Source organism: Lupinus angustifolius, chromosome LG11 (genome assembly GCF_001865875.1).
Source record: "Lupinus angustifolius cultivar Tanjil chromosome LG11, LupAngTanjil_v1.0, whole genome shotgun sequence".
In the NCBI taxonomy this organism is placed as follows: domain Eukaryota; kingdom Viridiplantae; phylum Streptophyta; class Magnoliopsida; order Fabales; family Fabaceae; genus Lupinus; species Lupinus angustifolius.
The window spans coordinates 10,420,091-10,472,407 of NC_032019.1; the positions used below are offsets into that span (position 1 = coordinate 10,420,091).

Below are 52,317 nucleotides of genomic sequence, written 5' to 3' on the forward strand. Positions count from 1 at the left end.
CTGGTAGTCAGTATTGTGGGTAAAGAATTGGCACTGGTAGCCATATTGTGGGATTTCGAAAACTGACACTGGTAGTCAGTATTGTGGGAAGAGAATTGGCACAGGCAGCCAAAGTGGGATTTCGAGAACTGACACTGGTAGTCAGTATTGTGGGAAGAGAATTGGCACGGGTAGCCATATTGTGGGATTTCGAGAACTGACATTGACAGTCAGTATTGTGGGAAGAGAATTGGCACGAGTAGCCATATTGTGGGTAATTTCGAGAATTGGCACTGGTAGCCATATTGTGGTGGGTGTATTCGAGATCGGTTCTTACAGTGTAGTAAGAACTCGATAACAGAGATCTGGGCTGTTTTATCCTAGGGACGACGTGGTTGATAGTCTGCTTGCACATTTTGGGCAATGCCACGAAACGTCTTAAAGAGAGCGACCTGGTCGTGACTCAACCAGTAAGTATTATTTTGTGCCATTTAGAATTGATGCAAGCTACGGTAACAATAGTTATTACGTATACAAAATAAACCAATGTTTGAATACTATCGTGATAAATAATTAGTAAAAAAATAAAAGCTAATTTTATTAAGGTAAAGAGAAATTTACCAATTGGTTCAACATTTGGATGTGTATAGTAATTTGTATTTCTCACTAAGTCTGAACTTGAGAACATATAACAAATTAACAACACAGAACATAGGTTAGGTATAGTACCCATAACTCGAAGAAGGAATAATAAAATGTTAAGAATGCATGTTGTGTATTCTTGGAACTTGAAAAAAAGACAATAAAACAACAAGAATATAGGTCAGGTACTAAATGAACTGGTAAGTCGAATAATAAACGCCAAGATTCTTTTTTATATATATGGAATGATAAGGCTTCAATAGTTTGAGTTTTAGCCTTTTAGGCGGAGTAAACTATTGAACCACAAAAAAAAATTTATAAATAAAATTTGCGTCTTTCATTTTTTGTTTTGTACTTTTGAATTGATTCTTAATCCTTATAGTCTCTTTTTCTCCATAACAAATAACATAAAATCAAAACTTTTAAGTGTGTAAACTTTGTGGATCTATTTTATTGTTTTGATTTTGGAATGGAAATTGATTTTACATTGGAAAATTTATGCTTTTGAAGATGTGTTAAAAACCCATCAGATCAAATATTATTGACTTAATTCTTTCTAATAAGCTAATTCTTATGTAAAAAAAATTAACAGGTAAAGATCGTACATTTTTAATCTAATAAATAGGAATTCGAGTTTACTCTTGTACTTGTAGGGACCACATCTTTTATCTATGATATTGTATTATTCCATATATCATGAAGTATAATTGGTTAAAAAATATTTAATAATTAAATTTTTAATTTAAATATATTTTTTAATTAATTGTAACTAATAACACATGAAATGTTACAATGAGAAAGAAGGTGTGTGAATAGCTAATACCTATAATACTAATAACATAGATAGGATTGTTGAGACTTGACATAATGGTTAATGCTTTTGTACGTTATGATAATATACAGATTTGGTAACATACAAAACATTTATGGATCGAACAAGTTCCAAAGAGATAGGAATTAAATGATAACATTAAATTTGTTATCTTGAACTCGAGGGAATAATGGAGCAACAAAGCCACTGAACTGGATTGCCAAAACCAGATCTCACTGTTCCTTCAAGGCCAAGGCATATATATGACTTTTTCATGCGCATATTTAATGTTTTTCCTAAACTAATTTGGTTTTGCATTAAAAGTTATCATCTAAAATATGTTTAGTATACAATTTTTTATATTTAAAAACTCTACTTTCTTCTTCTTAGGGAAGTTAGATTAATAAAACTAAATCAAGTTAAAGGTTAATTTAATACGCTATTTTCTTAAGTTTTTTATATTATCAGTTGAGAATGCATCAATCACATGTATGACTTTAGAAAATAGATTTTTGATGTTAAAGACTACAAATAAAACACTTTCCATAGAAATATTATATATCATATTTTCATAAAATAAGTACAAAATTTCTTAGGAGAAATGTGTCTTTCAAAATATAAACATGAGAAAAACTACTAAGTACTAATACATACATCCTAATAACTAATTAACTACTAAGTAGTTTGCAAGGTGTTTCTGAATTTATAATAATATATAATAATAATATAAAATAAATTCTGAATTAGTTAACTATTGAAATTGAACTTATATTATTTCATGTTTCAAACATACATAGATTCAACCTGAAATACTTAAGTTATTTAATGTTTCCATTTTTTCCTTCAAATTGGATTTCCATTCAAATTTAGTAGATAAGTTTGATATCATTTTTAAAGTAAAGGTTACTTTCTATGACTTTTTCTAGAATGTAAAGAATAGTTTATAGTATAATTAAAAAATAAAAAAATGCAATATTTAATAATTAAAAAAATCAAAAAATGTAATTCAGAATTTCAAATATAGAAATGCTCTGGTTGAAATTATAATTTAACAAATAAAAATAGAAAAGTAGAAAGTAGTTCCTAAAGATTGCACTTGTCTCATTTGCCACAGAGGTTCGAATACTTGCGTGTAGGTGATTTTATTAACTATAATAACTATAATGCCACCGACCAGATTCATGAAATCACCCTGATCTATTGATGACATTCATAATTAGTGTATATAAGTCGAAATTATTTTACATATAGTAACTTGTGTCATTTTAGTATGAGAAAAATATATATCTATTAATAATATAAAAATTTGTTATTATGTCACATTATCTATTATATTTATGTTTATTAACTTTTTAATTAAATAATATAAATAAATGATAAATGAGACAAATAATCATAATATATATATTACTCTCTTAAACTATGTTTTATATCATAATGTACTCACACCGTTTTTGTTTTTTAAACGACTACACACCTAAACTTTAATATCATCGATTACACTTTTTAAGGGATCATTGTTATACTCAACTAGTTTTTAGTCAGTGGAATGGAATGGAATGGATTCTATTCCTATTTATACATTTTCTATTTTAATTTTCCAATACTTAATAGTCATAATTTTATAAGTGTTTTATAAATAAATATTTTTTATTGAGTTGTATTGTAACATAAAAATAATTTTATAAAACAATATATTGAATTGTATTGTCATTCAAGATGAACTCAAAACAATAGTATTAGGGATGAGCAAAATCTGACCCAATTCGTAGATCCGACCTAACCTGTAGATCTGTCTCAACCCCGATGACTTAGGGACGAGTTTGACATGTCTAAATAAATAAAAAATGACAGACCCGATTAAAAAGGATAGACCCGTCGTCAAAAAAGGACGGGTTCAGATCTATGTTCGGGTCAATCAACTTGTCCCTTATAGTATATATCAAGAATAGATAAATAAGTACCTATTAATATCACTTATGTTTAGCCCACATAACTCAAGTACCTACAAGTCCACACAACATATTCACATCGCTTATTGATAGAAAACTAGTTAATTTTTAGTTTTGTGAACTCCAACTTAAGTTTTATTTTTCAGTTAATAGCTAGTTATTGTATTCATTTTTGTGTAAAATTTTGAGTATTGACAAGTTGTCATTTTAGTTCTCATGTGTTTTTTTATCATTTACAAGAACACTTCAGCTTAGGTTGACACTTTACAATTTAAATTGTTCTGAAATTTTTCAATGTCTTCTATAACTTTCAGTCACGTGATTGTGATAGGTTTTAGTTTGAATGATGCAATTTACGGTTTGTAGTGTACATATCATGTATGTAGTATACATGTTTTAGTTGAGTTTATATACATATTGTGATAATTTTGATTGTACGTTCTTAAAGATTTGAGATAAATATATGTTTGTCATTTTGTCCTTTTTCAACCCGGACTCGTTCCTATCTTGACTCGTCTTATTTTGGACTTGTCCCTCATGCATCACATCCTAATTAGGGATGAGTTCGAGTTCAAAAATTGACCCGATCCATATTTAGGGATGGATGAGTGACATGCTTAACCCGTCCCAACCCGTCCTACGCTCATCCCTAAATAGTATACCTACTTCACTTTTTTAAAAGATGAATTTTAATATGTTAGTATTTTTTAATGAATGATATTTAAACTTTCAATTTTCTAATTGCTCTATTCCATAAACATTTTACTCGAACCACGAGTCACTAAACTACTAGGGATGACAACGGGTGCGGGCGAGCGCGTATAGTACTTTCTCGTTCTCAAATCCGCAATATTTGTGGGTACCCATGCGAGTAGCATTTTTTGGTACCCAACGAGTTTTTAATTTTAATTATATTTTTTAATAATTAATATGTAAAAATAATTATTATGTGAATAATATGATATTTATATTATAAATTTATGATCATAGTCAAATATGTGTAATTTATCATGAAATAATAATAAAGTATATGATACATAATCTTAAAATAATAACAAATATATAAAAATTTAATTAAAAACTAAATACATAAATTCGCGGGTACCCGTAATAAACCTATATGTATATTGTGCCCTGCTACTAATCCTTTTGTAGGAAGATTAAAACATCAAACTAGGATTGCAGGCAGAAATTGAGGCAGGAATTGCAGCAAGAAATGAGTTTTATGCAGAACAAGCACCAAACAGAATGGCTAAATTGCAAATCACTCATATTACACATTCATCACATTAAGCACGTGTTGATAATTCTTTTTCAACATGTGATCATTGTTAGTTATTCGGTTATGAGTTGGTTAACCAGATTCCTTCTTATTCAAGCAACCTAGAGTTACCTATATATATGGTTGTATTGAACCGAACTCTACAATGAGAAATATACAAGTTTTCAATCACTTCTCTATTCTATAAAATTCTATGTTTAAAGAATTCCTTTATGGTATCAGAGCACTCATTTTTTGAGTGCTCTGCTGTGAAACCATTCTGCAATAGTTGCCAAGAAAGCACCAAGAACCGAGAAAACATCAAGACATGGAAGCAAGCTCAGAGGCAACACACAACATATCACAATTCGTTGATCCTTCTTTAAATCCTACAAACCCTTATTACCTCCATCCAGGTGACAACCCAGGATTCATCTTGGTATCACCTCCTTTAGATGGCAGAAATTACTCTTCATGGAGCAGATCAATGAAGAGGGCTCTAATGTCCAAAAACAAGTTCAAATTCGTTAATAGAACAATAGGAGTACCACAACAAACTGAGACAACCTTTGACTCTTGGGAGAGATGTAATACCATGATTGTATCATGGATAACAAGGTCACTAACCCAACAAATTGCCCAAAACATCGTTTACATAGACAATGCACAATATTTGTGGGAAGATCTGAAGGAAATATTTTCTAAGGGTGACCATTTCAGAACCTCAGACCTCTTACAAGAAATCCATTCTATGAGGCAAGGTGATAAAACTGTTTCTGTTTTTCATACTGATATGAAGACCTTGTAGGATGATCTTGGTACCTTTGAGGGCAATTTCAAATCTGTCATGCAGCAATGGTTCAAACTGCCCTCTCTTGAAACTAATGAAAGAATACAGAGAATCTGAGTCTGTTATGTGTTTCCTTAAGGGACTCAATGATTCCTATAACACTGTGAAGACTCAGATTCTACTGATGGAACCCCTGCCATCAATCAACAAAGTCTTCTCCTTAGTTCTCCAACAAGAAAGGCAACAAGAAGACACACCAAATGGTGAAGGGAAGGGGATTGTAAACTCTGTAAATGCAAACCAAGCTTGGAGACCAACATTCAACAAGAATTCAGGCAAGAATATCATTGAAACATCCAATAAAGGCACACGAAGATTTAGTAGAGGAGGAAGTACAAGAAATTATACACGAACCTATCAAACAAACAAACAAAAAAATCTGTGCTTTCTGTGGGAAGGATGGGCATACAGCTGAGACATGCTACTTCAAGCATGGATTTCCACCAAACTTTAAGTTCAAGTCCAAGAATGCCACCGGTGGATCCATCAACACTATTACTTCCATTCCAACAGACAACAAGAACAACCAGATGCAAGAGACAAGGGTGGATGGTGATGGACCAGCAAGCCAAGTTAGACAATTAACCATTGATCATGAACACAACATCAACCACCTCAGCCAAGAACCAAGTGATGATCATCCAATCTCAGGTAACATCCTAAAACAACAATCTTGGATCCTTGCTAGTGGTGCAACCATTTATGTCACTAATGATCTATCCAACTTTGCATGCTATAAACATGTTAAATCTATATATGTTAAATTGCCTAACAATATGACAATTATTACTAAACATTTTGGTACTGTTAGATTGTCTAACTCTCTAAGCCTGTTTAACACCTTGTATACCCCTGGATTCAAATACAATATTGTCTCCATTCATAAGCTTGCCACTTCACTTCAATGCAAGCTTGTGTTTGACAATTGCTCTTATATAATCCAGGATATGACTACCTCGAGGATGATTGGTTATGCTGAAGTCACCAACAATCTCTACATCCTCACCAAGAATGGGAAGTCATTGACCTATGCCTTAGATCAAATCAATCAATTACACAACAATAAATCTAACAATTTTGATCTATGACACTTTAGACTAGGACACCCATCACAAGATGTCCTCAATAACATTCATAAACAGTTTTCATATGTTAAGTTTGACCAAAATATTGTTTGTGATTTTTTCTATCTTGCTAAGCAATCAAAGTTACCTTTTCCTTCTAGCAATACTTGTACCGCTCAATATTTTAATCTTGTCCATGTGGACATTTGGGGGCCTTTTGGCACCTCAACTTTGCATGGACACAAATACTTTCTTACAATTGTTGATGATTTTACTAGATATACTTGGGTTTTCCTCATGTATGCTAAAACTGAAACCAGGTCCCTTATTCAGAACTTCATACAAATGACTTTAGTTCAATATGACAGAAGGGTTAAGATAATTCGTAGTGATAATGGCTCTGAATTTAACATGCCTACTCTATACAACCAATTAGGCATTATACATCAAACTTCATGTGTTGAAACACCACAACAGAATTCCACAGTAGAAAGAAAGCATAGGCACATCCTAAACATTGTTAGGTCTATTCTTTTCCAGTCCAATTTTCCTAAATCCTTTTGGGGCTATGTTATTACTCATGTTGTTCATATCATGAACATGTTGCCTACTCCTGTCTTGGATAACGAATCCCCTCATGAACTTTTCTTTGGCACCACTCCTGATCTCAACTCATTAAGAGTCTTTGGTAGCTTATGTTTTGCCACAACTCTTGTTAACCACAGAAACAAGCTTGATCCTAGATCCAGGAAATGCATCTTCATTGGCTTTAAAAATGGCACCAAAGGTTTTCTTCTCTGTGACCTAAACACAAGAGAAATTTTCCTCTCTAGACAGGTTAGATTTCAGGAACATATTTTCCCTTACCAATGCCGAAATAAGGAGACCAACCTAGAACCTATAAACCACACCATTAACCCTGCACATTACCTTGATGACCACTCTATGCCTATCCCCTGCACCATTCAACAACAATTTCCTTGTCCCAATCCTTTAACCCCTGTAGACATCCTACCTGCTAGTAACCAAACACAAATTTCCAACTCAACACCACAACTTAGAAGATCACAGAGAACTCATTGCCCACCTACATACCTTAAAGACTTCCACTACAACATATTAGCCACCATCCTATTACCACTTCACACAAACTTAAACATCATCTTGAGTCTGTCCTTTCCTACCACACTCTATCTCATAACCACTTACATCATTGCCTATCCTTTACTACCAAATATGAACCCAAAACATACAAACAAGCCATCCAGTCTGAGGCATAAACTAAAATTTAACTCTAATGGTAAGAAAGCCATTGGTTCTAAATAGGTCTATAAACTAAAATTTAACTCTAATGGGTCTATAGAGAGGCATAAAGCTAGGCTTGTGGCCAAAGGCTTCAACCAAACCGAAGGTTTCGATTACAATGAGACCTTTGCACCAGTGGTGAAACTCACCACCATTAGGCTTCTATTAGCTATTGCTGCCACACAGAATTGGACATTGCAACAATTGGATGTCAATAATGCGTTTTTACACGGTGACCTCAATGAAGATGTATACATGACTCTTCCTCAAGGGGTTACATCCACCATACCTAACCTTGTTTGCAAATTAAACAAATCCCTTTATGGATTAAAATAAGCAAGTAGGCAGTGGTTTACTAAATTATCCACTGCCCTGCTATCCTTGGGTTACACTCAATCCCACCATGATCATTCCCTCTTCACCAAGAAACATTCCTCAAGTTACACTGCTCTGCTCATATATGTAGATAACCTCATTTTAGCAGGCAACAACGTCCATGAAATAAATCATGTCAAACAATATCTGGATGATAAATTCAAGATCAAGGACTTAGGTAACCTTAAGTACTTCCTTGGCCTAGAAGTTTCAAGATCCAAGCTAGGCATCAATCTATGCCAAAGAAAATATTCCTTAGACCTTCTTAATGATACTGGTTACTTAGCCTCTAAACTTGTGCCTACTCCAATGATCAAAACTACACCACTGCACCAAAATGGTAGCACCCCCTTTCATGACCCAATGCTCTACGGGAAACTCGTAGGGAGGCTTTTGTATTTAACAAACACACGCCCTGATATCAGTTTTGCAACACAACAATTGAGCCAATTTATGGCTAATCCTACTACCAATCATTACAATGCCATCATAAGAGTTCTGCGTTACTTAAAGGGTAGTCCTGGTCAGGGCCTTTTCTACCCTACCAGTTCCACAATTCAACTCAAGGGCTTCACTGATTCTAATTGGGCTACATGCCCAGATACTCGTAAATCAGTTTTAGGCTATTATATGTTCTTAGGGGACTCCTTAGTTTCTTGGAAATCCAAGAAACAAACTATTGTTTCACGTTCATCATCCGAAGCAGAGTATCGTGCCTTAGTTTTGGCTTATTGTGAGGTACAATGACTAACCTATCTATTACTTGATTTCCAAGTTCCTTTCATACAACCTGCTCTTCTATATTGTGATAGCAACTCAGCTCGTTATATTGCAGCAAATTCAGTATTCCATGAATGTACGAAACACATTGAAATTGATTGTCACGTTGCTCGTGAATGTTTACAAAACAAACTTTATCACTTACTCCTTATTCATACAACACAACAAGTGACTGACATTTTTACAAAGGCGTTAGAAACATCTATTTTCACCCACTTGTTGTCCAAGCTGGGAGTATTAAACTTATACTCTCCAGCTTAAGGAGGGTGATAAACCTATATGTATATTTTGCCCTGCTACTAATCCTTTTGCAGGAAGATTAAAACATCAAACTAAGATTGCAGGTAGAAATTGAGGCAGGAATTGCAGCAGGGAATGAGTTTTATGCAGAACAAGCACCAAGCAGAGTGGCTATATTGCAGATCACTCATATTACACATTCATCACATTAAGCAAGTGTTGATAATTCTTTTTCAACATGTGATCATTGTTAGTTATTCGGTTATGAGTTGGTTAACCAGATTCCTTCTTATTCAAGCAACCTAGAGCTACCTATATATATGGTTGTATTGAGCTGAATTATAATATTGAGAAATATACAAGTTTTCAATCTCTTTACTATTCTATTAAATTCTATGTTGAAAAAATTCCTTTAACCCGTGAGGTGGGTATCACAAATCCGCTCCTACCCATAAGCTATTATTGCGGGTACTCATTGCGTGTATTTTCACAGGTACTCACGAGTTAGACTTTTTTGTCATCTCTATAAACTACCTTATGAGTTATATAACTCCTATATCTCTACTAGTAGCTATGTCAATGCCATAGATTTGTTATTTTTTTATATCTTAAAAGGATAAAAAAGCAACAATGGAAGAATAAAATATCCCCTAAAATTAACAAACTCCAAAGCATCAACTATAAACTACCATTTCCTTTGAAGGATTGCTCCTAAAGTTTTTCAACTCCTCTAACTCCCTATTTAGCTAACCAACACAATATACCAGTCCTGCTTAATAATCATTGTGATAATATCTACACTGCCAACATAGCAATGAAACTTAGTTGGCTCTATTCTCATCCGAGAATCAGAATGGCAAATAAAAAACATTACTACATATTTTACTTACAGCAACGCCTTAGATTATCACAATTATAAAATTATGGTTTATGATAAGGACAACAATTTTAATGAATGTAGCAATGATTTCTAGCAGTTGCGTGAGTAAAAACTATTACCGTGAAACATAACCCCATGACTTCAAGCTAAAGAGAAAATATCCATCCGTGTTCAAAATTTTCAAATTTAATTATATTTTTTATTAATAGAATATGATTATGCAGGTGTGTTATTAGATCTTTATGGAACAACAAGTACATAATATCGTTCAAGTAATAAAATTCGGTAAAATATTGGGATATCGTCCTTAGGGAATAAATTAGATTTACACTAATTCCTATAAGAATGAATTGAGTATATATTTAAAGTGGTGTTTTTATAAAATTTTGTATTTGGTTGTGAAAAATCATAAATTGAACGAAAAACAAGTAAAGTAAACTGAGATCGAAATGTATCGTTATTTCTCATTGACATTCATGGATTCAATTCCAAATGACTTGTGAAGTTACTGATTCAGATGCATATATCATTAATTATTTGACCAATTAATTAGCATTAAGTTTCATGTAAAAACAATTTATGCATCATTCTCCATTCCTAGAGCAATGATGTATGAACGAAGATGATCTAGGTTCGGTGTCAAGTTTAACTTCTCAATTAAACGTGAACCCAAGAACAAGAAATTAGTAGCAAAGTAAATTCATGCATTAAGAACAGGATGAAGTTCCCAAAATTAAATAACAATTACAATTAAATCGAATTCAGAAGTACAAAGGTTAGAAGATTACATTTCGAATCCCAAAACAAGATCTAATCATTCATTCTCGCTATTACAACACTCGAATAATTAAATTATACAAGGAATAATGCGAAGTAGTATCATTTCCACAATTTCTATCCTAATCTCCCTGTGTTTCTCTCTATTTCCGTGCCAAATATCTTCTGAAAAGTGAATGGGATCCATTTCTGACTTCCGAAACCGCTAATATCAGTTCCAACTTCCAAACTTTCGCTGAAGCTAGAGATTCTCGCTTGGGCGAATAAATAAGAGGCTTTCAGACCTTAGTACCTCGCTTGGGCGAGACATCCCTCGCTTGGGCGAGGATCATTCGCTTAAGCGATGATCAGGCAGGATATCAGGACCTTTTTAGCTCCAATTGTAGCTTGGGCAAGGGACAACAGTGATTTCTAGTGATTTTTCTCCTATTTGTGGCTTGGGCGACCCTCTCCTCAATTGGGCGAGACTTGCGGTGCTCAGAAGTACCAATCTTCTCCTTTTTCTCCTTTTTTTTTTCTTAAATCTTATCCTGAAACAACATAAATACATAAATTTCATACACAAAACAAGATTATTAAGTTATCAGAAATCTTACACAGTTACAGCATAAATACGATGCTCCAAAAGCATATGAATTTCCTTAACAATTTAGCACTTAACATTTGTTTAAAGAAAATATAAAAATACATGAGAAAATATTAAGACATGTGACCTTCTTTACAAGTCAAAACATAAGCTCCATGCTGAACTGAAGCCGTGAGGAGAGGGACATGTTTGTTTGTAATTGAAGCACGGTCCGTCAACTACAGCCACTCCAATTTATTGAAATAATAATAGAAATTGAAGAGTGAAAAGAGAAAATGGTGAGTTATGAAGTTTATTCAGTAACAAATGATTAGTTGCACATTGAAAATGGGTAGAGTTATTTAATTTATTGAAAAATGTATACTTTAAAGTTGTAGCAGCATATATGAATATAAATTGTGGGATGATAGATCTAGCAGCATGCACGACAAAAGCTGCAATGAGCTAAGGCTTGTAGCAGCCCGCATTGAAATAGGATATGATGCTAAATTTAAATAGAAAATACAGTATATGAATAATACAAAATTACACGGTTGCTATCTATACTAATAGATAAAAGAAAAACATAAAATAATTTCTATGGAGTAATTTATGTTTTTTATTTTACTATTTATAATTTTAATTTTATGTTTCTAAATATTATATATCTCTTAATATAAATTATTGTTTTCTTTTTAATTATCACATCAATTCTTAAACCTCCCATTTTTAAATTGATGTGGTTTTTGCAATGGATAAGTGAATTATATATATATATATATATACTAATAGATAAAAGGAAAACATAAAATAAATTTTATGAAGTAATTTATGTTTTCTATTTTACCCTTTAGAATTATAATTTCATGTTTCTAAATATTATATATATATATCTTAATTTACTAATAGATAAAGGAAAACATAAAATAACTTCCATGGAGTAATTTATGTTTCATATTTTACCCTTTATAATTCTAATTTCATGTTTCTAAATATTATATTTCTCTTAACGTAAACTAATGTTTCTTTTTAACGGTCACATCAATTCTTAAACCTTCCATTTCCAAACTAATGTGCTTTTTTCAATAAATAACCGAATTATATTGATTATGACATAAAATATGAAACATGGATAAATTACTTAGCATGATAGTTTACTTTCATTTTTAACTTCCAACATATATCCTATGATAGTTTTCTTAAATAATATAACATGAAGATGATATATTCTATATCAGAAAAAATAAGAATGCAAGTGACCGACATAAAGTGTCAGTCAACACGCTAGTTTATATAAAATCAATATATCATTTTTATTTTATTGGTATTAATTATGTTTTAATATGCATGAAAAATATGAAAGGTAAAAGCTATAATACATATACATGATTCGGATATTTTTATCATCATAGTTGGAATTATATTATTATCTTATAAAATGTTTCACTATATATTATACGATGGGTTAAAAATATATTTAACGATAAGAATTTAATAATTATATAATTTTCTAATTAGTTACAATAAATGATACACTTTTTAATATTGAGCATGTGCTCGCCCAGTACCATCCATTCTCATGTAAAAGCAGTAACATCACGTGCTATACCACGCGTGTAATGCACATAGAGGTTATCGATAACAGCACATTACCTTTTCGGACAAGGAAAATTAAAATAAATTTTGGACCATTTTTAACTTTTCCTTATTTTTTTGTCGCTTAGATTTTTTTTGTTTCCGAGTCCTTTGCTCTCAAAACTTTGTTTCATTTGTTCAACGCCAAAGCTCATTTTATTGTCCTTCAGTGAAAAAAATTCATTTATATTACTTAAACAGCTACTCAACTCTGACAACACTCTTTCACAATAACAATCACCTAAATCTACATCAAACAAAAACACCTTCCATTCTTCAAAGGTCAATTTTATTGAATTCAAATATCAAAGTTTGAGTTTTTTTAACTTTTTTAGCTCCCTTGAGCTATTTCCCTGAACCCCATTAGATTTTTCTCATCTGGGTATTCTTCTTTGCATGTGTTTTAAGTCAAAGTTTGAAGCTTTATCCTAATCCAAAGTTCCCCAATTTGATGGAACTCTAAAAATGGGTTCTTCGGAATCTATGATCCCATCAAAGAAAGGGAGCTTATTTGGTTCTCAACCAAGTAGAAAAGAGAAGCACCCTTTTTCACAGAGGTTCAGATCCAGCTTCTCACGTTTGATGTTCAAGAAACTTGATTACATTCAATGGATTTGCACTGTGGTAGTGTTTTTGTGTTTGGTTGTTGTTTTCCAAATGTTCTTGCCTATTTCTGTTGTGGAAAAGTCAGGGAATTCATTCAGAGCTGTGAGGATGCGTTCTGGTAATGTGTCATACTATAAGGACTTTAAGAATTATGTGTTTGACATTGAGAATTATGCTTTGGACATTGGGGAGGATGCTATTTTTGTTCCGAAGATTTCGGAGAAAATTCGTAGGAAGGATGTTGGTAGGGACATGAATTTGTTGAACCAGACAGTACTGCATTTTGGGTATAGGAAGCCTCAGCTGGCACTGGTTAGTTCACCTAATTTTCTCTGGTGAAATTGATACACTTCTATTGTATTGGTGTTTATTTGCAAAGTTTCTTCATGTTCATTGTGAGCATAATTAATGCGTGTGCTTGAGTAAACAACTTAATTAAGTGCTTATTCTATATTCACTCATCTCATGAGAGCTTAAGCTTTATTGAGATACGCTAAAAGGACCTTGTAGTAAGTTCATAAACTCTTCCAAAGACATGTTGAAGTACTTATATAATGAGTCCAAATAAGCTTTTTATAGGCTCTTCCAAATGCCCCCTTCAATTAGATGCAAGTTTTTTAGGTTAAGCATATAGTCCAGCATAAACTATTTTTAATGGTAAAAATGGTTCAGATTTTGCACAAATTTAGGACTGTTTAAGTGAAAATGAAGTTTGTTATTAATTAAAATTTTAAATCCTCTGACATCTTCCTTGTTATCGATATATATTGTTTTATTCATTTATCTCTTTATATTGAATAGATATATTATTTTGATTTCTTTTGAAGGTATTTGGAGAACTGTTGGTTGATTCACAAGCATTGCTTATGGCAACAATTGCAGCTGCTTTGCTAGAGATTGGCTATGGAATCCAGGTACTCTAGCTAAATTTTTTCCCGCTCTTATGCTGAAAAATATTGTTCTTAAAAATAAAATAAAAGGGGATTTAGCTAACTGATCAATGTCTCTGTATGATATGCAATAGTGTCAGAATGCATATTTTATATTATGGTACTGTTTTTTGGACGAGATTGAAAATAGAGGCAAACAGGAATTTTGAATTTTAATGCCAAATCCAGTCTCCCTCTATTTTATGCATGCTTACTGTATATTAGTTTCAAAGACCACATTGGGTAAGCGAGGGTACTTTTACCAGATGTTCATATCCAGTATCATGCTAGACAAGGCTCAGTGCACAAGGCAGCCCAGTGCACAAGGCTCACATTTAGTGGGGTCTGGGGAGGGTAGATGTAAGCAGCCTTACCCCACAAGCAGCAAGACTTTTTGCAGGATTCGAACCTGTGATCTCATGGTCACTAAACATCCACCTTACCGTTTCACCAAGCTCACAAAGTATCATGCTAGACGAGTGTTTTTAAAATTGAAGCAGGGTTTTGCATTTAAGGAAGTATATATTTGAAGTCCTTAAGAATATGTTGACTTGTCATAGTGTCTCTAAAGAATACGTAAGAATTTATTCACCTCCTCACCATTTTCAACATAGATTATTATAGTTCAAGTTTTTCCTATGTTTTGCAGGTCTTTTCAATTGAAGATGGACCAGTGCGTAATGTGTGGATAAGTTTAAAAGTTCCGGTCACTGTCATTCAAACTTGCGGCAAGGCAGACGGTGCTGTAGACTGGCTAAAGTATATTGTTATTCTAATGTTTAAGCTGTCTTCAAGTTTTATATAGCTGACATGAGCTTTAAGTTGTGGTTGATGCTCCTTGCCTCCTTGTATCTGCCGTAGTTCAACAATCCACTGAATTAACTACATATTGGAAAATAACAGCCAAATAATGTCTTGTTTTATATGCCAGATTATAATACTGTTTCCTTGATTAATCCTTTATATCTATATATCTGTTTTCATTTTGTGTACAAGAATGTCGCTTGATTCTCTTAATCATCACTTCTAGTTTTCTAGCCTCAGAGAGATATGTATTAATTCCTTTTTTGAATATTAAAGCTAGGATAGTGTAATTATTCTTGCATTAGCATATCCCAGATTCACTTGGGCTTGTTTCGTAATGTGTTACTAACAGAGAAAACCCTACCGTTTTGGTTGGATGACTGAATTATGTTTGCATCTGATAAGAATGCCTGTGTTTTGCAGCTACGACGGTATAATTGTGAGCTCTCTTGAAGCCAAGGGTGCCTTTTCTTGGTAAGATACGTATATTAATTTCTAAAGGAGAAGATTCTAAATATGGTTGTTACCTGAATTATTTAATGACTTCACACTCCTTAATATTTCTTCAAAGGAACGACCTCTGGTAGTTGTCTGATATGTTTTCTTCCCACTTTAATGATATTAAATATTATTTATTGTTGATCATATATAAAAATTAATGCTGAAGTTTTTATTTCTACCGGTCACAACAAACCTTACCTATTCTAATGTTTTTTTTTTCCTTCTGTGCCTGGAAATTTTCCATTAACACAAAAACTGAATTTGGTCTTTTAGATTCAAACTTCAGAGTTCAGAGTACCCTGTACATGCATCTTTATCACTGCAATATAAACATGATTGCTACAACTTTTCGTTCTTGTGGTGGGTTGTATATTCTGACCTGTGTTAACTTATTTGCCAAACATTGTCTCAAAGTTGATGTTCATAACATACAAATGATGCAATCTACAGTATGGAGAATGGGATATTTCACTCATTGTGACTTTATCATGCAATCGCAATATCCTTAATCAAATAACATGAATGATTTTATTTGTTGCAGTTTTTTGCAGGAACCTTTCAAGTCTATACCTCTCATATGGATCATTCATGAAAATTCTCTTGCTTATCGTTCAAAGCAATATACGGCTAGTGGGAAGACTGGACTTTTGAATGATTGGAGAAGATCCTTCAACCGTTCAACAGTTGTTGTCTTTCCAAACTATGCCTTGCCGGTAATATTATGGGACATAGTATCTTTTATTTATTTGATGCATGGGCATCATACCTAGGGCCTCTACTCAAACCTCACTCACCTAACTGCCTGATAAGCTAAACTTTAGCCTAGACATTGGTACAAGTTTATTTCTTTTGTACTTACTGGGCAAAGACCCCACTTGGTGGGATAAAAGCTTGGTTGTTGTTGTAATGGGCAACGACATTTTCATGTAATCACACATTCCATTAGTTCATATAATCTGCTTTGTTGATATTCACGGTTATTTCACTATTAACCACTTCATCAAAAGATGTAAATAAGTTTCATATTGGACACTGTCATTATTTTATATCTATGGTGTAAACATTATAGTTATAAACTTATAATTATAATTATTACTGTAACTATTAATTAGCATCAAGATAATTTGCCTACTGTATCATTTTGGGACTAATTAGTAATTGATAACTATTGTTTTTTTTATGTAAATCCACAGATGATTTACTCCACTTTTGATGCTGGAAATTTTTATGTCATTCCTGGTTCCCCTGCTGAATCATTAGACGCAGATGCATTTATGGCCATACAAAAACATGATTTGCGCATCAGAATGGGCCATGGACGAGAAGATTTGGTTGTTGCAATTGTTGGAAGTCAGTTTTTGTACAAGGGCATGTGGTTGGGGCATGCCATTGTTTTGCAGGCTTTATCACCACTTCTAGCAGACTTCCCATCAGGCAAAGATAATTCCAGTGCACAACTACGAATCATTGTTCATAGTGGAGAATTAACAAATAACTACAGTGTCGCTCTTGAGGTATATATCGCTATATCTTTTCTTCTTTGTTTGTGGATAAATAGTTTGAAGTTTCTTATATTTGTATTCTATTTGGTTAGACCATGGCTCATAGCTTGAAATATCCAAGAGGTATTATCGAGCACATAGCTGGAGATTTGAATACAAATTCTGTTCTTGCAACAGCGGATGTTGTAATATATGGATCCCTCCTTGAAGAGCAGTCTTTTCCAGATATTTTGACGAAAGCCATGTGTTTTGAGAAACCAATTGTTGCTCCAGATATTCCCATGATCAGAAAATATGTATGGCATTTACATTAACTTCCAATTTCCAAACATCTAAGATGTTATTACTATTTTTAATATGCAAATTGAGTTGAAGATTTTTTCTTGCCATGTTTTTCTAAAATGTTTTGTCAACATCAACTAGGTTGATGACAGGGTGAATGGCTACCTTTTCCCGAAGGACAGTAGTAGACTTCTGAGACAAATTGTATCGGAAGTGATATCAAACGGGAAAATATCACCACAGGCTCGTCACATTGCCTCAATAGGGAGAAGCACTGCAAAGAACCTTATGGTTTCAGAAGCAATTGAGGAATATGCATCCTTAATTCAGAATATTCTTCGGTTTCCATCAGAGGTTGTTCCTCCTAAGGCTGTTTCAGAAATATCCCCCAATATAAAAGAACAATGGCAGTGGCATTTGTTTGAAGCAGATCCAAAATTAACATATGAAAATAAGACAACAAGAAGTCACACTTTTTTAGATAAATATGAGGACAAGTGGAATCTTTCTCAAAATAATAGATCCACTATTATTGTTTCATCTAATGATTCATTTGTATATAGCATATGGGAAGAAGAGAAATTAATTCAGATGGCTATCACAACAAAAAGGAGAGAGGATGAAGAGGTAAGATTAGGGGTTGTTCTAATTTATGGAATTAGGGCATCGAGTTTCTCTTGACTTCCATTTGCATGGCTGGTGAGCCTAGCTTAAGTCATTTTGACTTTTAATGCAGTTGAAGGATAGAACAGATCATTCACATGGAACATGGGAAGAAGCATATCGAAATGCTAAGAAGGTTGATAGGTTAAAGAATGATTTGCATGAAAGGGATGACGGAGAGCTTGAGCGAACGGGACAACCACTATGCATGTATGAACCTTACTATGGTGAAGGGTCCTGGCCTTTTCTGCATCGAAGATCTCTTTATCGTCGCAGATGCATTTATGGCCATACAAAAACATGATTTGCGCATCAGAATGGGCCATGGACGAGAAGATTTGGTTGTTGCAATTGTTGGAAGTCAGTTTTTGTACAAGGGCATGTGGTTGGGGCATGCCATTGTTTTGCAGGCTTTATCACCACTTCTAGCAGACTTCCCATCAGGCAAAGATAATTCCAGTGCACAACTACGAATCATTGTTCATAGTGGAGAATTAACAAATAACTACAGTGTCGCTCTTGAGGTATATATCGCTATATCTTTTCTTCTTTGTTTGTGGATAAATAGTTTGAAGTTTCTTATATTTGTATTCTATTTGGTTAGACCATGGCTCATAGCTTGAAATATCCAAGAGGTATTATCGAGCACATAGCTGGAGATTTGAATACAAATTCTGTTCTTGCAACAGCGGATGTTGTAATATATGGATCCCTCCTTGAAGAGCAGTCTTTTCCAGATATTTTGACGAAAGCCATGTGTTTTGAGAAACCAATTGTTGCTCCAGATATTCCCATGATCAGAAAATATGTATGGCATTTACATTAACTTCCAATTTCCAAACATCTAAGATGTTATTACTATTTTTAATATGCAAATTGAGTTGAAGATTTTTTCTTGCCATGTTTTTCTAAAATGTTTTGTCAACATCAACTAGGTTGATGACAGGGTGAATGGCTACCTTTTCCCGAAGGACAGTAGTAGACTTCTGAGACAAATTGTATCGGAAGTGATATCAAACGGGAAAATATCACCACAGGCTCGTCACATTGCCTCAATAGGGAGAAGCACTGCAAAGAACCTTATGGTTTCAGAAGCAATTGAGGAATATGCATCCTTAATTCAGAATATTCTTCGGTTTCCATCAGAGGTTGTTCCTCCTAAGGCTGTTTCAGAAATATCCCCCAATATAAAAGAACAATGGCAGTGGCATTTGTTTGAAGCAGATCCAAAATTAACATATGAAAATAAGACAACAAGAAGTCACACTTTTTTAGATAAATATGAGGACAAGTGGAATCTTTCTCAAAATAATAGATCCACTATTATTGTTTCATCTAATGATTCATTTGTATATAGCATATGGGAAGAAGAGAAATTAATTCAGATGGCTATCACAACAAAAAGGAGAGAGGATGAAGAGGTAAGATTAGGGGTTGTTCTAATTTATGGAATTAGGGCATCGAGTTTCTCTTGACTTCCATTTGCATGGCTGGTGAGCCTAGCTTAAGTCATTTTGACTTTTAATGCAGTTGAAGGATAGAACAGATCATTCACATGGAACATGGGAAGAAGCATATCGAAATGCTAAGAAGGTTGATAGGTTAAAGAATGATTTGCATGAAAGGGATGACGGAGAGCTTGAGCGAACGGGACAACCACTATGCATGTATGAACCTTACTATGGTGAAGGGTCCTGGCCTTTTCTGCATCGAAGATCTCTTTATCGTGGAGTTAGCCTGGTAAGCTGTGTTTGTATGTCAAAATCATGGTTTTCACTTGTCAGTGCACATGATAGGAAATGTTCTTATATAATAGTATAAATGTTTGTTACAAATTGTGTTGATGTTATTCAATGTGTTCTCATTTTTTGCTGTGGCCTATGGCTATCTATTTTTTAACATTTGGTGTTGTTTGTTCTTGTTGTGCTAATTCGTTCGGGTTCTCATGCTCTGGTTTTCTCTCTCTAGTTTGGTATGCTACATACAATGCCTCAAATCTTCTGTAGTAGTTGATTTCAATCTGACACAACGGGTGACTGGATGTTTTCAGTCCACTAAAGGTCGAAGACCGGGAAGAGATGATGTTGATGCACCGTCTCGTCTCCCACTGCTTACCAACACTTACTATCGAGATGTGCTTGGTGAATATGGAGCCTTCTTTGCAATTGCAAACATAATTGACCGTTTACACAAAAATGCCTGGGTTGGATTTCAGTCTTGGAGAGCAACAGCAAGGAAGGTATACGATTCTTTTTCGTACCTCATTTCTCTGAAGATATACCTCCTAATACACTTTTCATCTCTGAAAATAGATACTGGTCTTAATAAATTCGTTATTTTTATCCTTGTCAATCAGGTTAGGTTAGATTCTTAGAAAGTTGTGATGCTGATTTATATTATGTTTTCCCCTTCAACTTATATATATAGATACTGAAGTTATCGGTGACATGGGAAGTTATTTTAGGCTTAAGGATGAAGATTCTTTCTCTAATTAGAGATTTTGATTAGAAATTGTGACCATAAGGATTATGGATGGAAAATGATCTTGTGTGTACTAAACCTTCAGTTGTGCAGCTTCTTTTCTCACCTTTTTTAATTAGTGGTGTCAATTGTGCATAAAGGCTGAAATGCAGGAAAATGACTTAAGTGGAAACAATCAATTAAATTTCTTGTGTTCTTCTTGTTCTGGGTTATTTGACATTTAGCTTGGGGTTTTAACAGGCATCCTTATCCAGAACTGCTGAAAATGCATTATTAGGTGCTATCCAATCCAAAAAGTTTGGGGATGCACTTTATTTTTGGGTGCGCATGGATACGGATCCTCGAAACCCTTTGCGGAAGGACTTTTGGTCATTTTGTGATACCATAAATGCTGGAAATTGCAAGTAAGATCTATTAAAGCCATTCTGTTCTTTTTCTTGAGTATATTTGTATATGGAAGTTTGCTTTTACCCTTGTTTTGCTTCTTCTTATACAATTTTCAATATGTATCCTGATTTTCTTTATGAATGTGTTTGATTGAAGGTTTGCTTTCTCAGAAGCCATGAGGAGGATGTATGGGTTAAAAGATGATATGCATTCTTTGCCGCCTATGCCTATAGATGGCGACACCTGGTCTGTCATGCAGAGTTGGACTCTGCCTACAAGATCCTTTTTAGAATTTGTAATGTTCTCCAGGTATGCTAGCTTTCATTAATGGAGAACATTGATTGAATAAGAAACTCATTTTCTCGATTAAGAAAATTATTCTCTTGTAAGTTTGTTAAATAACTGAAGTAAGCTATCATACGTGCAGAATGTTTGTCGATGCATTGGATATGCAGATGTATGATGAGCACCATTCAACCGGACACTGCCCTTTGAGTTTGTCAAAAGTAATTTATTCCTCAAAAAATTCGTATTTTTTGGTCTTCTTATCCATTTTCTCCTCGCTGCTTATTTTTCGCGACTTATCTGAATGCATGAATAAATATGCAAATTGCAGGATAAGCATTGCTATTCAAGGCTTCTCGAGCTACTAGTAAATGTGTGGGCATACCACAGTGCAAGGAGGATGGTGTATGTGAACCCTGAAACGGGTGTAATGCAGGAACAACACAAGTTCAAGAGCCGTAGGGGTAAAATGTGGATCAAATGGTTCTCATACAGCATACTTAAGAGCATGGATGAGGATTTGGCGGAGTTGTCAGATTCCAGAGATCCTAACAGGCATTGGTTGTGGCCATTAACAGGTGAAGTATTTTGGCAAGGTTTATATGAGAGAGAGAGAAATTTAAGGCAGAAGCAGAGGGAAAAGAGGAAGCAAAATAGTTTAGAGAAACAAGATAGAATGAGGAGGCGTCACCGTCAACAAGTAATAGGGAAATACGTTAAGCCCCCGCCCGAAGGGGAAGAAAGCTCTAATTCAACTTTGCTTGCAGCAAAAGCATCAAGATCTACTATAAACACCACTCTTAAGTAGATCCTGATAATTCTTTTCTTTTGTAATTCTTATCGATTTTTTGTGATTTTCATTCAGAAAGAATGCACACTTAATTGGGGGTCTTGTGTGTAAAAATTGCATCCTTTTAGTCATTGGTGCTAATATGTAAAGTAGTCTAATTTGTTTAGTTCTATTTTTTGCTTCTGTATTTCCATTCTTTCAGGATAATAGATTGGTTTAGAGGAAAGAGTTGTGGGAAGTTGTAATCTTGATAGTACTTGTCAATTTGAGTGAAATTAACTTGTAGCAATGTATTCCACGTGCAACTATTCAAAAAGCAGTTTTATCCATGGCTTATATAAAGTTCTAATTTATCTTGTGGTAAATTCCTATACTATCCATTCTTTGTAATTTATAATCTTTCTAATATCTAATTTATAAAGTTCTAATTTGCACTAGTCATACAATAATGGATATCCCAGTTAAGTATTACTTGACTTTTCCCTACAAAGTTGAAGAAAGTACCACTGAGTTTCTACACTTCTCCTAGTCGGTTTAACATATATTGTATCATTTTCCCTGAAATAGAACTTGCTAGTAGTATGGGGAAGAAACTTTCAATTCTTTCCTTACTGATTTGGCATCTGGTTTCTAATGCACAATCTGGAATTGTTACATACTGGGGCCAAGATAAAAATGAGGGCACATTAACAGAAGCATGCAACTCTCAGACTCAACTGCATCCATTCTAATTGCCAGAGTGTGAGCATAGGCATCAGAATTAGTCACAAAAACATTAAAGTCATGCTATCAATTAGAGGCTATGTTGGGAGCTGTAATGATGACAATAAAGTCTATATGAGATTAATCCAGATGGATGTTCTCTATACCCAAATTTATCATGTCAGTGTAATAGCTAGGCTAAATAAGTTTTTTCTTAAAAACTCAAATCTTAAAGTATAATTAAATATATTTTTAACAAGTCTAAACATGTACTTATTGAATAAATCAAACCTATCATGACTATAAACAGTGACAACCAACAAACACATTGTTGTGATGCTACCAGCTCTATATGCCTGTACAAGGAAAAAGATTAAGAACAATGTTAACATAATCTATAATACTCATACTCATATTATTATAGTTTAATATTTATTTAATTGAGTCTCATTGTTACTGATCCAGATTACATCCCAAAGGGAAATTACAAAGGACAAAATGGAACAAGCTTGCTACTTAAATTTGGGTCTTAATAGCTGAACTATACCCTTGATCATAAAACTTAGACCAAAGCATAACACCACCATACTTAGGATAATTCTTAATAAATGGTAATACTTGTGCCTTAAGCACCTCAGGTGGAATATACCCACTCCCAGATGCATTTTTTGCTGCTGGCAACCCTAAGAAAATTTTACCACCTTTACTCACAATCCACTTTTTCCAATAGCTTTTAAGATTCTCAGCATTTCTATTATATTGACACGGAGGGTTGTTATAGAATTGGACCCAAACATAGTCAAATAAACCAGTTTCAATAGCACTGTTGAGCCATTTATCTGGTATGGGACACTGTGGTGCTGCACTTAGATATATCTTGTTCCCTTTGACATTATAACCTGATATTGCTTTTGCAAGTTCATCCCAGTGTTGTGTTGAGCCTGTAACTATAGCAAAGTCAATGCCATTCAAAATTGCATTGCCTAGAGGGCGTTTATTTGATGTGCCACCTAGAAAGTTGTTCCATAAATATTTTGCAAATGCCCTGCAATTATATCAAGCAACATTTGATTCTTAACAAAAATTGAAGGCAAAGAGAAACATCATTTATATACTCATGGGTCTTCATATGTACCATAAAATGTGAAACTTTATACTTGTTTCAACTTAGTATAGCAAAAATAAATTGTTTCAACTTAAAACTTGTGTTAGGCCTAAATACTTAAAATATGAGGGAAAAAATGTATTCACCGACAATGTATGTGTTTTATACATTGTCCATGTATCATCCATCATTTATGTTTAATTATTATTGACTTTTTGAAAAAGAAATACAAATAAACGACGAATGATGTATAAATGAGGTAAAAATACTTTCCTGGCATCAGCAGAAGAAGAAAGGTCATGGTTCCCTACACTTCCTCCGATGGAAAGCATCACTTTGATACCAAGTTTCTGACAAATGTTAATCTGATTACTCAGAAAACTGCATCCATTATTGGATGCATTACAATGAGAACCTAGATTAAGCGTTGGACTATTTCCATTCCCAAATGATGATAGAAAAGCTATGTTCACAATGGCATAGTTGCCAGTGTTACATGCAGCAACAAGACTACCCTCTTCTCCATTCTGACCCCAGTAAATAGAAATAACACCTGCATGAGAAGCATTGAACATAGACAAAAAGAGCATAAGTGCTAGTGGGGTTAGTATTTTAGGTGCCATAGTATAGATAGAACTAGTTAGTTGCTTGCCTTCAATTAAGTATGGGCTCATCTATTTATATTGTTAGGCTGTGGAAAAAACATTGACTTAATTGGATTTTTGTTCCTCACTTATTATGATTGTTTGATTTAAATTTTTCCATTTTTTGCATATGATTTTTAATTCTTCAACTTTTCAACATGTGAATCTTTATTCCCTCTATCCATCCCATTAGTTAAACAAGGAAAAGGAAACTTGCTTATACAAAGAAGAAGGATTATATATCTCAAAAAAATTTAGTCTTAGTATCCAAGTCAATTATATATTACTAATAATAAAGGATTTAACGTGAATACACAAAAGTGTAAGTGTTTTTTATATTGTCAAAAAATCATCTATCATTCATATATTAACTATTATTTACTATCAAACAAACAAAAGTAATACGAATCAATGGTGGAGATTGCTAACAGTGTAAAAAATATTACACTGACAATACATAGATTTTAAACTCAATAATAAAAGAGAAATTATTTTAAGATTTTATGGTTTTTTTAATTAGCTGGCACATTTTGATTAGATTGAGATACTAAATGTTAAGACAAGTGATCTTTATTCACTTATATGATACTCATTCCTTTAGAAACTCTTAATTTTTTAATTTTTTATGTTATTTTATATTTCTTCATGTTTTTTAAACTCAATACTAAATGTTAGGACAAGTTATCTTCATTCGTTTAGAAACTCTTAATCTTTTAATTTTTAATGTTATTTTATATTTCTTCATGTTTTTTAAACTCAATACATATTTATACTTTATTCTTCAATTATACATCCTTATTTATCATTCTTCTTTTACACTTTCTCTATTTCTTTTAATCAAATTTTCAATGTGCATTAAAAGACTTTATTTTAATTAAATTTTATTCAACTTTTACATTATTTATTGATGCAATGTCAAGCTTGTTGCTTAATTCAAATCCTGACAACAACATCTTTACTTGTAGGGGTAAAATTCTATACATCTACTTTCCATATATCTTACTAAGTGGAAGCCTTGTACATTTCAGCCACCTGATACAGGAGTTGCCACTTAGGTGCAATTTGATAGATATAAGTAAGTTTTGTGACCTGAGAATGATTACTAATGATAAATAAGTAGAGAGTTACAAAAGAACCAAAATTGCATGATTCAGAAAAAAAAATGCAATTAAGACAAAAATCTGTATGGGATTGCTTCCTGGTCTTTACGTTGGGGGAAGACGTAAAAAAAGGTTTCAGAAAGTGATAGAGTGTGAACAAGCTAGGATCCTGTGTTCTTTAATGGTGCCAAATTCAATGGACCGACCATAATTTGTTTTGACTGAAATGGGTATAGCATGGGTTCATCTATTTACAGTCTTCACGTCTTTTGGAAGAAAATTGTAACAACTCGGGTTAGTCTATTAATGGTTTTAAGGGAAACATAATCTGCATCTACTTGGTGGGGACGTTTAAATGATGCAAAATTATTTGCTGATTTTGCTCAACGTTGCGTGTTAAATGGGTTGAAAGACTTTACCCATAAATGGGTTGAAGAATTTACGGTGAGATGGTAATCAGACAATAAGGAAAGTTGAGAAGATTTGTTTGGAGAAAAGTAGAGGTTGGAATATTATAACCAAATAGCTCTTCAAAATATTACGAACATTATCATTTATATACGGTAGTGTGTACTGGTGAATATTGCATGATACTACATATTCAATTTTTATATATTTTATTTTTTAGAGTTAGAATGTATTTGTTATGTTCGATGTACTTTATATTATATTTTTTGTATTTATGATAATGTTCAATTTAAGGTGAAATATGTGGTTAATTAATATGTTGATGGTGGTTGCTTGCAATTATATGATTTTTGTAAAAATTAAATAATGTTAAGGGCAAAACATGAAGTGAAAATTACACCATGATAAAAATTATACTATGTTTAAGAATAATGATTCTCCATGAATTATGGTGAATTCAAAGACATCACTTTTCATGATTTTGTGTGAAATTCTTATAAATAAATGATAATGGTCCCGAAATATAAAATAAACGTAATCGATCTAGGCTTCAGTTCTATAGTACTTATTAATGATTTGAGATGAATGAACTTTATCTATACTTCTATATTATGTATGAAGACATCTAGTATCTACATAATAATTTTTATGACAATTATCGTTTAATTTGGTTAATTACAATAATGACCCTAACATATTTAAAAATTGTATATGTGACCCAAAATCTCATTGGCTATATATAATCTTACAAATGTGTTGAATTTTATGGTCTTAAAATTTTTATCATTATAAATTATAGACATATTATTATCTCGTCCACTAATTATATTAATATATAGAACCAGAACTACTTTCATTATATTAATAATGACTAAACTCATCTATCATTACTAATATTAATGCAATCAAATAGCATGAAGTAAACATGAAATGTCAAACATGAAAATTACATGGCTATACATGCATGTTGATTTTCAAATGGTTCTTTTTTCTTTATAAGATCCCCATAAATAAATTTTAGAGGGAAACTAAACCATAAACATAATTATGCAGATAAATATATCTACAAATATGTTTATACTGAAAAAACACTCAAATACAAACTCTTAATGGACCAATATGAGCAATGTGCTTCTCAAAGACCATAGATGATAAATCTTTATTAAAATAAAATAGAATTTGTGTTAATGTACTTTGTAAATATTTGACTACTTTGAACTCTTTCTTTAAGTGGGACATAACAAAAGTAATGGAAGAAGCCAAGTGACAATTTTGTAGCCATATCCCACAATTGAATCCTTCATATAACCTATAAACACCATTAACCTAATGGAAGAAGCTATAAGTGTTTGCTTAGAACTTTCCGAAACAATTCATCAACTTTAAACTGTATTGCTATCTTAAAAAAAAGGTAAATAAATAATAATAACATCTAATGACCTCTAACTAAATCCCTTTTATTTATGTCAGAATGCAATTTCTTGTTCTATATGAGTATTGTATAACTTATTTGACTATTTTCCAATAATTTATCATTATTTAATTAAATATTTAAATTCTAATCAAGTACACAACATTTAAAGTGTACAAATTATATTTACATTAGACTTCCTTATTCAACACATAAAGAATCTAATGTGAGCCCCTAAATATTTAAATAAAATTGAGTTGCTCTTAAATGTTTAAAGCTACTTTAAATAACATTTAGAAAATGAAAGTATTTTTTAATAAATCACTTATCAATTTTTCCCTTAAATATTTAAAGAAATTACATTAGAGCCTTTAATGAGATAAATTATTTTTTATTCAGAATTTTTTGTAATTAATAAATTATTTTTCTGCTGGATTTTTTATAATGTATATATTATTATTACATTTGATTGCTAAATGAATGTGTAAAATATTTTCATATATATTTTAACGATATATATATCAATAATGAGAGAATATTATAAATTTATGTAAGTTAATTACATTTTTGGAAAAATATTGCAAAAAATAAAATAAAAAACAAACAAATAAAATATTAGATATCTAATTATAACTAAAATATAAAAATAAATGATTATTTTATATCTATATATTTAACTACTCAAATTAATAAATAACTAAATAAATAGCGTATGCAATTTTTAATCATTTTTTAAAATTCAGCTAGTTACAAAGTCCATTTTACTGAATATTTCTAGTTTAATAAGCTACCTGTAGAGTTATAAGTTTTCATCTACTTTCATGTCTATAAGCTACAAGCACACAATTACAAGATAATTTTTTCAAATTAAACCATTGTACCCCTAAATGCTTCATTTTATCTTTAGCGACTTCCATTTTTTAAATCAATGAATTGATCCTTTCTAAAGTACAATGACTCATGCATCTAAAAATAAATATAATGTCTCAATTCTTGAAGTTTGTAACATGTAGGACAAAAGTATAATAAATATTTGTTGATGTCATAAAAGCAGATGAAGTAATAGAATAAAAAACAAATCTTACTCCAATTGTTCCAACAATTAAACTTATAATCAACTTTAACACATAAATGTAAATAATAGTGGGTCCAACACAAGTTGTTTAGCATAAAATTAATAGTTTGTCTCTGAATAAAAATATTAACTTTATAAGAATACACATCAATGTAATAATCTAATATTGATAATGAATAGTGAAAAATAATATGTCTTTTTTAAATTGAATTAGTTTTCAAATGGAAAAAATGAAATAACAGTTAATTATCAAATATTTATTACGATTGTTATCTTTGAAATTTTGACTAAATAATAATCCATCTATCAATTTAATTTATACATGAAAGATTAATTTGGTAACATGATGCTTCAACTAAATTTCTTTAGAATATCAGACATCATACGAACTGAAGCACCAAATTTGAATCTGTATGAAACAAAGAGTTCCAAATTCCAATGAGAGTAGAGGAAAAGAGTAGAAACCGCGATTCTAATGCCAACAATGAAAAATCTGTAAGATTGTGTTATATCCGACCACTAACAATAAAATTTTAACTGAATTACAAGAAACTTAACTGAAACCTAAAACATGAAATTGTTTAAAAATTAAAGGACAAAATCAAGTTGATTATGAGAAAATAAAATATACACGGACTACAAAAATATTTTTAAATTGTTAGCACATTACGTTAATTATTACTTACTCTTAAATAAAAATAATACATATACTAATACTACACAAACCTTTATCCTATCAATACATAATGTTATACTCATATGTATTTTACATGATACAATACGGAGAATATTAGTAGACAAAAAATTCATTATGCTCTTCTTCTAATTTCTAACTTAGCTCTCTCCATGATGTCGAAAATACACAAGGTTAACAAGATATTGTCCCAACAATACAACTTTATAAACTAACTCTATGTTATTAGCTTACCAAATTCTAAATTGCAACAATAGTTCAAACTATCATCATGTCTCACTGCAAGATGCCTTAAATTCTAGGCAAGTTATCTTGTAAAAGACTTTAGCCAGATATGAAAATGTCGAGTAAAAAAGGTGTTGAGAATGCTTGAAATATGTTATTGTATTAGTCACACATTGTCTAGTATCAGAATAGAGTAGAATATCAATATTATATATTGGACTCAGGTCCCTTGTTGTAATGTGCACCAAATATAAGCACCAAATAGAAACATCTCATGGGCAGGTGAGCTCATGAGTGTGCTAGAGTTTGTAATCCTTATTCTCTAATAATATCTTGGTAGCCGCTCAGCACTCCCGGAGACGTAGGCACAATTGGCCGAACTCTGTTAACAAATTCTCTTGTTTCTTCTCTTCTATTTATTCTATGCACATTATTTGATTGCTTGTGGCCAACACTGCGCAACGATAGCTTCCGCTGCACCAACAATTGGTACAGAGCCAATTGGTAAATGACTTTTAACCCAAACGTCAGAAAGAGGGTGAAGGCGTGATGGCTAGACAAGGTGTGTCAAAGGTAGTGACAAAGATAGAGTAGATGAGTTGAAGGAGAAAAATAGTAAAACACTATTCCTTATTCTCTAATAATATATAGTAGTAGCCGCTCAATGCTCCCGGGGACGTAGGCACAATTGCCCGAACCTCGTTACCAAATCTCTTGTGTTATTCTCTTGTCTATATACTCTTTACTATTTGATTATTCGCTTGTTCCCAACAATTGGTATTAGAGCTATCTTCTTGTGACAGTTAGAGTGCTATCTTCTTGGCAAAGAACCAGATGTATCATGCTAGGACCATACATGTTGATGTGAGATTTCACAAGATCAGAGAGTTGGTAGCTTGTGGGCAGATACTATTGTAGAAGGTTCACACTTCAGAAAATGCAGCTGATATGTTAACCAAATCGGTTACTGTGGACAAGTTCAGGCATTGCCTGAGCTTGCTGAACATTCACTGATGCTGGACTATAGAGCGCCCCCCAACCCAATGGCGGAAGATGGAGATTGATGATATTCGCCAAGGTGGAGATTGTTGTGCAATGACTCATATATCTAGATAACAACAATACAAGTTATGAGTTTGGGCTGACGTAAAGTGGTTGGGGGTAGAGGGTTATATATATTGATGTTATGTAAACCTAATGTAACAAGGAGAAGGAAACATGGCGGAATTATGGTGTGGGCGATGTATGTGTTCATCGAGAGCCCCATAAGTTCATGTATTGGGTTAGGATCAAAGTGGAAATAGGGACTCATAGTGTTGAGTTTGACCTAGAGACAAGTGCTGACAATATCTCTCTAGATGTTGAGAGAATGTTCTCATTTGAGATGAGAAGTGGAATATCATAATGGTGTGTCTTAGACGTCATAATGAAGGATGTTAATTGTTAGCAAATCAACAAAAGCACAGAGATGTTGACTAACTTTGATGTAGGGTATAACATGGACATTGGCTTTGATGCAAGTTATAACACGAGCATTAGTAGAGATGCGGGGTGTGACATGGGCATTGGCTTGGATGCAAGGATGTGACATAGACATTAGTTAGCATTGGCGCAATGTGTATGTTGTGGGTATACTCCTTATGGTGGAGTATGATAGTTCTTTTGAACAAGGATTGTCGAAGTAGACAATGGTGGTAGTGGTTGAGGTTTTCTAAGGAAGCTCCAAGGTTCAGTTTGACTGAGTATTGAAGAGATGATTGTTGTTGGTGAACTTTTGTGTAAAAGTTCTAATATATCGAAAGACTTCCTAGCAATAGGTGGCTAGGCGGCATGTTCCATTTAATGGCGGTACAGGAAGCTGCACTACAAGTTTAGAGAGCTAGGAGTCTTGGTAACATCGTCAAGGATACTCAGAAGGTCTATGCTGGAGGGGAGCAGTTAAAGAGAATTAGACGTTGAACAAGGCGGAGTCATATATTCGCCAAGGTGGAGATTCTTATGTAGATTTCCTAAGGAGCGAGATATTCGTCTATTTCAATTAAGGTGGAGATTGTTGGGAATGCTTGAAATATGTTATTGTATTAGTCACACATTGTCTAGTATCAGAATAGAGTAAAATATCAATGTTATATATTGGACTCAGGTTCCTTGTTGTAATGTGCACCAGATATAAACACCAAATAGAAACACCCCATGGGCAGGTGGACTCATGGGTGTGCTAGGGTTTGTAATCATTATTCTCTAATAATATCTTGGTAGCCGCTCAGCGCTCCGGGGATGTAGGCACAATTGGTCGAACCCCGTTAACAAATTATCTTGTTTCTTCTCTTCTATTTATTCTATGCACATTATTTGATTGCTTGTGGCCAACGCTGCGCAACGATCGCTTCCGCTGCACCAACAAAAACAAAGTAACAAATTTACCCATCTTTTTTAATCAGAGTTGCAGAACCTATGCTGATACCACATCTTCATCTTCCGCTCATCAATGCCACCACCTTTATCCCTTTGGGAACAGGTTGGATGGTAATTTGGTTAACTCTATTTCTACTCTCAAATATTTTAATTGGTAATGACAACCTCTAGGGAGCTGCCTTTGAATTAGGATCATTTTAGTTTGAAAATTTAGGGTTTTTTAAAAGTGTAATTCAGTTTTGAGATGTTTTAGGGTTTTGGGGTTGATTTTGGTTCGGTGTGTATATGTAGGTTAGGGTTTTTGTGGATGTTTGGGTTTTGGGGGACGTGCATGAGGTTTAGGGTGGAGAAAGGTTAAGAATTTATGTGTTTAAGGTAAGGTTTTGGGCTGTTTGGTTTGGGGGACATGTATGAGGTTTACGGTTGAGAAAGGTTAAGACTTTATGTGTTTAAGATAAGGATTTGTGGATATTAGGTTGGTGAACGTTTATGAGGTTTAGAGTGGAGAAAGGTTAAGACTTTATGTGTTTAAGGTAAGGTTTTGTGGTTGTTTGGGGTTGGGAGACGTGCATGGGATGTTGTGGGCAGATTGGGTAGGTTGTTGTTGAAGAAGATGGAATAGATGGGGAAAGGGCAAGCACCACAAGAAAAGGATGTTTGATAAGTTAGGATAGCCCGCCACAAGCAAGGATGATTGATAAAAACAAGGGATGGTGGCCACAGTCAGCCTAGGGTTTTAGGAGAATTCTCTCAACTAAAATAAACATGAAGTTTTAATTCAAAATAAACTTAACTTTTAGTAATGATGAATCAAATATAATTAGGCAATCTGCCTTGACTGAAATAAACTAAAGATAATATTAAATCCTAATTAAGATAGAATGCTAATTATCTTTGAAAAATAAAATAAAATCCTTACTAGATCAAATGGTTGAGCCGAATTTGTTGTTGATCTTTGACTAGGGATATGTTGAATCTTGGCCTTGGCTGATTTGGAGGTTGAAGATTAGACCTATCTTCTACCTTATCTCTAAACTTGCACACGCCTACCTTGAAAGCCTTTGAATTCTTTTTGATCGAATTCCTTTAAGTATAGGACTTGTTGCTCGCTCAAATTTGTGATGATCAAATCACTTAATCTTCATATTATCTCTAAGCAAAATAGAAATAGATTTTCATAATCCAAGCTGGTTTATTTCCCTTAAGTGTAATCATGCCTTATCTGAAGTATTTGATCAACTTCATTTGAAAATAAATGCCTAGCCGTGCACACTCCCTTGAACCATGCTATCTTGTCTTGAGTCATGCCATGCATTGTAAGAATTTGATCTTGCATTGATTCCAATTGTCCTAGCTGTGCCAATGAGCTTTGGTCTAGCCATGTTGCACTTGCTTAGCCGTGACTCCCTTGTCTAATCAAACTACTTGGCCACTAATGGACCATGATACAAAGGAATGAATAAATTCTGAACCCTCTCATGATTTATTGAAATGAAATACTTGAATATAAGATAACTCCTAAACATAAAATTAAATCCTAAGACTATATGAGAATAAGTTCTCATTTATTTACGACAATGCAAATAAAAATAAACCTACGTTTGAAATGTAACCTAAGGACATAAATGTCCTTCCTTCATGTAATCTTCAGGGTCAATTGAATCTTTTGTGATCTTAAGGGTTGATGATTTGGCTTTGGCTCTAGTCATAGGACTTTCTTGAACTCCCTTGCATTGGGGTCAACGGCTACCCTAGCAGGTTTACATCAATTGGAACACACATGAAATACGTCAATTCTAGAGCTTAGTGAAGCTTAGAAAGATAAATAAGTAATGATAACAAAATTATTGAAAGTTTTTTCACAAAAATTTAAAACTACAAAGAGAACGCACTATATAATCAATAGACATTGGTTAATGATATAAGACATTTTAAATCTCTAGAAATACCAAAATATTAAGGATTCCATTAGACAACACCGGAGAATGTTCTTAGAGGTTTCATTCATAGTCTAAAGAAAAGAGCCCGTACATAAATACAATACTTTGTACAAAACTGTACAAAACAACTTGCCTAAACTCTAACGTCCAGGCAGAGCAGTAAGTATCTCTCGTTTATTTAATAGAGAATGAAATTAAAACCTTAAAAATAAAATAAGTAAATTAAAGTAACATCCCCAAAGATTTAAAGAAATTATAAAATCACCTCTCACGTACAAGAAATATACATGTAATATTTTAAACAAAAAATATAATAAATATAATTAAGTTAAATAAAACATAATACATAGCGGAGATAAATCTAAATAACATATTCGTTAAGAGCGATTTACACAATATCTTTTTGGCTTTGTTGTTACATTTTGTAACAAAAAATAATGAAATACGTTATTTGGACTAGTCTCTGTAATATACCATATTTACCTTATTTCTCATGCATGGATAGTTAGTGAAATAATAATATAAAAGTTAGGGGTTTATGTAGGTATAAAAAATTGAGGGATGATTTATCTTGAAAAAAAAAAAAAACAAAGTATATTATTACAAGAGCACAGTTGTTACACACATGACAGAAACTAATACCAGGCACCATGGTTCACAATTACAACATACAGAATCACATTTGATCATGAGTGGCTCAATACTGCATTGTTTGAACCAGTCTTAGAAGTTGCTGGTCTGCACCTCTTTGTCCTCACTCTTTTCTTGCTCCTCGCTAACTTCTTCTCCAACTCCTTCACTCTCCCACTCAATTTTGATATCACATTTAATTGTTCATTCCCTGCATCAACCAACTTCTGCATCATCTTCCTCAATTTCTCATTCTCTTCTAATACTCTCCTATCGCCATCGGAACCACCGTCACACTCTCCAGATAGCCCAGCTCCATCCCTGGCCAAAGTTTCTGTGCATTTAGCAACCAAGTCATGACCCTCAATTTGTGTCTCCTTCTGTGCAACATTTTCTGCACATTCAATAAGCATATCTTCTGGCTGGATATTCTTTGCATCATTTACTTCCAAGTATTCATTTCCATTATCTTGTTCATGACAGTTATGTTGTGTTATCAATAATGGAACCTTAATATCAATTGTAATCTCCTTTCCTGGCTGAGTCTCAACTTCTAAATCCAGTGTTGCATTCCTTCTCATTTCACCTTCTTTCTGGAATTCAACCATTACCCGGCTATCCGATTCGCCATAAGGTTGCACCTCTTCCTGCTCTACTTGGATTTCTTTTGCAGTGTCATCTGTGGAGGAATTATCTGCATTACCTTCATCTGGTAGAACCTCTTCAGAAATTTTAGTTTCATCATGCTTCTCGGATTCAAATTTCGCTATGCCATCGTCGTCAAGCAATCCCACTGGAAGCTCCACAACACATTCCCGATCTTCTGCTCGAGGTTCCTCTTTCGAGATTTTAGTGCTATCATCCTTCTGTAAATTGGGTGTTGTTGTATCCTCGTCAAGCAATCCCACGGGAAGCTCCATAACACATTCCTGATATTCTGCTCGAGGTTCCTCTTTCGAAATTGTAGCACTATCGTCCTTCTGTAAATCAGGTGTTTTTGTATCCTCGTCAAGCAATCCCACAGGAAGCTCCATAATACATTCCCGATCTTCTGCTCGAGGTTCCTCTTTTGAAATTGTAGCACTATCGTCCTTATGTAAATCAGGTGTTGTTGTATCCTCATCAAGCAAACCGCCTGGCAGCTCCATAATACATTTCTCATCTTCAGTTCCAAATTCGCCTGTCGAAACTTGAGTTTCATTATGCTTCTCAAATTCAGGTGCTGCTGTATCCCCATCAGGCAATCCCACAGGCAGCGCAATCATTTCATCATACACCATGGCTGGGAGGCTTCCCTCCATGTTTTCTACCTTCTCTTTTTCAGTAGTATCTTCATCAACAACTCTCATATGCAATTCTTTCCAACTAGTCTTGTCTGATTTATGAACCTCGTCAATGGAAATGCCGCTCGCATTTGATTTGGCTTCATGCTCCACTACCATTTTGTCTGCCTCAGAAATATCACTTGCCAAATTACATGCATCAACTATAACAACTTGGCTATCATCTTCATTTTGGAGTAAAATCGGCTCTGTCCCCTCATCTGATGTGAGATCCATTGGTGAATGAGATTCACTTCCAACATCATGAGCAGCAAAACTGTTAATGCAGTCCTTCATGCAAGACTGATGATCCTGACATTCTTCAAGACTAATATCTTCAGAAGAATACCCTCTTGGAACTGCAACCTCTTCTTGTTGTTGATCTTGCACATATTCTTCATTCTGCTCATCCATAGAAGTCTTTTCAACTGGTTTACTATCAATCAACTCCTGCATCTGCTGATGAGGTTTCGTAGCCTTCATAGAATCGAGCCTTTCTTGCAAGGATATAAGCTCTCTTGCCAGAGATTTTCTGACCTCTCTGAGACTTGAATGCAAACCCTGGTATATTTTTTGAATAAAATGTCAGCATAAGATTGAGTAAAAACCGGCATTATAAACATCATAAATAAGAACAATGGCAAACTACGAGAACCACTCATTTCTGTGAAAATTAAAACAATCAACTGCGCTCTAATGCATGGTCCTAACGTGCTTCTATATAGTAGTTCATGCAATGTTCTTATCCATACTCATCACGGATTAAGGAATAAAGGATAGATAATAAGTACAAAATGAAAGTGGTACAAATTTCATGTAATACACATATCAAACTACATTCATGATTTTATACCTGTACAGTATCACACTTCAGCAGGAGTCTCATTATGGTCTCTCCAATTGCAATTCTTTGCTTGTCATCACTTTGAACATTAGAAGAATCCTCAAAAGCTTCAACACGGGCTTTAACATCGGTCACCTCCGTTCTCACATCAGCTAGCTGCTTCAATTTCTTCAACGGTTCCCATTTCCTAACTTGGTAACCCCGATAAGCAGCTTGTATCAAAACAGCAGCATCAACATTTGTCAGAGCCTTTACCCGCTTTCGACCTTCACCAGTTGGATTGCTTGAATCCCTTACTGAATTTAGCTCAGTAGCTTCTTCCATCTTATTTCCTGCCCCTTTCTCTGCCTTGATTTCTTGTTTATCACTTTCTGCACAGATTTCAGCACCCCTGTATTCACTAGTCCTATTTTCAGCTACCTGAATGGTTTTCTCCTGTGGCTTATCCTTCTCACTAATGCTCAGCGCATTTTGAAGATTCGGCTGAGCCTTGTCATTCATGCCACTGAATGTCTTGGATGTTTCACTAGCTGCTGCTTGAGAATGTTCATTTGAGGCAGGGAAACTTGGGGACTGTGAACTCGCATTAGTCTTATTTTCAGACACCTGGATGGTCTTCTCCTTTGGCTTAACATTGTCACCAATGTTTGGAGCATTTTGAAAATTTGAATTTGGCCGAGCCTTGTCATTCATGCCACCTGAAGGAGTGTTGGATGTTTCACCAGCTGCTGACGGAGAATGTCCTTTAGAGGCAGGAGGACTAGGAGACCTTGAACTCCCATTTCCATTTCCATTTTTCTTCTTTGGTAACGGATCAACTCTCAGACAAACAGGAGGCAACTTAGATGTCTTCCGCGGCGATCTGGATTGTCTTTCACCACTGGAGTGATATTCGTTTTTCAATATATCTTCCCTTTGAATTACAGGTATATTCTTTACTTTCTTGCCACTTCCCTCTGTGTCAACTTTTCCTTGACGCAATTCCATCTGCTCCACAGGGATGATTATTTCATTATTGACTTTTTCTGTGACATCTAAGCCAGATGCATTTGTAGATTTATCTTGATGTGATTCGGTTGCCTTTGTAACAACTTCATCAGCATGAGAATTTGCTTGATCAGATTTTAATGTACTAGGTACCACTTCAATGCTCGTTGGTGCAGAAGCACTCTTCTGATTGTTTGTCATACTACCTTCCTCCTCCTGCTTTTTGTAGTTAGGCATCCAGAAGATAGGAAATGGAAATTCTGGTCTCTTGTGTTCACTTTCTTGCTTCTGGCTTATTCTCCCATTTTCAGTTTCGCTTCTGTTACTCTCCATCTCAAAGTCCAGGTTTCTTTTTCCACCTCCTTCGTGAACAAGATCCGGGACACCATACATACCAAACGGCAACAGTCCATTCCAGACTTTTGGCTCCTGTGCATCAGCTCTAAAACAACCATTACCAGGAGGCTTTCTATCACTTGATATCATGTCTTGCTCACCCAATTCGGGTCGAACATGAGGACTTTTCAGCTCTCTGCTATTTGCATATTCAGGAGGCATCACAACAAAAGGATATGGGTAATTTTTCAACTGAGTTGGGACCAAAGCATCATTTACTTTCTTCCCAGCTTCAGGTTCTTGTTCCTCAATCCTCACACTTTGATCACCCCTTCGGTGACACAGATGATTAGGACAACCACAACAATGGTGACCTCTTGGCATATATTTATCATACTCATATCTAGGCATCTCCATAGCATAATGTGGCTCTAGAGAATAAGGAACGAAGAATGGTTCACCATACACAGGGTAACATCCAGAATGGTATATTGGTGATGGTGATGGAGCTGGAGCATGAGGAGGATAAGGTCTGTAGCTATAGTAACCAGGGAAATTGTTGTGGCTGCAGCATGAATGCATTGGGATAGATTGTCCATAAGTGGCAGCATATGGCCAACTTTGTTCATAAGGAAAAGGTGATTTAGATGGATCAACCTTCATATGATAGCAATCAGGGAATGGCATTTGATTTCTCTGATATGGATATGAGTCCATGTTTCTGTATGCAGGCATCATGTTTGGTAAGGTTACCAGGCGGAGATAGTTATGGGTATGTAGCTGTCTTTGGTAACTCAGAAGGGAAACTCTGTATTGCACAAACGGATCATTAAGAACATGATTACTATCAATTTATCAATAAACAAAGGGTCAGATGAATCACACATGTAAAACTGTGTTCTTAGAAATAAAGTAAAATTATAAAAGAGACCAAGAAGATGCAATGTTTTTCATTGTACATTAAAGATCATAAAATTAAGAAGAAGCAATGATTTTGATTGTGCATTAAAGATAAAAAAATAGAATATAGATATTCATATTATTGCTTAAAAAGTCATAATATAACTTTTAATCCAACAACTAAAATCATAAACACCATAAGCACATATAACCAGACTTCCAACCCTATATAAGTCCCTAATTTCCTCCTTAAAATTTCATACCATTTTCTCTGTTAATAAGTATCACAATCACATCAAATAGAAGAGAAATACAAGTCAAGTTTGTTCACATTAGAGAAGATACACCTCACATCAACAAAGAAAAGTGCCATATTTTGCAATATTTTCATATATTCTGCCGTATAAGCTCCATAACACACTAAATTGTACTTACACTGCTCTAATTGCAGCTATTGCTGAAATTTACTAGAACAACCAATGCGTAAATAAATACTCTTAAAAAATCAATTGCAAAATCATACTCATAAAAATTCAAATGTAATAGCATCATAAATTCATTCATAAATATCATGTCCATTGACTTACTCCCATATAATGCTAGTAGCCTAGTATTTTTTTCATTCAGCACTTGGAAATGAGAGAAAAGAATAACTTACATTATTAGATAGATTATATTACAAGGAAACAAAACAAAAAGTTATGGGTGCAAAATCGTTCCAAAAACCGGGAAGCAGAGGATCAAGACGATGTGTGTTGTAGTTGCAGGTGTTGTTTTATCTGTGTCTGGTTCTGACAAATGAAAAGGTTAAGAGAATGTGTGTTTTTATATGGGAGAGTTGTTGTGACTTATTTGTTCGAGATCTTTCGCGCCTCATCTAACCACTCTCTAGATTTTTCGTGCTAATTATTTTGGCCCCACATCCTAGCCACGTGTCATACGCCAGCTGTGTATCATACGCGAACCTTCTTCTATTTTTTGGATGGGGATCACCTGTTCCAAAATGGTGTCCTCAATCCTGTCTCACACCATTCATGTTTAAACACATGGATTTAATATTTTATTTTTATAAAATAAAATTAAAATAAAGTATTATTTTTATTTGTTGGCAAAGAGTGATTGGATTGGGACACAGGGAGAGAGGATCCAGTTCCCTATTTTTTTGGATCAAATCTGGTAGTTATTTTGTTCTAATTTCTTTTCAAAAATATGAATTTGTTCCCTATAAAATATAAAAACCCAAAATGATTAAAAAACATAGGTAACCTTGAAATATGGGTGTTCAGATTCGGAACAATCCGAAAAGAAATCGAATATCTTTATTTTTTTGGATCAGACTGGTTTTTAGAAAATTAGTCAGTTTAATTTTTTGTTCCAACTTCAGAAATCAGCCCAATCTAGAATGTACATTTTTATATTTTGTAATTGTTAAAAATGTAATACTTATTGGTTAAAACTTTTTTACGTTGGTGTATTATTGGTATTGGTTTGGTAGTATTTTATTTTCTTTGTTGTTTATGTTTTTAGTTCAGATATATTATTAATATTCAATTAAATGTTTATATGTATCAAACTTGATACTATGAGTTTTGGAAAGGGAATGGATTTGTAAGAGTAAATTTATTTTACGTTCTAGTCATAAATTCTAAGGAGATCCAATTATTTTAAGTAGTGGGTAGATATAAATCATTAGATCTTTCTCGAATTTTTACAATTGTTAGAATTGATGGTTAGGATGTGAAATAAATCTTCTAAATTTACTCTTGGAATAAGTGAATTATCTCCCTTTTGGAATATGCTTGATTTTTTATTCGTATTTGACACTTAGACATATTTTTTATGTGAACTTGTCACTTTGAACCAAAACGACATATAATTTTCTGATCGATTTCATAATGTAAATCAACTAAACAAATTCAAACCACATGTTACCTAGGTCTTCAAATCAAGTAATTTTTTTTTGTCTAAAGACTTATCCAAACCAATCGCGAACATGCCTAACTTTAAGGCCCTGAATGAAATTTGTTCAGTTCATGTATTTATGTCTTATGTCATATTGTAACATTGTGTGGAAAAAAGATGTGACCATCTGCAACAACAATGCAGCAGAAACGTTTCATAAAAAGTGAAGCATCTTGGTGCAAAAAAATATATTAACAAGTAGAGAATTGGATTGTAGGAAGTCATTTGGATGATGTTGGTAAATAATGTTGAGAAGTGGAGATGAGGAAGAAAATGAGAAATGCTAATTATAATGGAAAGGGAAAGCGATTTTCTTGTAAAAGGACTGATGTAATCTTTTCTCACTGAAATTGTATTTATTGTGGGTCAAATTTGAAGCAAAATGTTCTAATACAATTGGGCCTTTGGAGTAAGCTTTTCAATACATGATAGTTAACAAGTGTAGAAACATAGGCCCAACTTACACTACAGGCCGCAGAAGCAGTCTTCTCTAATCTATTCTTAAAAGTTAAAAGAAAATGATATATTGTTCTACTAAATCTTCATACTAACCATCATACCAATGAGAAAGTGACATATGTTACAAGACGTAGCATTACAAAAAGTTAAAACCTATATTATATAAAATAAATAGCAATTTCCTATGAACTTTGTAACATGGCAAGTGGCATTGATGCTGCTTTCAACATGACAAAATATGGACATCATAGTCCCATGACATGGCTGACGACGGATTATCTATTACGGTTTGATTTACTGAAGGATATTGTGCATGCTGAGGTTTCATGGGAAAGCAAAACATTCCCATTAGGACTTATAAATTCAATTACAATTTGCAATGAACGAAACAAAAATCTCCATTGGCCACAAGGGAGGGTGCAGATTTATGGGGAGGTGTAATTGTTGATAAAGGTGAAAAGGTAAATGTGGAAATTGGACGAAATCAACAAAATCCAATGTCGTGGGGTGTGGGCAACCACAAAAATTATAGAAATCTAGAGGAAACTAGAAAATGACACAAAATAGTGATATGAAGAAGTTTAGACATTTATGATTCATAGTTCTAGTTTTTATTTTATAAAATGGGAGAGATTCACCTACTTCAAAAATAAGTTTTTTAAATTTACTTCATATTTTAACTATCTATTTTAGTAAAATTCAATAGTTTAAATTAGTGAGTATATTTAAACCATTAAATTTTTATTGAATTGATGGCTAGGATGAAGAAGTTTAAAAAATTTACTCTTAAAGTAAGTGAATCCCCGATCTTTATAAAATTAGGATGATGAGTATGGTTGGTGAAAATCTAAAACTAGGATTGGATGCATCTACTCATTTAAAAGTCTTAATGACATCATTCAGAAATAGAAACAACTATGTCTTTTTATCAACCCATTGTATATAGTTAAAGACACAAGTTTTATTATAGTATGTGTTTGTTCTTTCCAATAAGTATATTGTTTCTTAAGAATTGAATCTTTAATCTTGTAATCCATCTAAGAAACTAAGACACAGAGGCAACCCTGATTAAGTTTCCACTTTTGCATAACACGATAAATCCCTATTCAACATTGTTTTATAAATAGAATGAATAGTCTTGTGGTTTGTTTGAGAGTTAAATTTCAGAAGAGAATGAGGAAAATGGAAGGCTTGTGCTATGAAATAAACTTGTCAGATGACTCACAAGCCTTCCATTTCTCTTTATTCCTCTCCAAAATCCAACTCTCAAACTAACCCTAAAGGTTTGTTTGCAAGTTAGTTATTTAGGGCAAAAGAAGGAAAGGGAAGACTTACGAGCCATGAAATATACTTGTGAGATTACTCTCAAACCTTCAATTTCTCTCCAAAACAAACTCGTAAACAGATCATTAACAAATAAAAAACAAGTATAGCAGCAACTAGAGATATGTAAAAGTAATAGCCTTACATGAGACTGATCAATATAATTATAAAGATAATAAGACCGTATACTAAAAGAATATAGATAAACATGCCTAAATAATTGAATTATACTTAGAAAGGACAAATAATGTTCATAAGAGTCAGCTTAATTGACAAATTTGTCAGATAATCAATGTAAGTATTTGGTAACTCCACACATATCCTCTACACTATTGAGAGTAATATACTTTAGGGATATAAGTAGTTCTTGATTAAACCACAAAACTAATGGAATTGAACCAATATAAATCGAAAATTTTAATTTAATTATGTGGTTCAGTTCAACTAATTATTAAGAAATCATTTATAATCACTTTCATTTACGATTGATTGTATAAGGTCTTGATATAAATCACTGCGACTCCTCTCGTATAAAAAAAATAAAGAAACAAATTTTTTTATAATATTTGAGTAAAGATAAATTTTTAGAGAAAGGATAATATAATGCTAAATTCAAAAACGCATTACAAAATTTAATATATGTCATTAAAAAACTAAATCTACAAGCTGAACCAAACCATTCATAATTTGTTTTGATTCCAACCATAAAAATCAAGATAAAACAAACCGAATATGCCTTTTGTTTAGTTTAGTTCTCAAAGTAGCTAAAAAACCAAACAAAACTAAACCACTACACCCCCTAAATATATGAGAATTTATTTTCTGTTCGAAAAAAGTGTGTTACTTTATGTCTTACTTATTATGATTGATCGAAAAAATATATTTAAGTTAAAAATTTAATAGTTACTTTTTTTAATCAATTATAATAGCTGATGCATGAAATGAGACACGTTTAGGACACTACTTCCTAAATATATACTATTTATACATTTTTAGAAAATGTTTTTCCTTCTTTTTAATCCGCACTCTATATATAATTGAGAGAACAAAAATATGCCACCATAATGAATCTCTCAAAAAAAAAAATCCGTGAGAATAATTCCTCATCATTATTTACACTCAAGCATTCTCACAAAATCCTTAAACCTCAACCATGACATCTGTAATTTTTAGCCTCACTTTCTTTTAAAATAAAAATATAAACCTAACTAATTATTCATCAAATTTCATAAATTCTCAATCTAACCTATATTATTTGTCTTATTTTTTGGAGAGAATTAGAAACAGATAAAACACCAAAGAGGAAACCTCCTAAACTCCTGTAAATAAAAAAACAAGTTATTAAAAAATTATTTGCTCAATTAAATGTATGATGATAAATAAGAAATTTGATAGAACAAAATAACAATAAAAATGTAAAATATTTTCATTTTAAACTTTTATTATTAACATTTAATTTTATTTACAGAAATTATTCATATTAATTTGAGAATAAAAATATTAAAGTATTTAATAATTTAATATTTCATAAAAATAGTATTAATTAATAAAAATAAAAACTTTTTCGTTTATTTTAGTAGTAACATACTAATAAAATAAAAGGGTTATATTATCTGAGGTTTGAAGACAATGAGCTAAATTAGAGTAATCATGTATTGAAAAGCTAAGTTTATTGTTCTCATGAATTCTTTATTTTCTAATATAGGATTACTATTTTAATTTTTTTACCCTCGCATTTTCCTAAAATTACATATTGCATTTTTCCAATGAGTTCCTGGATTTACTAATTTTATTTCGGTAATTTAGGCCTTGGGTGCCATATAAATATGAATATAATATATGTATTATCTGTATAAAAATTTATACATAATTTATTTATTATTCATCATTTATTTATATTAACTTTAAAAAATCAATAATAATTAAAAATAAATAAAACTCTTTTCAAATATTAGCGTTGAAGAAGAGGAGGGGTAACTGTTAAAAGTTAATATCCGCGCAGAGCACGATGTAAATAATTGAAGTGAAATGTAAATCTTGATTGAAAATAGGAGCAATGAAAAGATGTGATACAAAATTGAGTTACGTACCTTTGATGAGATCGATGCATTTGATTTCATATCTGACGCAACGGCGCTGGGAATCTGCGATGCCTATACCCTGCCCCTCACGTTAATAGCTTCTCATCTAGGCCCTCTAATCTATATACCTTTATTTTTGTATGCAAAATATTCAAGTCGATTGTATAGGCAGTATTAGCGTAAATAGTTATACAAATATTGTATAATGTAGTACTTTTTGAAATTATAATGATTAAATATAAATGATAAATGATTCAAGAATAATATATAAAATTTATATATTGTTTGCGTATATATATTTTTAATTTAAGTTTGACTTAATTCCTTTGCAAATAAAAATTGAGAAAATACTTAAAAAAAATTATATTATTAGTGGATCATTCATTACTGTTTTACAATTAACTTTGTTGAAATTGGGTATGCGTATAGGATTATAATATGATTGTTTGATACTTTTTATTGCCGTTTTAATTTTTGTTAAGATGTGGTTCAGATTTACCGTTTTATCTTTTAGGTTTAGCTATAATTTGATGCTCCTCTTACTATATTTTATTTTAATTCTTTCAAATTCTTAACTTGATATGTATGATTAATTTTCAATGACATGAAATGGAGCTCATGAACCTATTGTCCCACAGAGGTTTTTGTCCCAACAAAAATGCAATATTGAACAGCTGATAAATTATATACATCAACCACATTTGTTATTGAGCAATCAACAAAGTACTGTTTTGGAAGTTATTAACCATGCAACGCAACTAATAAAAAAAGATGGCACTTATTTTGTTTTTGTCCTAGCACATGGGGTAATTGGTACCAATGAGCAGGTTATAACTAATAATAGAAAAAAGCCACAAGGTCAGATCAATCTGGGGCTAAAACCAGGGGAGCATATCAACCATGTAGGCAAACTATTGTGTATATATATAAGAGACTCGTTTTTTAACCTCATTCATTCATTTTTTAAATCTAACAAATAAAATGCCATTTTTTTTTGTTAGGCCACATGACTAAGAAGAGATTATATTTGTTTAGAATGCTTGAAATATATGCAAAGGTTACCAAACATGTTAATAGTTTTAATTATATCACAAACATTGAAGGAAGGATGCGGCATAACATTTTAGTCTTAGATTTCAAATATACCTTTAGGCCACTCTAGCTCTGACATAAAACAATTAACTATAGTGTTCTTTTAACAAAGAAAATAGTAGCTATGGCACGTATACGACAATTGAGTCCGGTGGCGTCACCATCCAGTCCAAAGCCCACCTAACAAGTGCAAAATTCACATTTTGTAGTTTAACTATCATTCATTTATATAACTTTTATTCAAAAGTCAATAATAATTAAAAATAAATAATGGATAATATATGAATAGCGTAAAAAATTCTTACTTTTATGCATATATTTTTTCTCAATTATTATATAATTTAGGATTAATAATCTCAATCAAAACTTAATTATTGACAATGTCTTAATAATTTAAAATTAAATAAATTTAATTCAAAATCAATAATAAAAATATATTCGAAATAATTAATCTTATACCATATAATAATTTCTCCACCATCGAATCACTTTTTAGATTTTGCCTGCTATGCCAGCCTAGTGGTTATCACCAAAATCAAAGGAGCTGACTCAAACAAGCACTAATGAGGAGACCAAAATTAGAAAAGCAAAATGCATCTTCTACCTAACAAAGAAGAAATCTAAATCTTTTATTCCTAGTAATTTTGTCATCAATAAAAAATAACTATTGTATTGGAGAGCTTCTATTGTGTGCCAACTTCATGTACCAAAAAAAATTCTTTATGTAGCGTGCTTTTATGTTTTTATTTCAAAATCAATTGGTAATAAGATGAGTAACCAAATATTAACGAATGTCTTTTAGTCTATAATTACTGAAAAAAATTTGACTTTAACTCTAATATCATTTTAAAGTTTTATATTAAAACTAATTTACAATAAGAATAATAGTTCAATAAATATTTGAACTATTCATGATACAATGAAATAGATGATATAACATTTCATTCCCAACTGGAACAATTTACCTCCATTCATGTTCATCCACATGCGGATTTAGTACAACTCTAATGGATGTTGGCATTGAGGAAGAAGGCCATATAATGAAGGCGTGATAGTGGCTAACATAGTGTTTTTTAAGTCATTGTGTGGTTTATGTCTATCGACTGCGACATTAGGTTCATGTTTGAATTGGTGTGTCATATATAGGGGAATGATGACTTATGTATAGGTATGTGGGTTGATGTGTGTCTTTGCTTAGGCTTTTATAGGATAGTGTATAATCGCTCAAGAAATATAAAGCATGTATATCCCAACATTGATCACATTTAAAACATTTGATAGTTACTAGATTTAAAACATTCAAAAGATCATGGCTTTGTAACATCATCATAGAATAGAAAGCAACAATACAAATAGAATAAAGTAAGGTAAAGGTCTCTATCAAAAGAGATAACTTCAACATAATAATAAGGTTTTGGTTAGTAATCAAGATAATACAAGTTTAAATTCTAACTGATTTTCACTTTACATAGATGAAATTGCGTACATTTCCCCTTCCTAAATTAAGGGTTCCATGGGCTATACAATCTTTTAAAGCTCCTCACCAAAAAAGTTAAAGGCAAAGGAGTGAAAGCATGATCTTGGATTCACTTATGGCTTTTGGGTTTCAATTGGAATTATTATCATTAATTCACAATCAAATATTTTCTAAAATTATAGCCATCCGATTAATATATATGAGTAACTATAATCTAAATCTGCTCGTTTTATAAAAGTAGAAGCCTAAGAAATAATTTGCAGTGAGAGGCAAGAAGCTAAATAACATTTTGGGTTAAGTCCAATAAAGAAAGAGTTATGACTTGTCTCATCTATAATTTTAATCAATCTTATACTAAGGACACTGTGGGAGCGGAAGACCCATATAAAAAATATAATAGAGAAAATGACACCAAAAATTTAATGTGATTCAACAATTTGTCTACGTCCATAGCTGAAGAGCCACAAAAATTATTCCACTATGATAAAAGAGAACTACAAGTGTTTCACTCACTTCCCAAAATCTAAGTACACCAACTTCACTCTTACTCAAGTATTTCTCACACAATTAGAGCAAAGGAACAAGAATAGAGAATATGCACTAAGCTAAGTATTTGATGTGTCTTACAATGACATGAAACACTCTTATTTATAGCCAAAGCTCTTGAAGATTATGTGGCAAAAGGAAAAAATACATTAATGTTAGTTTCACCATAGCCACTTCCTTTAACTTGACTAGAAATTCTCTCTTTCTTCAAGATGATCTTTAGTCACTTTTTGTATGACTCATGAGAGTCTTTTCATCATCTTATTCTTTTAACCAATCATCAATAGACACGAACGTTAGCTAATTGGGGCACAATATTATCGTCAGTTAATTATTTAAGACTATCTAAGTTTGCTTAAAAACTAAGACTACACTAAGCGTTTAAGTTTTTCATTATAATCGATTGGGCTGCGATCGTCGCATCAATATAACTAACTTTTCCTAAGGTTTCATGCATGAAATACAAAATAAGATAAAATCAATGAATGGAAAATTTAAACAGAAATATATGAATCAAAATAATGTCATGACAAATAATCAAGATAAGTCTAATGTCATGACAAATAATCAAGATAAATCATCAGTCCTGATTGTGGGATTTAGCTACTAATAAAGACAAATAAAAAACTAAAAATCCAAAGCGGCTCTTATTGACGGGCATGAGCTCATTTAATATTTTTTTGGTACTGGAAAAACTCTTTTTATATACACTTTTATCATAAATTTTTTTGTGTGCTTTTGAAAATAATTGTTAAGATTCTTATCCAGTTTCCTTAATTTGTGCACAATGGATGATCAATAAAAAAGTGACATCACGAAAATAACTAACTTTTCCATAGGTGTTTACTTGTTTTAAAATTTCTTTACTCTTTTTATATTATGGCTATATTTTCTCAAGTTTTACTTATATTATTATTACTAGCGTGTGGACAAACCCTTCATGTTTGTAAATCCGCATTCTTATTTTATGATATTAAATATTTAATTTGTATTTTTTATTTTAGAGAATTGAAGTGTTTTTTATTGGATATACTTCATGTTATAATTTTTGTATTTATTATAATATCCAACTTAAAGTGAAATGTATTAATTATAATTATCTAGGATTATATAATTTTACTTTAGAAATAAAAAATATTAAGGGAAAAATAGAAAAATAAAATCACTGTGATAGTTATTTCAAGTTTTGGCTTTATATATAGTATAGAAGTATAAATATGTAACTTATAATTAATGTGTTTGAGGTGATTATATAGAATTATATGATTTTTTTTTAAAATTAAAAAATTGAAGGACAAAATAGGAATATATAAATTATACTTCATGTTATGATTTTTGTATTTATTATAATATCCAACTTAAAGTGAGATGTATTAATTATAATTAACTAGGATTATATAATTTTACTTTAGAAATAAAAAATATTAAGTGCAAAATAGGAAAATAAAATTATTGTGGTAGTTATTTCAAGTTTTGACTTTATATATAGTATAGAAGTATAGATATACAACTTATAATTAATGTGTTTGAGGTGATTATATAAGATTATATGGTTTTTTTAAATTAAAAAATTGAAGGACAAAATAGGAATATACAAATTATATCATGATGGTATTCACACGATGTTTTGGTTTTGTATATAGTATAGATATAGATAGATATAAATATAGATATAGAAGTATTGATTACTATTATTACTACTTTTATCGAAATTCCTCCTCAAGGCCCCGGATGGATATCAGTTAGTTATTATGGCATTTTTTAAAAATTATGATGTAAATTTTCATATTCTTTTGTATGAAATGTTATTAATAAATGTTTCTTTTAATTGTTTGAAAGTAGCAATTAATTATTTGTTCCATTGCAACAATACCCCAAATAATTAATGAAACCCTATAATAATAATAACATCCTACCTAATAGTTGAAGTGGTGACCAACATAATTGTTCGGGAACCATAACAAAGATATGGGAAATATGTATTTATGTGTCTCACATATATTTTTGTTTTCGATTTGTTCCTGTAATATATTAATGTTTTAAATTTGGTTTATGTAATATATTACTGTTTCATATTTAATTATATATAATCTACTTTAATTTTTGAATTTGGTCTCTGTCACATCAATACTTAATAAAGATGGACTAAAACTTACATAGAAATTTCACCTAATTCTCCAAGGTTTTTAAAGACATATTCTCAAGTTTCCTCGTTGGCATGATACTATAGTTTTTATAGCCTACCTAAAATTGGTGATACAATTCCAATGAAAAATATCAAGTATAATTCAAGGGTGATAAAATCATATTTTGGACCAAGAATATTAAGATCTATTTTTGTGTATAGTTTATTGGTTTTACGCTAAAAACCTTATCATTTATTTAAATATATTATGATATTTTTCTTGGGGATTTGGAGAAAGAAAGAGAGTAGTTTTTTTCCTATATGGTGTTGTCATTGTTATTGCCAACTTGATGCTTGAGATTGTTGTATATGTCGTTGCTTTGATTTCTAACTAAAAATACTAATGAATGAGTGAAATTTGTTTAAAGAAAATACTAACTAGAGCACATTAAGACATATTTCGCCATGCTTATATTATTGATTTTTTATTTTGTACTTCTAGTATATCTATTGTATAGTTAGCTAACTCAATGCATTGCAAAAAATATCAAATACGCAAAAGTCTCTTTATACTTCATGCAATTTTAGTGTAGACAAATCAATAAAAACAAATATCAATTATTTGCTCATGTTTAAGTTATTTTTGTAGACTTTAAAATATGACTAAAATACTATTTTTATAATATCTTTATATACTTTAGTTAAACTTATATTCTTAATTTTTTAGTTTATACTTCTACCAATTGTATGGTTGACTATATAATATGGTTAATAACTTTAAATTGGATACATTAACAATGGATACATTAACAAGTTATCACTTCAAATGATTGATCATGAGTTTTTATATATCTTTCTATTCTACTATATTTACTTACATGGAGCTAAATTTGAGTGACCTGTGCTGCACGTGTATGCTAGTAGTGTTTTACAAACAAAAATGTGCTTACATGATCATTTTGTCTTCCTACTTTTACCCCTTCTTATTATGAAGTCTTAACTATTCCTAGCTAGAAATTTTGTGCTTATTTTATAGTGGTAGACAAATTGGGCAGGAGAAAAAGTGAAATGACATTAAATGTAATATAGAACCCAAGTCTCACTATGTAAAAGTTGTTGTTCAACAACGCTTATTTTAGATATATAATAGTGCTTTTTGGCGCTTTCTTTTTTACTGCAGTAGTATATGGTCATCACTAACAACATTTCACTAACGCTATTGTATTGATTATATACCACAACGCAACACAAAAAAACGTTGTCGTATAGTCTTACATAAACAATGCATTTTATAAGTCTTATTAACAACGCTTATGTTCTGCTGTTGAAGTTCATATATTTAACAACGTAATAACAGAAAAGCGTTTTTGCATTATTCATAAATTTTCTCAAACAACACCTTAATACAACAGCGCATCACACACATAGCGCTGTTGTATTAATAATGTACAACAACACTTTCTATAAAACACGTTGTTGTAGTTATCCTTTACAACAACGCATGTCAGGGCTTCCCCTGAAATTCGCTGTTGATTTGTATAAATTAATACATGCATATATATTTATTAGCAGAACAAACATTCTCAATAGCACAGACATTTATACATTATCAACAACACAGACGCATTAATACAGGTCAAAAGTTTGTTTTATTAAACATCAACACAATACAAAATACAAACAATGAATATCAGGCCAACTATGTTTTGACAGAGTACATAATTACAAATAAAAAATTTGCACAAATTATAAAGAAACAATATTATACAAATTACAAATAATCAAATTATACAAAGACTATTTGCATCTATTTTTTCCTTTTCTTTGATTGTTTTTGTCTTTTAGGGTCATCCTTGTCTGAAGAAGCACATTGATTTACCCAAAACCATTCATGGTGATCATCTCTTGTATATAAATCATCACCCGTAGTTGGTCCGCTCTCATACGACTGATATGTCCTAAAAAAATGATCATCTTCATCAATATCTTCATATTTATTGATGATTATTTTGTTAGTTAAACGAACAATGGACCATCTCATATCAGTTGGGTCACTAACATAGAATACTTGTTGAGCTTGTGATGCTAGAATAAATGACTCATCTTTATATCCTGGCCTATTAAGATACACTTGCATGAACCCTAACTCATCAACTCGGAAGTCATTG

At 32.3% G+C, this 52,317-nt stretch overlaps 3 protein-coding genes across 4 annotated transcripts; 1 reads left to right on the forward strand and 2 right to left on the reverse strand.

Annotated features, from left to right (window-relative positions):
- LOC109360682 lies at positions 13,253 to 22,680 on the forward strand. 2 transcript variants are annotated; one of them, XM_019605730.1, is made up of 15 exons: positions 13,254 to 14,034; positions 14,550 to 14,636; positions 15,301 to 15,410; positions 15,879 to 15,929; positions 16,498 to 16,669; positions 17,150 to 17,246; positions 18,704 to 18,927; positions 19,008 to 19,211; positions 19,339 to 19,824; positions 19,934 to 20,143; positions 20,454 to 20,642; positions 21,125 to 21,288; positions 21,428 to 21,580; positions 21,699 to 21,777; positions 21,888 to 22,680. In XM_019605730.1, exons 1-15 carry the CDS (start codon positions 13,582 to 13,584, stop codon positions 22,362 to 22,364), a joined length of 3,156 nt encoding a protein of 1,051 aa, XP_019461275.1. In that variant the 5' UTR covers positions 13,254 to 13,581; the 3' UTR covers positions 22,365 to 22,680. The 2 variants fall into 2 exon arrangements, with proteins under 2 accessions (XP_019461276.1, XP_019461275.1); XM_019605731.1 differs by lacking the exons at positions 18,704 to 18,927; positions 19,008 to 19,211; positions 19,339 to 19,824 and adding exons at positions 17,551 to 17,754; positions 17,882 to 18,367 and having other exon boundaries at positions 13,253 to 14,034; positions 17,150 to 17,470.
- LOC109361220 (acidic endochitinase-like) lies at positions 23,478 to 24,788 on the reverse strand. The gene is made up of 2 exons (XM_019606600.1): positions 24,427 to 24,788; positions 23,478 to 24,093 (listed from the first exon to the last, which is right to left on the reverse strand). Exons 1-2 carry the CDS (start codon positions 24,774 to 24,776, stop codon positions 23,565 to 23,567), a joined length of 879 nt encoding a protein of 292 aa, XP_019462145.1. The 5' UTR covers positions 24,777 to 24,788; the 3' UTR covers positions 23,478 to 23,564.
- LOC109361219 (BAG family molecular chaperone regulator 6) lies at positions 24,593 to 39,856 on the reverse strand. The gene is made up of 5 exons (XM_019606599.1): positions 39,743 to 39,856; positions 36,871 to 38,992; positions 35,647 to 36,578; positions 34,743 to 35,472; positions 24,593 to 24,620 (listed from the first exon to the last, which is right to left on the reverse strand). The coding sequence occupies exons 2-4, from the start codon at positions 38,920 to 38,922 to the stop codon at positions 34,752 to 34,754; spliced, it is 3,705 nt and encodes a 1,234-aa protein (XP_019462144.1). The 5' UTR covers positions 38,923 to 38,992; positions 39,743 to 39,856; the 3' UTR covers positions 24,593 to 24,620; positions 34,743 to 34,751.

Bases quoted from the DNA above. Each gene is read 5' to 3' on its own strand.
- LOC109360682 (XM_019605731.1), top strand. From the start codon at position 13,582: ATGGGTTCTTCGGAATCTATGATCCCATCAAAGAAAGGGAGCTTATTT. The intron at 15,411-15,878 runs GTATATTGTTAT...TGTGTTTTGCAG, and splicing joins GGTGCTGTAGACTGGCTAAA to CTACGACGGTATAATTGTGA. The intron at 20,144-20,453 runs GTAAGCTGTGTT...GGATGTTTTCAG, and splicing joins TTTATCGTGGAGTTAGCCTG to TCCACTAAAGGTCGAAGACC.
- LOC109361220 (XM_019606600.1), bottom strand. From the start codon at position 24,776: ATGGCACCTAAAATACTAACCCCACTAGCACTTATGCTCTTTTTGTCT. The intron at 24,094-24,426 runs GAAAGTATTTTT...ATATAATTGCAG, and splicing joins TCTTCTTCTGCTGATGCCAG to GGCATTTGCAAAATATTTAT.
- LOC109361219 (XM_019606599.1), bottom strand. From the start codon at position 38,922: ATGATGCCTGCATACAGAAACATGGACTCATATCCATATCAGAGAAAT. The intron at 36,579-36,870 runs GTATAAAATCAT...AAAATATACCAG, and splicing joins TGAAGTGTGATACTGTACAG to GGTTTGCATTCAAGTCTCAG. The intron at 35,473-35,646 runs GGAACCTCGAGC...ATTGCTTGACGA, and splicing joins AGTGCTACAATTTCGAAAGA to CGATGGCATAGCGAAATTTG.